We start from the raw sequence: 60,948 nt of genomic DNA, 5'->3' as shown, positions 1-60,948 counted from the left end.
TTCCCATCTGACCCCAAGGTTTACAGGCGGCGGCTCCCCAGGTGATGGCAGTGCCCTCCCGAGAGAGGGAGGGAGAAGAAAGGGGAGGTGCCCGGCCGACCGGCAACCGCCTTCCTTCCAAGGCCGAGATGTCCCGGAGCTCCATCCCGCGTCCCGAGACCTCCAGGCGCCAAAAGCCCAGACTCCGACCCCTGCTCGGGGCGGAGGGTGGAGGGAGAGGGCACAGGGGAGGAGGGCAGATGAGAGCGGGATCTGGCCCCCGGCTCCCAAGCGGAGCCCTTTCCTCCGGACGCCGCTCGGGTCCCGGCGTCGCGTGACCGTGGCACTGCGGCTGCGGCGCTGCGCTCCCTCCCGCCCCGAGTCCCGGGGGGTGGGGTGGGCTGGGGGGCTGGGATATTCTAGATCAGACCTGGGCGCGGCGCTGCCAGCGGGTGGTGATGCCCCAGACCCCGCCCCTCATTCCAAGCTCCGCGGTTTCCCTGTCCCTGACCCGCCGCTGAGTCACCTTCCCGGAATGCGCTCGGGGCGCTCCGGACGCAGCAGGAATGCCCGGGGGCGGCGCGGGGCGGAGGCGCGCACCGCCGTGTCGCGCGCGGAGCCGCCGGCCGCGGACTCGCGGGCCCCCGCCCGCCCTTCCCCTCCTGGGGACCCTCGGGCCCGCCCAGGTGTCTGGAAGCGCGGCCGCCGAGGCGTGGCCGGACCTGCCCCTTCTCGATTTTAAGGGGCGATGAGGAGAGGTGTGTGGGGGCCGCGTGGGGGCGGGTGCACTCGGTGTAGCCTGGGCCTGGACCACCCAGCCCCCTACAGGGCTTTGGTTTTTCCCAACTTTGGCCCAACCTGCTCAGGTCTGGGCAGCTTCTTCCCCAGATCTCCGCAAACAACGCTCCAGAGGGAACTGGAGCTGGTCGCGGACACGTGCGCCGTGACTGTGGAGATCACACCCACCAACACGCGCCCCGCCTGCCTCCACTGAAAACTCCCTGCCCGTCTGCACCTTCCGGCCGAGCCGGGGTCGGGACGAGGGCCGCGCCCCCAACGCTGGGCTCTCCAATCCCGATGCGGACCCCCGGGCCTATTTGCACCCCGAGGTTCCTGGTCGGTGCGGGGCGGTGGGCCGGACCGCCGGCCGCAGGAGCCGCTTCTTGGGCCCAGAGGAGCCTCGAAGGTGCTTGGAGGTTCCTGACAAAGGCCCCTCCGCCCCATCGCGGCCCCCGCCGGTCTCCCACCCTCCCCGGGACCGCGCGCTCGGCTGCTCCGGCGTCAGGAAGCTGCAGGGACGCTCTGCGGGAGGACGGGGGCAGCCGGAGAGACACCCCGGTACGGGCGGGGGTTTAGGCCTCCGATTCCCAGTGGTTGGAGCTGGGCGCGTGAACGGGGAAGACCCGTCCCGGCCGCCACGACTTCGGGCGCCGCGGCGAGTTCGCGGGGAGCCTGCGCTGCGCGTTCACCTTCACGCGCCCCGAACGCTGGGCTCGCGGCGCGCCGCTCGTGGCCGGCGCGGGACTTGGGCCTCGCGGATAACCTTCGCCGCTCCCCCGGCCGGGCCGCGGCGCCCCCTTCTCGCCGGTCGCCTGCGCCGAGCGGCGGGGACGCGTAGTCACGCCCGGGACCAGCGGAGGGTCCGCGGGCGGCTGAGCGCCGGGAGGCGGGGGAGTGGGCGGGCCCAGCCGCGCCGGGTCCTCCCCCTGGAGCGCGCGGGGCGCGGGGCGCGGGGCGCGGGGCGGGGCCAGGCCGGCGCGGAAGCCGAGCCTTCTCCGCATCCCGGCGAGGGGCGGCCAAGTTGAGCGAAAAGTTTGAGGCCGGAGGCAGCGAAGCCGTGGAGTCGGCGTCTATCCCGCCGCAGTTGTGCCTCCGACGCGGGGCTGAGCCCGGGACGAGCTGCGTCCGCTCTCGGCCACTGTAGGGAACCGAGGTGGCGCCTCCCCAGCAAACCGGACAAACTGGGTAGGGCCGGCCGCCCGCCCTGCCTTCTCGCGGCTCGTGGCTCCTGGGCGGCCCGGAGAACTGGGCCACGAATCGCGTGGCCTCCGCGCCCACTCGGCTGAGAGAGGCGGCGGCTGGCGGCCGGGCTTGGGCTCCGTCCCCGCGCGATCCCGCGCTGCTCCCACGATCGCGGCGCGCGTCCGGGCAGAGCCGGGCCATTGAAGGTGCGCGCGGCTACCCCGGCCATTCTGGAGCTGGGGTTGGGGACCCGGCGACCAGGATGGCTCGCCCCAAACTTCGTGCCCCACGGTGTCAAGTTCTGGGATTTTTACGTCGCTGGACTCCCCTTCCCCTGCAGCCCCGGGGGAGAGGGTGTGAGGTGACTGGTCCGACGGAGGGAGCCGCGGGGCTCTGACTCATCCGTCGGGCCGGAACCCGAGGCCCCGGGAAGAGACCCTTCGGCACAGCGGCTGGCAGCTCAGTCCCAGGACGGGAGCATCTTGGGTGTCACCGGGTCTTGGCGCTCTGGACCCGTCCAAACACTAAGTCCCCAACCCCCGAGCCTTCAGCGATGCCGGGGCGCGCTGCTGCCCGCCCGGGGTCCGAGGATCCGGCTGCGCGCCCCTCACCTCGGGGAGCCGCTCCGGACTCCGCCAGCGCTGTCTCCTCTTCCTCAGATCCGGCCGCCGAAGGGGATGATGCGGGTGTCCCCACAGCCCGGACTCCGGACGGGGAGGGCGAGCCCCACAGCCAGCACCGCGACGCCCGCCTGGGCAGCACCGATAAGAAGCTGAAGGCAGGAGCGACCGCCGCGGGCAGCGCCCCGACAGCGCCGAGGAGCTCTAGGCAGCCGGAGCCGCGGGTCGAGGTCATGGATCCAGGTTTGTGGGGGCCGGGTGGGGAAGAGCTTTAGGGGGATCCCTTCACTCCCTAGCCGGGAAGGATGCCCATTCAGCTGGACAAAAGGGGGCGGGGGGCTGGGGACGCTGGAGAGAAACGCTGTCCTTGGTGAGGCCGGAGACTGGCAGGGCCGGAACCCAGGACAGAGATGTCAGGGGTGCCCTGCTCCCCCTGGAGCTCCCTGCTGGAGGCCGCTGCCTCTGGCTCGCCTCTCCTGCATCCGGTACCCGGGTATTTCAGGCGCCCGTTTCCATCCCGGTACCCCAGCTGTGACCCCGCGCCCCCTAGTGGCCGGTTGGGGACGCGGCCTTTTCAGGCTTGTTTTTTGCAGCTGGTGGTCCCCGGAACCTGCTCCCCCGGCCCTGCCGCGTGCTGGTGCTGCTGAACCCGCGCGGCGGCAAGGGCAAGGGCCTGCAGCTTTTCCGGAGCCACGTGCAGCCCCGGCTGGCCCAGGCTGATGTCTCCTACAGGCTCATGCTCACTGGTGAGTGCCCCCCCCCCCCCCCGCCCCAGGATGGAGCACCCACTGCTAGGACCCTCCTCCATAGCCACCTGGTCTCCCCCTCCTACCTCCTAGAGCGGCGGAACCACGCCCGGGAGCTCATGTGGGAGGAGGAACTGGGACGCTGGGACGCGCTGGTGGTCATGTCGGGAGACGGGCTGATGCACGAGGTGAGGCCCGCACCTGGGGGCTGGCGTGGGGGGCGGGGCGGGGTGTTCCCAGGCTGAGCCAGGCTCAGGCGGCTGTGCTCCCCCACAGGTGGTGAACGGGCTCATGGAGCGGCCCGACTGGGAGACCGCCATCCGGAAGCCCCTGTGTAGCCTCCCCGCCGGTTCGGGCAATGCACTGGCAGCTTCTGTGAACCATTATGCCGGGTGAGAACCCAGGGCCAGCGTTGGCCTGTTTCCCCTCAGTGTGGGCCCACTGCCTGGTTTTCTAGAAAATCTCATCTGTGAGGGTAACTTCCATTCCCTCTTTGCCAGAGCGCCCACCCTCAGTTCTGGGGCCCTCTCGTGGCTGCCTCTTCCCGCTCCCCACTTCCTGGGAGGCGGTCTGCAGAGGATGCATGAGCCCTTTTCCCCTCGCAGCTACGAGCAGGTGACCAACGAAGAGCTCCTGAACAACTGCACGCTGCTGCTGTGCCGCCGCCGGCTGGCGCCCATGAACCTGCTGTCCCTGCGGATGGCGTCGGGGCTGCGGGTCTTCTCCGTGCTCAGCCTGGCCTGGGGCTTCATTGCCGACGTGGACATCGAAAGTGAGAAGTTTCGGCGCCTGGGGGAGATGCGCTTCACTGTGGGCACCCTCCTGCGCCTGGCAGCCCTGCGGGTCTACCGGGGCCAGCTGGCCTACCTCCCCGCGGAAAGGGTGGCCTCCAAGGTGCCCGCCACCCCTGCCCTGGATCGGCAGGACCAGCAGGGCCCCGTGGACACCCACCTCGTGCCCCTGGAGGAGCCGGTGCCCGCTCACTGGACTGTGGTGCCCGAGCAGGACTTCGTGCTGGTGCTGGCGCTGCTGCACTCGCACCTGGGCAGCGAGATGTTTGCGGCCCCCATGGGCCACCGAGCGGCCGGCGCCATGCACCTGTTCTATGTGCGGGCAGGCGTGTCTCGGGCCATGCTGCTGCGCCTCTTCCTGGCCATGGAGAAGGGCAGGCACATGGAGTGCGACTGTCCCTACTTGGTGTATGTGCCCGTGGTGGCCTTCCGCCTGGAGCCCAAGGATGGGAAGGGGATGTTTGCTGTGGACGGGGAGTTGATGGTCAGCGAGGCGGTGCAGGGCCAGGTGCACCCAAACTACATCTGGATGGTCAGTGAGCCTTCATCCCGTCTGGAGCCGCAGCCGCCGCCACCCAGCCAGCAGCCTCCGCATGTGCCGCCTCCAGAAGATCCCGTGTGACCCTCGCCTGGCTGTGCCTTACTCTGTCTACTTAGTGTCATCTGAGCTCAGGGCCCCCCCTCCCCCAGGCCTGGAGGGCCTGTCCCAGCTCCCACGGGGGAGGAGGACTCCTGTGGGTAGAGGCTGTGCTTCAGAAGGACCTTCTCTGCCCGCCAAAGGCCAGGCTGAGGCCCTGGGCCAGGAGCCCAGCTGGCTTACCCATTGTCTGTGGAGGCCACCCTATTGTTCTGGGATCCCCACCCCATGAATCAAATCCAAATAAAGTGGCATCGCCAGCCTGCTGGTCTGATCCGAGGGACGGGGGAGGGAGTGGGGTCTTGCTCCGGTCGGACTCTAGTGTTTAATGTGAATGATGCCCAGTGGTGCCTCCTGGATTGGGCAGTCTGTGCTGGTGGGCACAGGTCGAGAGCGGGTCCAGGTATCTTTGCAGGGAGTAAGGCCCAGCCCCAAAGCCGATTATACCCACTTTGCAGCCAGGGAGCTCAGCCACCAGACACCCGACGTGGGAAGCCAGGCTCGGAGCTGGTGTGCCATTCTTACCGAGGACCACACAGCCAGCCAGCCTCCGCCAAAAGCAGAAACGCCTCAAGGAAGGGGCACTGGGGAAACAAGGAGCAGGGCCTAAAGGGGCAGGCGCCTGTTACCTTCGTAAAGGAGCCTGTCATGCCTCCACGGAGGGCTGTGCAGCCTCCTCCGGCCTCCTCTGCCCCACCCTGCCCCATCCTTGTGGGCACTGTTGGGCAGCAGTTAAAAGGAAGCAGCAGGGAGGGGCAGATGCCAGTCTCCCAACTGGCAGCCGTTCTGGCTCACGGCCCGGGCAGGTGCTCCCGTGCCAGCTCCCAGCACCTGGAAGGTGGCCCACATCCTGAAACGGGCTCTTGAAGAACAAACAGCCCTGCCCAGGGCAGGCACACTGACCCTCCAAAACCTGAGCCCCTTGGGTGACTCCTGGGAACGCGGAAGGCACCGCAGCACCAGGGCAGGGCCAGGGCCTCCCGCCAACGGGTCTCCTTCCCCGGGGAGGGGGTAAGGTGCCCGGAGGGAAGAAAGGCGACAGAGCCCACACGAATGGCAGAGGCAGGTTTAATGGTGCCACCTTCTTGTTGTACATTGTAATGAGCCAAACCAAAAAAATGCAAGTAAAAAAAAGGTTTAATCACACAGCACTTTATACAGATCTTAAGCAGCAGGCATTCACATCGCCACACGAACGGTGCACTGAGGCCTGGCCCCCGGCCACTGGATGTTCCTCACAGGACGCCGGCCGGCTCCCCGCTTCCCCGCGGCTGCTGCCCGCCGGGTGGAAATGGCACAGCTCGGTGAGGAGCAGCTGGCGGCGGACAAGACGCATCATGCTTTGGCTTCTTTTTTGCTTGTTTTGTGTTTCTAATAAGAGTTAATATCTTTACTTTTGAAATTTATTTTCTTTCAACCTTAAATATTACATACATACACCAAAAATTACATACCTGCAACGCGCTCAACAGCGTCTCTTAACCTGGAGCTTCACATTATCAAAAGCTTAGAAAACGTGTAAACCTCTGGGCCCGTCTGCGAGGGAGACCCACGCCCGCCACCTCTCCCCAGACAGCCTGCGGAGTCTGTAAGCGAAGGGCTGACAGGGCCGCCTCCTCACGGGAGAGAGGGTGGCTCCGTGTACGAGCTACAGGCCACCTCCCCGCGCGAGCATTTGGTAGTGGGAGAGGCAGAGTCTGGGGGAGAGGTCCCAGTGCGGCCCAGGCCCTGGATGTGCTGCTGCTCCCGCCCCTGGGGTCCTGGGACAGGACTGAGCGGGAAGCGGACATCGGCTTCAGTTCAAGCAGGCGTGGCTGTGAAGCCAGAACTGCCCCCAGCCACGTGGGCAGGAAGAGCAAGGCACCTACAGCTGTTTCTTTCCCAGCAGCTCCCAGTCCTCACTGCGTTAGCATGTGAGGCCGCCACCTCGTCTGGGTGTCACCCTGAGCCCCCGCCTGGCCTCTTAGGAGCAAGTTCAACAGGCCTGAGGACTGTCCTGTGGTACAAGGGCCAGAACAGAGCCAGGCGTCAGTGACAGCGGCTACAACGCCCAGGGGCGAGTGTGGTGCTGGGGGCCAGGGGGGACCTAGAGGCAGTGGCCTGGGACATGGGGAAGCTACAATGGCACTGAAGATGGAAGGGACGGGGAGACTGCCGGAGCAACCCACACTTCATGCAAGGCACGGCCGCTCGTCCTGCTGCTCTGCAAAGTTCCGGGCCCCGGAGCCTGGCCCTCGGAAAACTCCACCTCGACCCGAGAGGGAGAAAGCAAGGAGGCGGTGCCGACATCCCGCCTGGGGTGAGAGCGGAAAGTCAGCAACAGGGTCCAGATGCTTTGCTCAGGGCTCGCCTGTTGGAAGATCGCTTCCGAGCAGAAATGGCAGCATCAAGAAATTCCTTGCACGTCAGCATCAAACTCACCCGGGGAGGGGGGGGGGGGCAGGGGACAGGAGAGGGCGGGAAGCGGGGAGGGCCTGGGGGAGGGAGTGAGCAGGTGCTGGCCTCTCCCACCTCGATCCTCCTTCCTGGGGCTGGCGCTACTTGTCGTCTGTGCTCTCAGGCATGCCTGCCTCGATCAGAGCGGCCCGGAACTGGGCCAGGACGCCCCGGATGCTCTTGATGAACCCCTTGGAAAGCGGGAAGAGGGGAAAGCCGATGTCAGGGTAGCCACTCTTCTCAGGCAAGAAGCTCCGGTAGCTCTTTCTCCGCTTCTTTGGTTTGACGCTGGGGGGCACTGAGGCGTCTGGCGCTGCCTCTGAGGCCTGGTCTGTGTGGTCCCTGCTGGTTGCAGCCGGGCCCTGGGCGCCGCCCTCTGAGTCTGAGCCCGGGGAGGCCTCTCCAGGGGCTAGCCCGCCGTCCTCCGCTTCCTCCCGGCCGCTGTCCGAGAGCTCGGCCACGCCAGGCGGCCCTGTCGAGCCGCTGTCCTTGGAGATGCCGTTGGGCAGTGCCTGGGCCTGCTCCAGCAGGGCGTGCGTCTCCAGCCAGGACTCGATGCGGTTCACCAGCCGCCAGCCACCGGTGCGGAAGTGCTGCCGGATCTCCTGCTCGAAGACCTCGGCGGGCCGCCGCACCAGCTGGGTCATGGACTGCACCACGCGGATCAGCGCCATCTCGTTGTAGCAGCGGCTGTTCTCGTAGCCCTCCTGCAGGCCCCGGTCGCTGTCGAAGCCGGCTTCGTTGTAGTACGGCTCGTTCACCAGGATCAGACCTGCGAGGAGGAAGCCCGTCAGGACTGGCTGACCTTAACCCCCAAGCGGGCGGCCAGCGCCATGCCCTCCAGCCCGCCCCTCACCACCCAGAGCCCCAGCCACGGTACCTTGGATGGAGATGAGCACCTGGAGAAGGCTGGATTTGCTTGTCCACCTCTCTGTCCCCTGAAACACACGGACGGTCACCTCTGTCCCAGACACCACTCCGACGGCCTGTCCCCCATCCCGACGGGTGCTGGCATGGTACTGACCTTTCCGATCCAGGTGCCCAGGAGGCTGACACACACCTTCCCATTGTCATACAGGTTGGGGTTCAAACGGCCACTGCACTGGGAGAGGTAGCAGAAGTGGGGGGGCACGGCCGGGTAGATGTTGGGGAGCTGGATGTCAAACAGGTAGAGGCCGTCCTCGTAGGGGGTGCGAGTGGGGCCCTTGATCAGGGCCGAGAAGAGGTCCTAGAGGAGGGAGGCGTGGCTGGCAGGGGCTCTGCACACGGGTCTCCAGGCGCGCGGGCAGAGCAGCACCTGCGACTCCCCAAGGCCGGCGGCGAGACGCCAATGCAAACCCTCTGTGCAGACCCACCCAGTGTCTTTTAACTCCTGGCATAAAAGGAATTTTCCAGGTTTTACTTCTCTTTAACCATGATTTCAGAAGGCTTCCGCCAACACCGGCCCTGACCCAGGCCCAACAAGGCAAGAACACTGACAACCATCAGGGGTGAAGGAGCGCCGTGGATGGCGGCCGCGGGACGGGGATGTGAACTCCAGGAGGACATGTGGGGAGAGCCACACAGACACCGAGGTCTGGGTCTGTGGCCCTGCTGGTGAGGGACGGACCGTGAGTGCTCTCTCGGGGCCACCGTGGGCCTCAGGTTCCGGCACTGCGTCCCTTCCCCTCTGAGGAAGATTTGGGAAAAAAACAGAACAAAATAACAACAAAGAAATACTATTCCCTTCTCCCTCAGCAGAGGTTGGAATTTTCAAAAAAATGTTTCCTGAAAGCCAAGAAGAACCAAGCCCCCCCTGAGCAGCACACTCTGTGGTCTCTCTTTTGGGCCGAGCTGGGGCCTCGGTCAGACTCCAGCTCATGCGTCAGGGCGCCTGGCACACAGAGGGCCCAGCAGAGGTCTGCTGAGTAAGACAGGGGGGAGCGGGGAGGGTCCTGCGCTTCCTGGAATAAAGGAGGAAGCAATGACATGGCGTGGGCGGCATGACTCAAACCCCAGGCCCCGCCACCAGGACAGAGAGGAGCGTGTGATGTCACATGAAGGCTACTCTGTGGCTAAAAAGGGAGGGACTAATGTGAACCAACCTGCGTACGTCTCGAAATGACCCTGCTAAGCGAGAAAAGCAAGTTACAGGTGCTGTGCACAACGCCATGCTATTTATGTAAAACAGATCGTACAAAACAGCTTGTGTTTATGACGATGCATGAGAATGTAAAAACAAAAAACATCGTCCGTAAGGAAATGCACCGAACTCACGTCAGGACCCCGGAGGGCCGGGTGGGGAGTGGCCAAAGGCAACCTCAGCTCTTTCTGCAATGGGCTAATGTTTTCAGAAGGAAGTCTGGGCCCTGGCTTGTGTGGCTCAGTGGATAGAGCGTTGGCCTGAGGACTAAAAGGTCCCAGGTTCGATTCTGGTCAGGGGCACTTGCCCGGTTGCAGGCTCGGTCCCTAATGGGGGCGTGCGGGAGGCAGCCGATCAATAGTTCTCTCTCATCAGTTATGTTTCTGACTCTCTCTCCCTCTCCCTTCCTCTCTGAGGTCAATGAAAATATGCTTTAAAAAAAAGAAGACTGGACTCGGGTAACAATGATATAATTTAAGACGAACTTTAAAACAGGGAGGAGAGAAGGAGCCACCTGGTTGGACTTTGCCCCGACCTGACCGAGCCTGCTTCCCGCCTTATCACAGGTGTGGGCGGCCTCAGTGCCATCAGGCCCGAAGGCCAGGGGCCTCAGTGCCCATCTGCGCCTGCCCACACCGCCCACGGGCTACTTGCCATCCTGTCCTCGAAAGTCTTGACTGCAATGCCGTCGGGCAGCGAGGTGGCCAGCAGCGCCATCTCCTTGCGCACTGCGCTGAAGAACTTCTTGGCCTCTGGGGGCTGGAACTCAATTTTCTTAAAAGAGTGATTCGCTAGAGGGGGAAAGAGACCATGCAATCCCTGATGCGAGGCCTGAGCACCCCATCTAGAAGGGCAGCTGCCGTGTGTGCTCCCCAGACAGGTGAGCAGCCCACCGTCTGTCCCCACTCTCTCCGTCCCCCCCCTCACTCTTCCCCCCTCCTCTCCCGTCTCTCCTGCCACCAGGACCAGTGGCCACACAGGGAAGTGTCTGTCCCCGGGCCCTGGAGCAGCAGAGGGGCTGGGTGGGGACTAGGCTCTGCCCCCAGATCTGCAAACACCAAAGGGGGAACTCACAGGGCGCGCACTCCAGCACCGAGAAGACCTCGCCCTTGGCGCTGGTGAAGGTGACGCCGGGCTTGCCGCCGCACTGCTGGCAGAGCACCGGCGTCTCGCTGGGCCACTCGGCCTTCATGGGAGACTGCGCCTCGGGCTTGTCCTCCTTGCGCTCTGTGTCCGGCAGGGCCTCCATCTTCTCCTCCTCTGCGATGGCCACATTGTCCAGGGTCTTCTTGAGGTTTTCCTGCAGCTTCTTGATGTCATCCAGAAACTTCTTCTCCCGCGTCGGCTTCTCGGGCTCCACCGTCGGGGAGGTGGGGGAGCCCGTCAGCAGCTGCTCCACCGTCATGTTCTTGAGGCTCTCCAGGATCTTGATGGCCTCTTTCAGCTCCCGGAAGCTCTTCGGGGGCCCGTCCTTGCCGGCCTTCTCTATCAGCCCGGCCACCGGGGTGGCCATGGCCACAGCCCCCTGAATGGCGGCTGTGGCAGCCTCTTCGCTGATCACCACGCCCTTGTCCTCCTCGGGGGCTGCCGGCTGTTCGGTGGGTGGGATGGGGGGCTCCTCTATCTTGGGGTGCTCGTCCTCCACCAGCCCATTGTCCGTCTCCCAGCTGTCACTGTCGTCCTCCCACTCATCGGAGGATGCCCCGCTGGTGCTGCCTTCCACTGAGTCGTAGTCCGACTCCTCGATCTCAGACTCGATGTTGTACAGGTGCTGGGAACAGACGGCACCTCTGAGAGCTCTGCCGGCACCAGGGGCCGTGGCAGCCTGCTCCACCCTTCCCCTTCCTGCGCTGGACTCTGCAGGTCGCTCTGTGCTAGGTGCCACCTGTGTCTCTGGGAGGTGCCTTTGCCTGCTCCATCCCAGCAATAGCATCTGGAGCCCCAGCCAATAGACTGCTCCTCCCCATGTGGGCTCAGTCAGCCCCACCCCCAGAGGACTCGGGCCCCAGGCTGTGTGGCTACACTGGGAGCTGGGAACATGCCGGAGGAGGGGGCGTCCGGGACAGCTGGCCTGGGTCACATGTGTTCCCAGCCCGGAAGGAGGGGAGAGCTGGGCCTGAGGACGGCTTGACCAAGGAGGTGAAGGAATGGCACTGAGAACAGTGCTGAGCTCAGAACCCCAGCAGGTGCTGGGCCAGGCGGCTCTTCTTCCTTAGTTCTGGGAAGGTTTCCCTGCCACCCTCAGGAAGGAACCTGCATCTTCTCAGCACAGGGAGATGGGGACCCAGGCCAATCAGGGAGGTCTGTGACGTCTACACGCACCTGGGGGCTGCCAGGTGGGGTGAGACCACAGAGCTGGGCGAGTAATGCTGCCCTCCCGCTCAAACTTCCCCTGGAACTCTGTTACCCACAAGGAAACGCCTCACCAGGAGGATGAGGGCCTGGCCCCTGGTCCCTGAGCAGAGAGGGCAGGCCAGGCTTCCAGCCCCGCCGCCGCAGCTGAGCGGTCTGGGCCTGGCAGGGCCATACCTGGGGCAGGATGATAGTCTTGGAGTTGTCGGCCCACACCACCTCCACCTTGCTGCTGACGTCCACACGGGCCACCTGGCCAACCGATGGCTGCTGGGCAAAAGGGGCAGGGTCAAGGGTGCAGCCCTACAGGAGGGGCGAGGCCAGCACCTCTGAAAGGGAGTGCCAGCAGTGGGTGGCAAGGGTGAGGCCGTAAAAATAGGAGGGAAGTGGGCACCATCTGGAAGAGGCCAGTGAGCAGCTCAAGCACGGGGCCCTCTTGTCCAAACACCTCCAACGTGCCCTGCCAAGCACACCCCAGCCGCTCCCTCCCTCTCGCAGCATGCCGGTCTCCCAGGCGTACTGTCCTTCCCAGATGGGTTCCAGCCTCAGGCCTTTTGCCCCTCCTGCCCGACCATACCCACCATCCCATCTGTTCTCCAAGACCCAGCTTGGATGCCACCTCCCAGCCGGGCCGGGGTTCCTGCAGCGCTCATCATGCTCCCGGGCTCAGGACAAGGAGAGGGCTTCCCTACCGACCTGACAGGCTGGGGGCAGGCGCTCCTGGTGCCGGTGCAGGGGTGGAGGGGCAGCTTGGGATGAGCCAGAGGACTGGAGGTCTGGTCTCCCGGAGCCACCTGGTGGCACCACCAGGCACTGCAGCTGCTGCACAGGAGGCGCAGCTACGGGAGCTTGAACTTGGGGTGCATACCTCATCCTCCTTGGGAAGAACTCCGTCCTCAGTGTTGCCGATGCGGATGACAATGTCGGTTGTGCGGAACCGGAAGTCAGGGTGGTCAGCGATGTCATAAACGCTCACGTCTTCCTCTTCACCAATCAGCTGGGCACAGGGTGGGTTTTCATGAGCCCAGGGCCCTGCACCCAGCCCACCAGAGCCCCCCCCCTGAGGAGGAAGCAGGGCTGCACACTCACCTCCACGTCGTCCCCACTCGGCCGCAGCTTGAACCACTTCACCACGCAGGTGCGGCCCACGTGGTCCCCAGACTGCACCACACCGTAGACAGCGGGGTCTGGGCAGCTCTGGACTAGGGAGCCAGAGAGCACACGACTAAGGAGCCTTGGTGGTGTCACCTCCTCCCCTCTCACCCACCCACTACGTGTCAAGCACAGCAGGGCACAGAGCCCACGTGTTCCCTGGCTCGGTCACGAGAAGCCGGAGAAGGCTCCCCCGGTCCTCCAAAGAGCAGCCACTCACAGGGGAGTCTCCTGACCGGCGCCCGCTTGCCCGTTTCCCAGGCCCTGAGAAGGAATGGCCGCCTGGAGCCAGCACTACCTCGCTTGTCCACCACGAAGTCCCCGGGGCAGAACTCGTTGTTGTCCAGGTGGTGCACCGGGAAGAGGTCGTTGGAGCGGATGTTGCACTCCACGGAGCCGTCCTGCCACATCACGTCTGCTGAGGTCATCGTGGTCACCACCTCCACCGCCACCCTGCAGTGGGGCCAGTGAGCCAGGCCACGCACAGGCCTCGGAGCAAGGGCAGGCACCCTTCCGCCCTCCCTCTCTCTTGTGGGCTTGGTGGCCTGGAACTTCATTCAGACAAGCAGGGCAGGCCAGCGGGTGCTCACCTAGAGCCTCCATGGCCTATGACCTCCCTGTGAACATCCCATTTGGAGAGCTCAAGTGAATGGTCAAGGCCACCGCCCCACCCTCTTACTCTCAGATCTCTCCTTCCCACCCGGGCCAACCCCAGGCACCGACATCATCTTAGCTGGGGACCACGAGCCTTTACAGCAGGGGTGGAGGACATTCAGCCCGAGGGTCATATAAGGCCCAGGAAATCATTCGGTCTGGCCCGCCGCGGCGTCAGGGTGAGTTAATTAAATGTGTGACCAAATGCAGCAGCTGATCTTTAAGTTGGTAATTAAGGCCCTCGGATGATGTCATAAGTATTCAAATTGCCCTTGGCAGGGAAAAGGGTCCGCACCCCTGCTTTATAGGGTTGCAGACCCTGTGTGTGAGCCCGTGTGCGCACATGGGGGGTTAAGGGGATGGTCCCAGGCTGGACACTCAGCCAGGAGGGAGGGGGCCCTGCCCTCTGGATGTACCTGTCGCCTGGCTTGAAGTCACGGGTGATTTTATTCTTCTTCCTCTTGTGTTTTCGCTTTAAGTTCTTGATAGACAAGGGGATGCTCTTTTTGCGATTCGTGCCACTGCCGCTCTGGGAGGAGGTGGTGGAGCTGGCGGAGGAGGTGACCGAGCTGGTGTCGTCCGTGTCGTCAGCAGCCTCGTCGTCGGCGTCCTGCTCGGCGGAGTGCAGCCTGTCGTCTCCACCCTCCTTCAGCAGGAAGGGGGGCAGCGGCTCACCCGCCTCCAGGGCCTCTTCGGGGCCCTCGTCCTGCATCTCCCCGGGGCTGGCAGACCCGTCAGGCGTCTCCTCGGGGCTGGCGGACCCCGTTTCACTCTTGGCTTTGGTCCCCCCCCTCTTGCCTGGCTCCTCCGCAGAATGGTCCCTGGAGCACTGGGCGTCGGGGGAGCAGGACATGATCCTCACGACCTGCTTCTTCAACAGGCGCTTCACCTGCGAGGCAGAGCAGGAGGAGCTGTAGCCAGCCTGGCGCGCCCTGCCCTGCAGAGTGGGACGCCCCGGCAGGCTGACCCCAGGCAGCGTGGTCTGGGGAGGGACAGCAACGTACTCCTACGTGGCCTGCAAAGGTCACCAGGACTGCCCCACAGGACCCAAAGCACAGACCGTCCTGCCGGGCTGTGGAAACAGCTCCAGGCCAGTTCCTCGATGCCCACCAGCCCAGCCCGCGGACATACCTTCTTGGCCATCGAGCCCTCCCCCTGGGCGCAGTGCTGCTCTGGGCATTCACAGGCGATCTTGGCCAGCTCGACCTTGGCCGGGAAGACAAACAGGCAGCGCTCCCCCAGCTGCCGCTGAGCATGGTCAAAGCACCCGAGACGCTTCACCCTTGGGGGGGGAGAAGCGGGGCTGGGCCAGCAGCTCTCGGACCCCACCTGCACTGTGGCCCAGTGACTTGCTCGGGGCCCGCCCCAGGGGTTGTGAGGGGGTGGCACGCTGGAGCCGCTCACCTGCCCAGGTTCTCCTGGGTGATGACAGAAGGTGGGGGGCTGACGCTGTCCGTGCCCCCTGGACAGAAGCTCTTGGTAATCCATGTGACTTTCAGTTCCACAACCTGCACCTGGGCGGTGAGCGAGCAGGGCCATAGGCAGCAGGCTCTGACACGCTCCCTTTAAGCAGCTGCCAGAGTCCACCTGACCTCCAGGGCAGGAGTCAGGCTTCAGTGTTCACCAGTACGACACCCAGAGCAGGCCCCACCTGTGACTAAGGCCCCACCCTGGGATCCCTGTCACCTCCTCACCTCTTCAGGGCCCAGTGGACCTGCCACTCCCCACTCCCCCCCTTGCTCAGCCTGGGTTCCCCTTATCCTCCAAGCCCTTTCAGAGAGCAGGGTCCCGAGGCCAACAGGCTCAGCGCTCAGAGCAGGCCAGGACGGGGCGGGCTGCTCAGCTCCAGGTCCCCCCCACCTTCCCGCCGGCCCCCAGCCCTACCTCTTCCACCACCACCCGGAACTTGCTCTTGGTGCTGAGCACGGGCTTGACCCCCGACAGCCACTGGACACTGGAGAAGATCTTGGCGGGGCCAATGAGCACCTGGCCCGGGTAGAAGCCGTAGGAATCGTCGAAGAAGAGACCCTGCAGGGTTTGGAGCCAGAGGAAAGTGCCCGTGAGCAGCGCCTCCTCGGGGGAGGGTGTTTCCCGCGCCACCTTCAGCCCCCCTCCTCGCCTGCCCCCTCGCCCAACACCGGCCCCAGCGAGGCCCCAGGGTCCCTAAAACAAACCCCAAGGCTCCAGAGCAGCACAAGCTCGGCCACACCAATGCCGTTGGTCAGGAGGACATTCGGCGACTACGGCTCTAGCGGGGAGGCGCCCCCACCCTGTGCGATCGGCACTGCGCCCAGCACACACCTTTATGGTCGGTCATAAACTCCTGCTCTAAAACGCCGTGCTGCACTAACACATACGCGCTAGACAAAACCTCCGAGGTTTTAAAAGGATGACACAGACGTCAACAGAACATAAAGAGAAGTCCTCATCCTTTCTGCCCTTTTCCAGGAAACCACCGTGCCCAGAAGCATTTAGCCTGGGCCAGCTACTGCTCTGTGCCATGAAGTCCTTTTCCCGCACAGCCCAGAGGAACAAGGAACATGAGCCCCCCCCACACCACCCCCCGCAACACGTACTGAGTCGCTGACGTGTGGGCAGACGTCGTAGAGCTTGGCACCGTCTTCTGTGTTCATGGAGCACCTGGAACAGTGAACATGGGCGCGGTGACCACGCGGCACAGTGACCGAGCCTCAGGGGAGGCCTGGCGGCCGGGACCAGGGGATGTTGATCAGTATCGGAAAGAGCTATCCCCACGCGTCTGTGTGTCACACGCCCTAAGACGTCACAATTCCTCCTCTGTCCACAGCTCAGCCTCTGGCCTGGTACAAATAATTCTCCTAAAACAAACAAAACCTTAACCTGCTCTCCGAGTGCCCAGCACCATTCAAATGTCTAACTGAAGCCCCAGCTCCCAGCAGATACCCTAAGTGATGATGCTTCTCTCTCCAAACCAAGACGGGCCAAGATCAGAAACTGAGGGGGCTCTAGGCTCCGGCGCTGAGGAGGCCCGGCCAGGTCAGGTCCTGAATGTCCTCGGCATCTGCCGCACCGGCCAAGAGGAAGCCCGCCCGGGGGAGCGTACCTGGCCCCGTTGGACAGGCCGAGAGGGAGCATACCTGCCCCGTTGGACAGGGGCCGAGAGGGAGCCCGCCCTGGCCCTGGGGGAGCGTACCTGGCCCCGTTGGACAGCTTCAGGATGATCTGGTTCTTCAGGTCGTAGACCTTCCCCAGCCAGCAGTCATAGGCGATGTAGTCCCCATACATGAAGGGCTGCGGAAAGGACACGGGGTGAGAGGCAGCAGGCGACACAACGCTGGTGTCCAGGGCACCATCCTCTCTGTGCTCCATGGAGACGGGAGGAAGGGTCTACACAGCTTACTGCCCGGAGGTGGACTGGTCAGTCCTGGCCTAGTAACTGCAGCAGCCAGCAGGCTTCCCCAGGTTCCAGGCTGCACCCAGCTCCCCTTCCTAGTGTGAGGGCTGCCAGTGCTGACGGGAAAGCTGTACAGAGACGTGGCACCCAAGGATACAGGACTCTGGAATGGAGTGGGCTGAGGAGGGCAGTTACATGCACAAGGGTGTGAAGTGGTTTAAGCAAATAAATGTCCTGAGGCTGCCAAGAGCCAAGTTTCAACCAACTCATGTTTCAGTTGCACACAGAACAAGGTGTGCAGAACTAGGTGTTGACACATCTAGACGTGCACGCACGTACGCCCGAGTTCTGTCCCGAACGCATGCACGCCCAGCACACATGCGCATCTTGGTTCTGAAACCTGGTTTTCTGCTCTGGAGGAACCAGGGCTCCTTGGAGAAGTGACTGACTCTGAGGCTGGACCAGAAAAATACAAGATGGGAAGTAAAAAGGAACCAGAAAAATGACAGTCAAAAGGTCACAGACGCCAGCTTGAAGGGGCATCTATTGGCCAAACCTGGGATCATTTAAGCAACAAAACCAATAACGGTGGGAGTGGCTCCTGACCAGCGGAATAAGCAGGAGCCTCGGGCCCATGCTGAGGTAAACAGCGGACGGATAAATAAATGAGCGGAAGGTTTGTTGCCTTAAAACGCTCTTCCACACAGCAGAGGCCACTGTCCAAAAAGGGGGGGGGGGGAGCCACAGAATCACCCAGCGGCCAGCAGAGTGCTGCCGGGACGGGACAGGCGGGACTGCTAACGGAGGCTGAGGCTGGCAGGCTGGGGTCTGACGTGTGACAAGTTATTGACACAATCCCAGCGCATCTCCCCACAACACAGAATTACTTGTAAAGAGGTAAATGGTGACTTGATGGTGGGGAGGTGTGGCAGACACCTAGGTGACCAGGGGTCACGGTGACCCTCGCCGTGGTGCCGCCACTGGACACTGTGGGCCAGGGAAGAGCTCGGTGGCGTTTCTGGGGTGGCCCTGCCAAGGATGCAGCGCTGAGGCTGATCCCGAGGCAACCTCAGAAGCTCCACGCTGAGGGTCAAGCGATGGGCGGATGGGATGCGCAAGACAAAGCAAGGCTGGGTCCGGTCCAGGCTGGAGGAGGTCCAAGAGGTGACCACGAAATGCAGGGTGTGTTCCTGAGTGGGATTCTGGGTCAGGACGGGGAAAGGCTGCTGCAGGACAACTGAATGGGCTGTGGATTGGCAGCCGATTCCCTGACCTGGGGACGCAGTTACATAGGAGATGCTCCTGACCTGGGGACAGACACACTGCAGTATTCGGGGGCCACGGGCATCCTGACTGAGGAAGAAAGGCTCAGGGGAAGGGAGGAGATGTGGGGGAGGGGCAGGTGGGGGGCAAATGGAGTAAAACATTAAGAGCGGAGGAGCCTGGTGATGCAGAAGCTACAAGAACTTACAACTTTCTGGGAAGTTTGAAATAAATGTTAAAAATAAATTACCGAAAAGCAGCTTGTTTAAAGGAAAGAGAAGAGTTAGAGGAGAAAGGAAACTAGGCCAAGAGAGCCACACCTGCAACCCCGCTGGGGCTGGAGACACAGGGCGAGCCCTGACCTCGCGTCTGAATGGCTTCGAGACAGGAGCGCAGGAGGGCTCCGAGGGAGCGGGAGGCCCTGGGCCTGGCCGGCTCACCTGGAAGGGGAACCAGAGAGCGAGAGGGAAGGGAGAGGCGGCAGCTCACCCAGATGTGCTGCAGGTCCTTGCTGTTGACGGGGTAAATGATGCAGTTGGTGCCGATGAGCTTGACGGCACAGTCGATGCTGACGTCGATCACGGTGCCGCACTGGCTGTCCTGGGAGGAGAAGGCACAGGCTGAGCCGGCATCGGCGCCAGCCACCATGACACCCGGCCCAGACCGCCCGCAAGCAACCCCGCCGGGGTGCGACGCAGGACTCACGGTGGAGCGCATGTGCCGGACCACGTCCCGGGGCACCACGGAGCGGTCCTCCAGTTTGAGCTGGGCGAGAAAACACGCGTGAGTGGCCTCCGGAGTCACCCCAGGACACACCTCTGCCCAGCGTCCCGGGGAAGGTGACACACGACAGCCCAGAGCACAAATCCCAAGCCCACGGATTTCATGAACCCCAGGAGCGCCCCCTCACTGCACCCAGGGCCGGGGACCGAACTCCAGGCACTAACTCCCCCACCACAGGCCAGCACGAGGCTGACGGAAGTCATGAGGATCAGTGTGGCGAAGGGACAGATCATGGAAGGCACCATTTAAAGTAGAGGTTTAAGAGCCTGCTCTACACAGAGAAACATTTCCTAGGAGGGAATCCTTTCTGTACTTTCTGCCAGTGGCTGCCCTCGCCCTGCGATGAAGGCCGAGAGGGGTGGGCGAGCGTGATGCCAGCTGTGCGGGTCACCCTGAAGCCGCTATCAGCCGACACCACCTTCTAATCCGGGCTATCCTTGCTGGCCAGCTGCAGCCTGCCCTTATCTCTCTGCTGCGGTCCTGCCGGCTGCTGAGTAACGGGACAGCCGGCTGCGGGAGCCTGGCCAACTGCGCAGCGAACACCGGCAGCAGCCGCCCCCCAGGGGACAGCCAGGGCTCCGGAGAGCTGCCTGTCCTCTGCCGGGCACCGGGCCCCTCCACAGCCAGGTGGGAGCCGGTTCCCCACCAGGCCAGCCAGTCATCTTTGCTGGTCCCCATCCTGGGGCCACGCTCTGTAGTTCCTCATCGGGTCTGGTAATGGGGGGGTCTCTGTGCCCATCTCCTTTGGACAGGCACCCGCAAGACCTCACACCACAGGGTGGTGAGCCGTTTCCTCAAACAACCCTCTCCACTCTCAAGCCTGGGCACAGAAAGGCGAGGTCCATGGAAGGAGAACAGACACTGGACCAGGGTCACTGCAGTGCTGGCAACGATGACTAAAGCCAATTCCGCTATAACTAGACAGTGACTTACAGAAAGGGAGAGATGGCCCCGCCATCAATAAAAGCCCAAGGACTTTCCTACAGGGAACACAAGCCCCTGACCCAGATGAGATCCAGGGGCAGACACGTAGACATGCCAGCTCTGAAACCTCAGGCAAATCACACGTGTACACGTGTATAAAGTGAGGCGACAGCAGCCCTCGTGGAGTGGCGGGGGGACTAAGCAGGGCGGGAAAGCACCGAAGGTCACGGTGCTGGCACAGGAGGTGCTCAGCAGACACGGGCTGTGAGCGCTGCCTGACTCCGTGCCCCGGGCACAGCCTCTTCTCCTTCTGCTCGAAGATCCCAGGAGGCTGGGAGGGCGCGTGGAGCTGCTAAGGGTGGTGGAGTGCCGGTGCTACTCTAAGTCAGGGAACGCCCTCCCCTGTGACCTCTGTCCGGGACATGGCATTTTCCGTGGGCCCCACCCTATCTCAAACCTCGGCTCTCATTTTAGACTTCAAAAAACCACAATTGCAGGGCTTTCCAAGTTGCCATAGAAACCAGAAGTCGCAGCCCCAGGAAATTCGATGGGAGAAACCACGCAGGCGGCGTTGGGTGGGAAGGAACGCCATTCTTGGTGTGAGCTGTGGCAGCCGGCACGGGACCCCTGAGCAGGATGCAGGTGAGTCTGTAGATCGTGTCCCCACCTGGGCGGTTTGTTAGTCCCCGAGAGAGCTTCCAGGACGGGGGGGGGGCACAGGCACAGGCCCTACTCACTGCACACTCACGGGCCCGGGCAGGAACAGCACAGCCAGCGGGAGCTGGCGCACTGCGAGGCCAGGGGGCTTTCTCCTGCCCCCTCTGCTGACCTGCGCCTCGGCTGCAGTGCTCCCGGGGCCAGGCTGGTGGCCGGCACCAGCCCCGGGGGCTCTCCTGACCGGAGTCTGGCCCTCTGCCATGTGACTCCACTCCCCGGGAAGCTCCTCTCCCAGGGCAGGGAGAGGAAAGGGGTGCGGTGGCCTCTGCCCTGGCGACATTCCCTGCCCTTGGCAATTCCAGAAAACGAGCAAATGGTGTCTGGGTTGCCAACGTCCCCTCCATCCCTGTGTCCCCGTCCCGGCACTGCACTTCTCTACAGAGCCACCCTCCCATCATGTGCCTCTCACTGAGAGGCCCTTCCACGTGTCCTCCTTTCCTCTCCCTCCTCCTGTCTCGTGCTCCCTGCACCCTGATCTGGAAGGGACGGCTGTGCTCCTGGGGCCGGTCGGGAGTCCTCTGCCTCTAGGCGACAGCACCGGCGCTTGCTCCTCTCCAGGCATTTGCTGGGCGCTGTGTGTTAGCCTGTGAGGCCCTCCGCCCAGTGTCCTGGTGTAGGCAGAGAGCCATGGAGTAGTGCCCTGTCAGTGCGCTTCCCATCTCAGAGACGTCAACTGAGACGGAGAGACAAGGAGGGACTTGTTCACAGCCCCGCAGCTCCTGAGAGGTGGAGTGAGCTCAGGCCGCTGGCTCCACAGTCCAGCCTGCCCGCGGGCTGCGGGTGAGAGCACAGGGACCATATTTCTGCAGGCCCACACTTTCTGAGAGCCACTCTCCTGGCTATGAAAGCAGTAAAAGCTCTCTCCACGTCGGGCCTGTGGAGGCTGCTGCTGCGGCCTCTGACTGCGGTGCCGTCCCTGGCTGGGGTTTCGCCCAGTTACATCAAGGAGAACGGCATCGCTTCTCATCAGCAGCTGGTCTGGGGCCAAAACACAAGCCCACTGCCCTGGCCGCTGTGTTTAGTTGGTTGAGTGTCGTCCCAGACACTGGAAGGCACTGAAAGGTCACCGGTTCGATTCCCGGTCAGGGCACATACCCTCCCTTCCCCTCGCTCTAACAAATCAATAAAAACATATTAAAAAACAACAACAACAAAGACCCAAGATCTATACGCTTACACACAGACACTGTGGGGTGGAGAACCTTGAACGCTTTCGGACCTAAAGCGCCAGCACACTGGATTCAGGGCAGTGAGGCGGGAGTGGCAGGAAGGGCGCTGGCTGTGGCTGGAGCTGGGCTCCTCTCCCCGCCTCCCCCTCAGCCGTTTCCAGTTCCGACTGGACTGGGGACATGACTGTGAGGCCCCGCGAGTAGGCCGGTGTCAGGACGTTCTCAGAGCGGCTGGCATCATGTGGCTGTGCCCCTGACAGCCAGTGATCGGCACCTGCCACCTGAGGACAGAGGATTTGCCAGCAAATCACAAACAGCCTTGTGCTTGGGGGGAGGGAGGGCAGCAGGAAATGGCTGAGCAGAAGAAAAAACAGGCGTTGGTGCCCCTAACTAGAACCTTCTGTCAATCATGTGCCTCAGAGACCATTCAACAGAAGCTCCTCGAAAACTAAAGACGGAGGCCAATCAACTCAATAGTTGTTGAGTGCTTTCCGTAAATTCGGAATGAGAAAGGAAGATAATATATAGGAATGTGCCTTGGCTTTACCCAAGGGCCCAAAATAAAATACCTGAGAACACTGATACACAAGCGAATACACTGCTGAGCTGGGTCGCAGGGCACAAATTCCTGCTTCTGCATGGCAGTGGGGGAAGGCAGGTGGGGGAAGGCAGTGGGGAAAGGCAGGTGGGGGAAGGCAGGTGGGGGAAGACAGTGGGAAAAGGCAGGTGGGGGAAGGCAGGTGGGGGAAGACAGTGGGAAAAGGCAGGTGGGGGAAGGCAGGTGGGGAAAGGCAGGTGGAAAAGGCAGGTGGGGGAAGGCAGGTGGAAAAGGCAGGTGGGGGAAGGCAGTTGGGGGGAGGCAGGTGGGGGAAGACAGTGGGAAAAGGGAGGTAGGGGAAGGCAGGTGGGGGAAGGCAGTGGGAAAAGGCGGGTGGGGGGAGGCGGGCAGGGGGAAGGCAGGAAGGGCCCACTGCACAGACGCAGGAAAGCAGCAGCAATAGGACCCCCCAACCCCCTCTGCTGCAGGTGAGAACTGGCCAGGCCTCTGTATTCTCCACCTCTAGGGCCGCCCAGGGACCAGCCGGGTCCTGTCCCCGGAGCCCACTCCCTGCCTGCACACTGCAGACCAGAAGCCTGCGGTGCAGCAGGACTGCATCACTGCCGGACGCCGCCGCTGCCGCTGCCGCTGCCGCTGCAATGGCCAGGAGGACAGAGAAGGGGACTGAGCCCAGCTGCCTGCGGAGTGAGGGAGGCCTGGGAGCCGCCGCGCTGGCGGAAGGCCAGCTGGAGCCGGGGCCCAGCTCTGCGGATGCCGCAGTGTTTGGGATGCAGCGTCCTGGTGCATCTGGTGGGCAGAGCGGGCATGGAGCCCCCTTGTCTTGGCAACCTGGCTATGAAGGACCAAACTGCCCGCTCCAGAGCTCACTCCCTGCCACACCTCCAGGCCCCTGCGGTGTCGGGCAGCAGGGTAACTGGTGACAGGGCCCCGGCCTCCCGGCGGTCAGTTCTGCAGTTCGGCTGGGAGCTTCCTCCCTTCCAGGCTCCTCTAGGGCCCTAGGAAGGACTTCTCAGCCAGAACTCGTCCTCACAGACCCGGAGGAGGCCGCAGGCCTGAGGCCAGGGAGGGAAACTGACTGAGCGACAGCACCCGCTTCTGGGTCAGCAACGGCAAGGGGGCTCGCTGATCACACCTGCAGCCTCTGAGGACCAAGTGGTGGATATGGCCCCACAGAACTGAGGGGACGGTAGGGATCTACCTGGGCAGTGCTGGAACAGCAGGGTTATGAAGAAAAACGAGGCAGCCCTGACAGGTTTGTTGGGGGGAGAAGGACCGGGTTTCTTAGACACGCACGGAGCCATCGCACGCAGACCTGATGACTGGACAGACCCCGTCAGCAGGAACCGGACAACCAACAACTGCAGCCACTGCCGGGACAGTCACGCAGGACCAGGTGTGAGGGCCGCTTTTATTGGAACCCTCAGGTATCTCTTAAAAAACAGATTCCTGATTTTTTAACCAACCCGCTGAATGACTCTCTAGATAAACCAGAATCTGTTTCTTAACATTCCTGGGTGAATCTAATAACCGCCCGGGTCACAACTGTTCCACTTGAACCAGTAAGTTTCCCTTTCTTCTAGAGTGAAACAGAACCCCAACTACGTAGGGCATTTGTTTTTAATTTTAGAAGAATTTAAAGACATAAATCTGGGGCTCAAGATACAGGAGTGAGGTGGTTTAACAAGTGAGAGCTGACTGGCACCGCCTTCAGCATCCCTGACACATGCCTGGAACAGATGCACACGCACCAGGTCCGCAAGTGACGTGGCCCTGACTTTGGCTGGCTCTGCTCAGGTGGTCCAGCCCCTGGGCTAGGCCAGGTCCCAGACAGATGCCAAGGACAAAGCCGCAGACTCTGGGACAGCTTTTAGCACCTCGCTGACTGAGAGGCAAGGGACCTGACCCAGGCCGGCTGCTGCCAAGCCGGCAAAGGCCAGAGTCCGCCAGCACGCACCGCGGACACCTGGGGATACCTTCCAGGCAGAAGGCAGCTCCGGGCCACGCTGTGACCACGAGAACCTGGTGTGTAGAGCTGCTTCCTGGGTGGGCACAAGCTGGTGCTTAAAATCTGGCTCTCCCAGCACCTACGAGCTCCAGGTCTGAGAAAGACGTGCCCTGGCAGGAAGGGCCTGTCCCTGCCTGCTCCCCTCCTGCAGGATGGCCCCAGAACCTCGGCTTACAGATGCTCCCACCCCCTCCTTCACCTTCCCGCTGCAAACCCTCAGAAAAATGACACAATCTTCCAAATGACGTCATCTTTGGTCGGCAAAGAGCTGAGGGCTCACCCGTCCCCCAGCGGCCCGTGATGCCCAGCCTCACCTCCTCCCAGCGCATCTTGGCTCCTCCGTCCACGCGCCCAGCCCTGAGGATCGATCAGGAGCCACTCCCTGCAAATGCATCCTACCTCCCGAAGCAGACTCAGACGGAGAGGGCTCACTCAGCACTCTATTTTTAAAAATGCAAATACGGTGGAAGAGACTGTAAAAATAACACGCCAGCGCCCTGATCCAAGGCCGACTCCTTCCGCAGGGCCAGGTTCTCACTGAAGTAGGGGTGGAGTGGGGACCAGGGGCTGGTCCTCCTACGGGTTTTGTCATACTTGTGAGCTGAGGGCAGAGAAGACTACAGATCCCCAGCAGGCAGGCAGGCCAGGGACTCCCCCAAGAGGAGGCAGGTGTGGAGGACGGCATCGACAGATGGCAACGTCCCAAGGGCTCTGCTATGGTCTGGTCCTTCCTTTAAGGGCCAACCAAGCCACAGGAGGGTGAAGGCAGGCCTGCACGATGGTTTTGGGGTCTAAGCGCCAGGGTCCGTGCGGCAGTTCTCGTGCCTCCCACCCGGGCCTCCTGAACGCTTCCGCGATTACGTGTGAGGTCACGCCCCTCAGAGCAGTGCGCACTGTCCTGAAAGGGCTCAGGCACAGGAGCTGTTAAGGGAACACGGGGCGGGTGAGACAGGAGCGCCTGACAGTAACCCGGCTTTTCTCGGGCCTGAGCTCGTGGCCTCTGCTCTATCGGGGCGGGCAGGCAGGGCTGTCCTGTAGAGAAGCCTGGGCTTTGACATTTACCATTTATTCATTATATGCTGCTCCCTGATCAACTGCTGGCCATCCCTCCATCCACTCATGTGACAAACCAAACACCGACTGCGCTGGCAGGCGCTGTTTCCGGCGTCTTGCCCACCCCTCCATGGGCTCTCCTTTCTCGTGGGTTCAGTTTCCTTCTTCCTCAAGTGCAGGTGAGGCCCGTTAGCGAATAAACGGTTTCTTCTTTCCGTACAAATGCCTTTACTTTGCTCTCACCATTGAATGACGACTTACGCTGGTTCCTGAAACAACTGCTTTTCCTCGGCACGCTGATGGCTTACTCCATCCTGGTCTGGCTTCTACTGTTACTACTTAGACATCTGCTGTTGAACCTTAGGAGTATGTCTTTCTCTTCAGCTGCCTCTAAGGTGCTGTTCTCCCTTTGGGAGCGCCATTAGGCCTGGGCGCTCTCACCCTAGCCTCCGCACTCACTCCCTTCCTTCATCTGTGCATCTACTTAACTTCTTCGGATCTATTTCCTGGTTCACATAATTCTCTCGTGAGGTGTGTCTACTTTGCTGTTTAACATTTCCACTGGGTTTTTAAGTCAACGATTAGATCCTTCATTCAAGAGGTTTTATTTGTTGTTTATAAATAGCCCCTTTGCCCTGGCCGGCGTGGCTTAGTTGGTCGAATCCCTTCTATCAGGAAATAGCCCTTTGAGGGGATTTGTATTTCAATTCTATACTTTGCAGGTTTGTTAAAATCCAAATCTCTATTATTTTAGGGCCTATTTAGGGGTCCAACAAACACCCCCAGCGCTGTCACATCAGGAGGCCTGCTCTGCTCTGGCTTTAAAGTCCCTCTCTGAGTTTCTCCCTGCCCCCTTTCTTTCCTACAAGCTCAGCACGTATTCAAAATCTGTGCTGAGTTTACGTAGCATTTCCAAGTGCTGCAGTAGGAGTGGGTCTACATTTGCTCAGTCTACCCTGTGAGACTGGAAATCCACTCCACTGCCTGCTGGCTGCCCATGAGGCTGAAAAATTCCACGCATCCTCATTCCCAAACTTTTTGTATGCGACCTGTTTTCTCTCTCTGGAAGCTTTATTCCCAGTGTTCTGGAATTATACCATGCGCCAGTTAGGACTTTTTCCATTCACCATCCTGGAACCCTGTGATCACCAATTCTGGAAAGATTTCTGATTTCTTTGACAGATTTCGGTCCTTTATTTCCCCTCTCTCTCGTTATAGATTGCCTAGATGTCAGAAATTTTTGTTCTATTTCTTCAGGGTCTTTGTCAACTATCCACCCCTGACCCCCCAATATTGTTCCTTTCCAACAATTCTTTCTTGTTCTGATTTTTAGAGCATCCTGTTTTATTTCATTGACATAATATTGGCTTATTCCTCTGAGGACATTCACTTCTTGTTTGAGGGCTTGTTCTGTCTGCAGCATTAATACTTTGTTTCCTGTGATGCTGGCCTCTACCCTTCCTTCATGTTGTGAGTCTCCTGCGTACGTCCCGTGACCCCTGGCTGTCCATTCCTACTTCAAAGAGGTGGATAAGGCATCTCTGTGGTGCTAGGACAGCTCTGTATCCTGACTGCTGCAGCGCTCACATGAAACTACATGTAATAAAATGGCACAGAACTGCGCACACACGTGCACCAATGCCATGCCCCCAGTTCTGACACCCTCTGTGCTTATGTAAGACGTACCCACTGGGGAAACTGGATGAAGGGCACTGGGGACAACTCCGTACCATTTTTGCAACTTCTTGCGAATCTATAATTATTTCAAAATAAAAAGTTAAAATGGCAATAAAAGCTGATAGAAGCTTTGTGAACACAGAGGCTTTGGGCTGTGGAGGGTCGCACTGGCTTCTGCTCTGAGGGGCTGCCCGATGGCAGCAGCTACAGGTCTGTCTATGACCCTTCACTTTTCCCAGAGGGGCCTCCTCCAGCCCTGCCTGCCTCGCGCCAGGTCGCAGCTCGCTGGGTGCAGGCGGGGGTAGGGCTGGGACCCCCCCTTTCAGTGCACAGACTTTCACAAATCCCTCTTTCAGGTCCGTGTGGTGCCCTTTGCCTGAGGCACTTCAATCTGGAGTCTCCGTGGTCTGCTTCTCCAGAGCAGACAACTCTGTTCTCTCTGGGCAGAGGGGATGGGAAGTCTCTGGTTTGCAGAAATGAAGAGGCAACTTGGGGAGTTCACTTTCTCCCTGTGCAGACTCACCTAATCCCTGTCTTTAGGCCCAAACCTCACTGCGGTGGGGGCAACAGACAGTAGGTGCCTCCCGTCCATCCCGAGGGTCTCTGCAGCACCAGCGGTCCAGCGTGCTCCGCTCTGCGTGGTCTCCGCCCACTTTCCATCTTCCCAAACTTGCAATCCTTTGTCTATTATTGTCTACCCTCCCATTCTTTGTCCTCTGGCTTCATATTTTAAAATCAATGTTTCACTGTGATTTCAGCAGTGTATCTGGAGGAGGTGGAGGTAAGTGAATGTGTTTCTCTAAAGGACACCAGCCAGAGGTCTCAGCCTAACGTTGCCCATACAACCATGGGACACATTTGAAGATGGAGAGATGACAATAAGTCAACAAAAAAAACCAAGAAATCACGAATTCGCCCTAACCGGTTTGGCTCAGTGGATAGAGCGTCGGCCTGCAGACTGGAGGGTCCCAGGTTCAATTCCAGTCAAGGGCATGTACCTTGGTTGCGGGCACATCCCCAGTAGGAGGTGTGCAGGAGGCAGCTGATCGATGTTTCTCTCTCATCGATGTTTCTAACTCTCTATCCCTCTCCCTTCTTCTCTATAAAAAAATCAATAAAATATAAATTAAAAAAAAGAAAGAAATCACAAATTCAAGGCTCAGAAGTGCTTAGTTTCGATATTCAGCTACTTCGTTTGGAGACCAGCTTGTGTTCCACGGCTCTCCCAGAGCTGCTATTCTAAGAGCTGAAGTGGTTGGGAGGGAAGCACAGCTCCAGCAGAAACGCCCGCGAGCATCGGAAAGGGCCCCCTATCTGCTCCTGCAAATGGCTTTGGCTTCCAGTGTCAAAGGAACATAAAATTCCATCGGCTGCTGTGATGGAGCCATGACGGTAGGACCTGATCCAGGCCAAGGCTGGGCTCTGGGAGGAAGCCTGCCAGTGTCATGCGGCAGGCGTGGGTGAGCAACACTTTACACACTTACAAAGTTAAATTAGATTCTTAAATGCTAAACTAAAAGCAATCACCGAGAAAGTCACACAACATAAATAGCAGCGCATGTGCCCCTCAGCAGACAGCCTGCTTAGGAGGGAGGGTCTGTGCAGCCACGGTAGCCAGGAGGCACTCCCAACGCGCAGGCCTCCGCTGCCCAGCACACAGGAGCCTCTCCCTCCTCTCCCACAGCCACGTCTCAACCCACCAAACGGATACAGAAGCGACTCAGTTACCCAAGTCCACTCGTGTCCATCACCAAGCATCTCATCGTCCTATTGCAGAAGAAATGCTACCGTCCAGACCACGAGAGAGCCAGAGAAAGCAGAGGGGCTGGGCTCTGCCTCTGGAAAGCTGACATGGTGGCCACATACTCTGGTGCACGTGACTGGCAAATATTTGAAAGCTGTCCCACTGCTGTCCAAGAGGACCTATGGCACCCCCTTTCGATTCCAGGGTGAGTGTGGAGCCCCAACTGCACAACAATTAGAGCTTGGCTCCTGCAGAGATTTAATTTAAAGCCCTAACGCATACTTCAATAGGAAGGAGGCTACATCCCAACATAAAGCGAGACGCCTGGCACAGACCCAATGACAGCACAGGGCACCCACCACAGGAGGTGGCGCCCACCTGCCAGGCTCTGAAGGACAGGGAGAAGACCCAAGGGCAGGGCCTACAAGGCAAGCCAACAAAGAACCCAGTTAAAAAACAGGAGTTACCTGAATAGACATTTCTCGAAAGAAGATACACAAATGGCCAATGAGCCCATGAACAAGCTCTCGGCATCGCTGGTCACCGGAAAGCGCACTCACATCACAGCGAGGCCCTCGCACCCACTGGGACGGCTACGAGCAAAAGACCGACAACAAGCGGAGCGGGGAGGGCGGGGAGAACGAAGCCTCGTGCCCTCGTGCCGGCTGGGGGGCACGGGAAGGGGTGCGGCCGCTCCGGAGAAGGCTGGCAGCTGCTCACAAGGTTCACACAGAGCGACCCTATTACCCGCAGTCCACTGCTGGGAGCCGTACCCAAGAGAACGGCAAACACATGTCCGCACACAAACTGCTCGAAGCAGCCTTATTCAACATAGCGCCCGAGTGGGACCAACCGTGCCCATGACCTCATGAGAGGAGAAACAAAACGCGGCATCTCCACGCCACGGAGTATGTACTGCCCGGCCACGGAGTATGTACTGCCCGGCCACGGAGTTACTGCCCGGCCACGGAGTATGTACTGCCCGGCCACGGAGTATGTACTGCCCGGCCACGGAGTATGTACTGCCCGGCCACGGAGTATGTACTGCCCGGCCACGGAGTATGTATTGCCCGGCCACGGAGTATGTATTGCCCGGCCACGGAGTATGTATTGCCCGGCCACGGAGTATGTATTGCCCGGCCACGGAGTATGTACTGCCCGGCCACGGAGTATGTACTGCCCGGCCACGGAGTATGTACTGCCCGGCCACGGAGTGTGTACTGCCCGGCCACGGAGTATGTATTGCCCGGCCACGGAGTATGTATTGCCCAGCCACGGAGTCTGTATTGCCCAGCCACAGAGTCTGTACTGCCCGGCCACGGAGTCTGTATTGCCCGGCCACGGAGTATGTACTGCCCGGCCACGGAGTATGTATTGCCCGGCCACGGAGTATGTACTGCCCGGCCACGAAAAGGAATCGAGGACGGACACTGCTCCAACGTAAAGGGACCCTGAAAGCACGCTCGGCGGAAGAAGCCACACAGCACACGTTTCCATTTATACGGAAAGTCCAGGACAGGCAAACCCCTGGCGACAGGAAGTGGTTACCAGGGACTGGGAGGAGGGGAAAGGCGGTGTGACTGCTAATGGGCTAGGCTAGGGTCTCTGTGGGGGTGATGATATGTTCTAACCCTAGGCAGTGATGGTGGGTGCACAGATCTTTGAATATACTAAAAACCACTTTCACTGTCTACTTTAAAGGGGGGAATGTTATGGTGTGTGAGTTACACCTCAGTAAAGCTGCCTGGCTTCTTTTTTTAAGGCGACTCGGGTTAAGCTGCAATTAATGACTGCCTGGTCCCCAGGTACTGAGTAGGAGGTTTTCTCAGCTGTATGTCCTGAATCATAGTGTAAATCAGATTTTATTTTTCAAGTTGAACACCAGAACCTGTCTCCCGTGTAACTGAGTCACCAGAAAACTGCAATCAGCGCTAACAGTCTCTACGACTCAGAAATCAGATGGTGACTTTTCTTCCCTAAAGTCTTGGATTCTCTGATCCTTTGTGGCTTCCATCAATCTTAAGCTCAATCTCTGAGCCGCTCGGGCCTTAGTTCCTTGACTATAACATAAGGGGGGCAAACCCAATCACCCCAGCCCCACCTCCCTGGGCCTAGACCAGCCGTGGGCAAACTACGGCCCGCGGGCGGGATCCGGCCCGTTTGAAATGAATAAAACTAAAAAAAAAAAAAAAGACCTACCCTTTTATGTAATGATGTTTACTTTGAATTTATATTAGTTCACACAAACACTCCAGCCATGCTTTTGTTCCGGCCCCTCCGGTCCAGTTTAAGAACCCATTGTGGCCCTCGAGTCAAAAAGTTTGCCCACGGCTGGTCTAGACACACCACAGCCCAGGACACAGCCAGCACCACTCATCCGCGGCTGCTCCGAGCGCTCGGCAGCTGCGGTCCCTCCCAGTCCCACGTTACAGCACAGAAGACGAGCTCAACCGCCCCTACGCGAGGATGTGCTGATCCCGTCAGGACACGCACACGTGCCTGTCCGCTTGCCAAGTGCTTTCAGCGGAGGCCTGACAGCTGCTCTGCGACAGCCATTAGCCCGTCTGATAACTAAGGCTCAGAGAGGGGTGCTCCCGCCGAGGTTTTGAAGTTACTACCAGAACTCTGGTGGCTCCTGCAAATGAAACTGGGGCTTTCCTCAGGCCCCGAAGGAGAGCTGGGTGGTGAACTGGGGAGGCTTTTCTAGCTGCATTCCAGCCACGGGCCTGGAGCCTGGGCCAGGAGTGTGTGTTTCTGCTGGGCGTCAACACCAGGGACAACTGCATTTCGACCACGAGGGACACAGCCCTTGTCCCGCTCTCGCCTCGCCCAGTGAGCTCGCACTCTGCCTGGGGGCTTCGGGAGGGAAGTTGCTAAAACAGTAAACTACAAGATGGTGTATTTTGATTAATCTGCTCTTCTTAGCATTAGGATGCCCGCATGTCCTGGTCCTGGGGTGATTAGCATAGTGCTCTCAAAAAAGCCCGGCTGGGGCAGGAAGTCCACTACCTGAGGGGGCACGGCAGCTGGCAAGGGGCCCACTCCACTCCAGCACAGACCACGGGGGTCTGGGAAAGGCTCAGGCTATTGTGTGGGTGAGCAGGAAGGTCTGGCCTTCACTGAAATGCTTCCCATGACGCTACATGTGAGCTACATGCAACAAAAGCTTCTACAGAGCTTTGTTTTCCAAGAAGCTTCCAAGCCAGGGAGAGAGCACGCGAGAGTGCCATCGAAGTGCAGGGAGTGCTAGAGGCAGGGAACAGCCCACTGAACTGGGCACACAGATTCGCTGGAGTCAACTGAAGAGGCAGGACGTAAAGCATGAAACGTAGGTGAGGAGCCTTGAAGGCCACGCTAAGGCATGACAACAGGCAATGGTTGGGGAGGTCAGCTGTGGTGCTACCGCTGGGCTGAAGGAGGGCCTGGGGCAGGGAGACCAGGAGAGACCCGCCCAGGCACAGGCCGTCAGAGAGCAGACCCATGTTGTAGGAAGAAAATATGGAGGGTGTTAAAGGCATTCTGAACAAAGATTTTATGTCAAATTAGATTAGAAGCCTGGCACCAAAGGCACACAACAAAAGAAAAAAAAAATAGTCATTTAGACTTCATGAAAACTTTTAAATGTTATGTATCAAAAGACACTATCAGCCCAACTGGTATGGCTCAGTGGTTGAGCGTCGACCCATGAACCAAAGTCACTGGTTTGATTCCTAGTCAGGGCACATGCTGGGGTTTAGGGTTCAACCCCCAGTAGGGGTGCGCAGGAGGCAGCCAGTCGATGGGTCTCATAATTGATGTTTCTTCCTCTCTCTCTCTCTCTCTCTCTCTCTCTCCCCCTTCCTCTCTGAAATCAATAAAGACATATTTTTTAAGACACTATCAACAGACTATAAAGGACACCCACAGAATGGGAGAGAAAATTTGTGAATCAATTACCTAGTAAACGATTAATATCCAGAATATGGAGAGAATTTCTAAAACTCAACAATCAAAAGACCAAGCAACTCAGTTAAAAAATGGGCGAAGCACTTAAAGAGACATTTCTCCGAAGATATACAAGTGGCCAACAGGCATGTGGAAAGATGTCCAACATCACTAATTATTGGAGAAATGTAAATCAAAACTATAGCGAGATACACCTCACACCCATTAGGATCGCTACTATCAAAAAAACAGAAAATAACAAATGTTGACGAGGATGTGGACAAAACAGAACCCTTGTGCACTGTTGGTGGGAATGTAAAATGGTACAGCCGCTGTGGAAAACTGTGGCAGTTCTACAAAAAAACAGAAATAGATTGATCACATGATCCAGCAACTGCACTTCTGGGTATATACACAAAAGCATTCATAACAAGATCTTTTTTTTAAATATTCTTATTGATTTCAGAGAGGAAGGGAGAGGGAGAGATAGAAACATCAATGATGAGAGAGAATCATTGATCGGCTGCCTCCTGCACACTCCCTACTGGGGATTGAGCCCGAAACCCCAGCACGTGCCCTTGACTGGAATCGAACCTGGGACCCTTCAGTCCGCAGGCCAAGGCTCTATCCACTGAGCCAAACCAGCTAAGGCCATGACAAGATCTTGAGGAGGTATTTGCGTATCCATGTTCATAATAGCACTATGCACAATAACTAGAACATGGAAGCAATCCAAGTATGCCACGACAGACGAATGGAGAAGCAAAAAGTAGTATATACACACCACAGAACACTACTCAGCCTTAAAAAGGAAGGAAATTCCGATACAAGCTACAACATGGACAAAGCTTGAGGGGATTGCGTGAAATGAGCCAGTAATAAAAATACCAATACTGTACAATTCCACTCATATGAAGTACCTGGAATAATAAAAATCACACACTAAGTAGAATGGTGGTTGCCAGGGGCTGGCGTGGAGGAGAATGGGGAGGAGGTGGTTACTGTTTCATGGGCATGAGTTTCAGTTTTACAAGACAAAGTTATGGAGGTGGGTGGCGGTGATGGTTGCACAACATTATGAATGCATTTAATGAGGTGGTAAATTTTATGTGTATTTTACCACAATAAAAATATATTTTATTCTATTATTTTAATTTTTTTTAAATCCTCACTCAAGGATACTTTTTTTATTGATTCTAAAGAGAGAGGAAGGGAGAGAGAGAAACATCGATGTGAGCGAGAAACACGGATCGGCTGCCTCCCATATGTGCCCTGACAGATACCTAACCTGCAACCTTTGGTGTATGGGGCAATGCTCCAACCAACTTAGCCTAGTCCCCAGTTAGGGGAAAAGATAATTTTTAAAAAGAGAAAAACGTAAGACTGGGGGCCAGGGAGCCGATTTTAAATGTTCTGAGTTTAGAAGACGACGCTTGAATGTGCAGAGGTGAGTGAGCATCAGCACGCCTGCTGCACTCCGCCGGCTCAGGAGAGCACACACCCACATGCGCCACGCACAGACAGAGCAGTTGCAGCAGCATGTCAGCGGCTGACTCGTGATGGCTGGTAATCAGCAATCACTGGCCAAGTCTTTTAACTTTTCTCTCTGTTTGAAAATTTCTCCCAATAAAGTTAGAGGGAGAAATTTTTTAAGAGTTCCGCAGACTTGAGGATGGGAGAGCCATCACACTCCTCAGCTGGTACACCCCAAAGTCTGCGGTTCCAGAGGCCACGGTGGAGCTCTCGAATAAAAGCTGGGAGTGGACGGAGGGGCGGCCCGTCTACATGCAGGTACCAGCTGGGCCACAGGAGCGGAGCAGCACGGGGAGGGAGGGGGCGGGGAGGAGAGCTCGGACCTCTGGAAATGTCTGAGAGAGGGGTAAGAGGAAAAAGACAAAAGGCAAAAGAGAAAAACCCAGGACAGTAAATGGAACCCAATGGAATAAGGTTTCCCTTTCAAGAGAGGATCAACCATATCAATCAGGCTGATGGGCCAAAGGGACAAAAACGGAGAAGTCGGGAATGCAGGACCAGGAATGCACGAGTCTTTCGTGATCTTCAGGAGAGCCGGCTCATGCCAGAGGGTGAGAGGCCAGATGGGGTGCGCAGGTCATGAGGATACAGAGGCAGACCCCGTCCCCACCAGCAGGTTGCTGGGACCCTCCTTCCCACCATGCACAGCGAGGGCGGGGAGAGATGCTCTTCGGCTTGCAGATGATATCACCAACTTGAGGGCCCTCAGACTCCCTCAAGTAATTAACAGCCGGAGCAGGCAAGTAGGGGGCTTTCTGCAGGAGCACATCAGGTCCTGATGTTCCCGAGCCACAGGAAGGACACAGATGTGTCCGTGGTCCTTCCCATCACACCCTGGGGGGGAGCCTGCGCAGTCCTGTGGACGCGTCCATCCCTGGCTCCCCCGGAAAGGGTGGGAGCTGAAGCAAGGAGAAGCTGGGCGCAGGCCTGAGGAGCTCTCCCTGCAGGATGCAAATACAGAGGCTCCTTCCTAAGCCTGCGGCTGCTCCTGCCGCTTCCAGGAGCTGCGATTTCAACTTCATTGCTGGGGAGGAGTGGCGGCCCTTCCCCGCCCCCGGCCCCCCCCCCCTTTCTTTAGCACTGCTCAGTATCTCAGATTTAAATTTTTAATTGTCATAGTTAAAATGCATCTTCTCCATTTATAGCTACGCTGTTCGTTTAGACCCGGGGTGACCTGGTAAGTGTCTTCGTCCTTTGAGCTACAGAAAAGTACATGTTTCGGTCTCTCAAAATATGCAAACAAACAAAAAATCCCACAACCAAATAGTCAACAAGATTTAACCCAAAAAGGACATTCATTCTAGTACCTCCTGCCTCACTGAATACTTCTGAAGAGTAGAATAGCATTTGCTTCCATGTTTAAGTCACAAAAACATGCATTTCACAATCCTGCTTCAAAAGAACGCCATGTACCTGTGGGTAAAGCTGACCGGCAGATCCACTCCGCACAGCCCCTGGTGGAGGGGCATGAGGACATGACACCCTCCGCCGCAGAGCCCGCTGCGGAGCCGAACAAGGGCACACGGCCTTGGCGCAGGCAAATCCAGAGGGTTGTCCATGACCACATTCCGTTCCACTCTGAACTGCACACCATTTCGGTAAGCACCTGCTCCTCCCTGTCCGTAACGTATGTCAGGTGGCCCCTAACAGAGCCCCTGAGGCTGGTGGAAATGTCAGAAACAGGCCATTCGCCATGCGTCCCGCTCAGTAAGCTGCGAACGTGGATGCGGCGGCATTACAACCACCACCATCTCAGGACTTGGCCAGTGGAGCCTCGAGGAGGATACAGTCAAAAGAGCAGAATCCTAGTAAATATTAGCGACAGCATCTTGTCAGCAGAAAGAGCACTGTATGCGCAGGGTCCGCCTCTGAGTGTCCATGTCAATTAGCACCTCCCACCCCCCACACACACCCCACCCCCCATCCAGAAACAGGCTAATCTCTGAAAGCTTCTACCAATCAGAACAGGAGCACACATCCTGTCCTCTCCGGCTAAAACTACAGGATGGCCCTTTAAGAGAACCCACTCACCACAGAAATGGCCCTAAATCCAACTCTGAGGGGACCGTGGGGGCAGCCGACACCGACATGGGCCAGCTGTGATGGCCATTCACGCTGCACACTCCAACCACAGCCCCAGAGTCCCACTAGATTCCATTTATTTCCCCCCTGCCTGTGGGTAAAATAAATAGTAAGAAAGGGAGGAAAGTTCCTCATGAGAGAACAAGAAAATGAAAGAGAGAAAAGCAGGGATCATAGTGAAGCGGGGATGGGGAGAGCAGAAAAAGACCTTTCATGTCCTAACGCAAAATGAGGTGGAGAGCGCACACACAGTCAAGTTCAGGGCACCGGCAGGGACAGGAACTGGACCTGGGCAGGACGCAGCCTCTCTCCAAGGCGTCCTTCTGAACCTGCCTCATGACTCAGCATTCCCAGCAGGAGGGTGACAACAGCCGCCAGGGAGGGGACAGGAGGTCTGTGGAGGCAGGAAGTAAGGCGAATTTCCTAACCCTGGCCATCTCCAAGACAGCACAGAATCAATGCCACTTCCTTGGACTTAGGTGCTCCAGCAGGTGGAGGTGGGACAAACCAGTGTTGGAATGAATCAGACTCACAGAGGGTGCACTCACTCAACATCTAGGGCATTTGCAGAAATAAAATGTATTTTTTGACAGGTATCTTGAAAATGGCTGAGGGGCCAGGGAATGAAAAGGAGAACAGAAAGCAGCACAGTGCAAGTGCAAATGCGGTGCTTCTCCCATACTGCGCAGCTGAGCCCTCCCTGCCGGCACTGGTCCCCCATCCCCTCCTCCCCCGCGGAGATTTTAAGTGTGCAAAGCCTGGAGGATTCACGCCAACCACACGGTTTGTGACTCAGGCTTGATCAGGGTATTCAGACACTGTAATGATCTATAAATCCTCAACTTATACACTGTCAGGTGAGCGCAAACTATCTTCACTTCAATTTGTATTCAGGTTACTCCACTTATTAGCCGTGTGACACTGGAGAAGTTACTTAACCTCTCTGGTCCTTCGTTTCCTCCTCAGAAACATGAGAATAATCGGACCTAATTCACAGGTTGTTGTGGATATTGAGTAATACACACAAGCACTTGAGCACCTGGCACACTATATGTTGGTTATTATCTTAAAATACAAAAGCAATACTCTACCATCCTTATAATTCACAACCTCGTCGCCTGTCATTCGGGAATCTCAGGAGATGCCTTCCGGCTGCTGGGAAACATGCATACTCCTGTATCCATCCCCTCCCCTCCCCGAGGCAGGGGACTTAGCAGGTGTTACTGTAAATGTGCATGATGAGTTTCTTATAAGGTAACAGAGGAGTGAAGTTCGTGAGCATCTATAGAAGAGGCGTAATAAAGAACTCAAATCTGTAATCCACCAGGTCACAAGCAACACCACAGAGAGGAACTGATGCCTCTGGTGTAGCACCGCCCTGTGACATCCGGAAGTGATCCTCTGGAGGGCAGGGCTGGTTCTGGTTGATGGACATCAGGATGACGGCTGCTAATAGCCAAGTGGCTGGCCCAGGCCCCACCCACCCACACTTCTGGTTATTCCACCTGCGCAGGCTCGTTTATGGGGCTAGAAAAATCTCGTGTTTTATAGCAGAGAAAATGAAGCAGTGAGTACGCCAAGGTCATTCAGAGTAGGTGACAGCCAGGAAGAGCACCCAAGGGTTTTGACTTCCAATCACAGGACACAAACACCCGTCCCTCATCTGATGAAAGTGCCCTTGAGTCAGGCGACAGGCGAGACAGAGGCACCATGAAGGCATCGAGTCCCAGGAGCTAGGAGGGGGAGACCAAAGGACAGAGAATAACATCACAGAGCCGCTCTAAGAGCCGGTAGCGCTGCGATCCTATCGGAATAAACACAATGAGGCGCACTTACTGCTGCAGCTTGGGCAGCCTGACATACCTTCTTCCTATTATTTCATTAAGAGCAATTGCGCCTAATGGGCCCGGCACCTGGGCAGATGGGGCAAGCTTCACAGGCTGTGATGCTACACCTAAAGAAAGAGCTTTCCCCTGGGAATGCTGGCCTAAGTAGGAGCCAAAAATAAAGCGAAAAGCCAATTCCTGAGGGGCCCGTCATCGAGATGTTTTACACACACAGCAGGGTGATTGCGGACACAGCTTTAATTTACAGAGAGTGACTCTCTAACCAGCTGAGACCCTAAACATTATGGCAACTTACAGCAAGAGAGCACACAAGAGCGGGAGAGCTAAAGCGTGAACAGGACGCCCTGTTCCATAGTCTTCCTCACAGGGGCGCGGCCGCTGTGCCCACCCCGGCGGGCGAAGGCCAGAAAGACCCACCCAGGCTGGCCAGGCCTCAAGAAGGCTAAGAGGCTGTAGGCATTGGCTTCAGTCAGAAACTTTACTGAAGGGATCCCCACTGTGTCTCTGGTGCATGCGCACCGGGGGAGGGGGGGGGAGGGGGGAGGGGGGAAGGGGGAGGGGGGGGGGGGGAGGGGGGGCGGGCGTGGAAAAAAGCCCCTGCTGGTAGTGGGGAGGAGCAAGTCCCGGCGAGGAGATCTGTGGCCAAATGAGAAAAGTTTCCAGCGGATAAATCAGCTGCCACGCTGAGGGGCCAGGGGAGTGAGCAAGTCCTACACAGGCTTACCCTTGGCTGCTGGAACCTCAGGGACTAATCTTAAATTCCGCGGTTTTAAGGCAAAACTATATATTTTATTTCTGTTGATTAGCACGCTAAGCGCCCAGCCTGTGTTGTCTTCTGGACGGAAAGTATAGTGTCAGTCACCGTGTTCAATTTATGGAAATGGCCAGGAAGGGGAGGACTCATGGGCCAGCTCTTCACCACTCTTTTTGGAATTTGTTCATCAAAAAGAGTTGAGACATTAAGAGACTAATATTAAGCCTTTATTCACTGCCCACCAAATTAACATGAAAATTACAAAAACGGCCCTAGCAGTTTGCCTCAGTGAATGGAGTGTTGGCCTGCGGACCAAAGGGTCCGGGTTCGATTCCAGTCAAGGGTACCGCACATACCTTGGTTGCAGGCTCCTCCCCGGGCCGGGCCCTGGTCAGGGCTTGTACAGGAGGCAACCAATCAATGTGTTTCTCTCACATCGATGTTTCTCTCTGTCTTTCCCTCTCTCTCCTACTCTCCCTAAAAAATCAATGGAAAAATATCCTCGAGTGAGGATTAACAGCAAAACCACGTACAAAAATGCTCCTCAGCCTCCTACTCCACATTAAAAGAACACTATTTTAAAAATGCCAGCAGGCGCCCTGCTGCTGTGGCTCAGTTGGTTGAGTGTCACCCTGTGCACCAAAAGATCACCAGTTTGGTTCCTGGCCAGGGCACATGCCCAGGTTGTGGGCTCAATCCCTGGTTGGGATGCATGCAGGAGGCAGCCGATAGATGTTTCTCTCTCACATCAATGTTTCTCTCTCTCGCTCTCTTTCTCTGTCAAATCAATAAAAACATATTACACACACAACAAAAATTCCAATAGGTGACACTTTAAAAAAGAAACGTTTCCTAAGACTGTCACTACATTATTCTACCAATAACTGGGTTCTCAAACCGCATAACCACATTAGTGCTGTGGGAGACATCAGAACCTAAATGCTGTCTCGGTCTCATGGTCTCTCCTTCACAGCACGCTGCCACCTCGATGGATTTAGTATAAGGAGTGGGAGGCGAGAAGGAAAATCTTCCTAAACCACAGTGCCCCAGGCAAGGACCCACCCTACCACCTTAGTCCGTAGCCAGAAGCAAAACCGGAGACACGGTCAGCTCACCAGGGCCATCTGCGGCTCCTGGTAACAGAGAGCTGACCTACCAGGAGAAATGTCCTCCCCACACAAACCCATCCCCAAGGGCTGGGCCTGCCATCCATGCCTCCACTTCCTAGAATTCCTCCTTGGCTTTTGCTTAAGCCCAGAAGCGACAGACACGCCGCCACTGGCGTCGCAAAAAATGTCAACCGTTCAACACAAGTCACAAGAGGGCAGCTTCAACACGAATCCAAGCTGGTGCCTTCAAGTCATTTTCTGTTTAGTTCCAAAATTGAAATTTTAAGTCAAATTTTGTACAACTACACGTGGTGGGGGAGAGGCAGAGGGAACATAACTGTCACCAAAGTTCACCACCAAAAGCAAGACGTACAGGAGCACTGGTGAGCGCGGCAGCCCCGGTGGTGAGCGGCCAGCTTCCCTGAGCCCCGTCACACGAGGTGCACGCCAGTCGCCAACCTCTAGGGAAGATGGTTAGGCAGAAACATTTTATTTAAAAGCCCCTGCAAAGACACTGGCAACCATCTGCTGGTAAGACAGTGCACAAACAGTACCTTGAGCAAAAATCTCTTCCCGACAGAACAATGCTGGTGGTCGTGTTTAACAAGCAGGCTGCTGCAAAAAGTACTATTTCCAGAGACTTTTACACGGGGACTTATCATCTTCCCTGACTTGCATTTCTCTGAGGAGCAGCCGGGGTCCTGTGTGTGGATTTGCGTCTCTGGTGCACATGCACCGGCGAGGGTGGAAAAAGACTCTGCTGGTATCAGCAGTCACGTCTGCCACTAGGAAATGGATGGACCCCAGGCTCTTTCTGCCCAAACCCTTGTCCCAGACCCCCTGGGTCATGTGGCAGAAGCCCCAGTCCTGCCCCCTTTGTCTCCTGGTGTGTGTGAAACCCAGATTAACTTCTGACCTGCCCTCCCCCAGCTCAGACCTCTCAGTCCCAGGCCGCTCAAACAACCTGGTCCTGATTCTTGCTTAGAAATGTTTTCTTGAAGGGGAGGAGGAGGAGGGCATGAAGAAGGGGTGAAAGATACAGGGCTGCGTGTGTGAATCACTGATAGGAATTCACACTCAGGAAAACAAGACGTGAAAAGCCACCCAACCAACCTTGGGTCAAGGTTTCAGGTTTCTGATGATAAACCCTTCGGGGTTTGGTAAAACTGCAATATTCACCAGCCTCACCGAAATACCGAATGGGAATCTGATGTCTGCTTACAGCCTCAGGTCAAAAAAAACAACAAAAAACACAAAAACAAACAAAAACGCTCCAGGTTTGCAAAGGGTGGAGCTCCTCCCTCCAAGGTTCTGTAGTATTTTCCCCCAAGAAGTCCAACTGCACTCAGGAGTCATCGATCCGGGGCAGCTGTCCCAGCCCCCTCCCCCCGCACTATGAACGCCAAGGCTCTGATCGGCAGTGATTTCACTCTCAAAGTTCCCGCAGCAATGGAGCGAGGCACCAGGCAAGACAGAAGGGGGTTAGGCTCCCTCCCCACGCTAACGCATTCTGCAAGCTGGCGAACTTCTGGGGGTTTTCTGTCGCCCGGGCTTTTCACCTGCATCTCTGCCTTGGAATGCCCACCCCCTCCCCGCACCGGCCCGGCAGGGCCTCCGTGTCTGGGCGCACAATGCGGTAGGTGGCTCCTCGGGGTCAGCGAGACGCCGCACTGGTGTCATGCCCGGCGCGCCTCGGAGCCCCAGCACCCGCAGGGCGACAGGGCAGAGGCCCCACGTCCATAACCTTGAGGCCCACACCGCACCAGAGCGTGGCCTATGGGGAGCCCTTCGCGTGGGAAAGCCCGGCGCCCGGCGGCCCAGGGCTGGTGCAATGACTTTGCAGGGGAGCGTCCCCTCCGCTGAGGCCGGTCCTCCCGCCTCGGCCCACGGCGGCAGCACCTCCCGGCCCCGGCCCCGGCCCCCCGGCTCTGCAGGTAAAGGCCCCTCCGCCAGCCCCGGCCCCCGCCCGCGGGCCCGCCGCACCTTCGTCTCCTTCACGTGCTGCTTGACGCCCTCCGGGTACCACTGGACGCGCACATAGCCGCGGCGCAGCGGGCTGGCCCGGCCCTCCTCGTGGCCCGCGCCCCCCGCCTCGGAGCAGCCCGAGCTCCCGCGGCCCTCCTCCTCGCCCTCCGAGTCCGAGTCCTCGCCGTGGATGAGGCGCACGAGCCCGAAGTGCACGGAGCCGCGGTAACGGCCCGACACCAGGTCGTGAGAGAACAGCAGGCGCTGCGAGCCGGCTTCGGGGCCGGAGTCTGAGGACGGCCCGGAGGCCGAGTCCGGGGCGGGCGCCGGGGCCGGCGCCGGGGCCGCGTCCGGGGCCGGGGCCGCCTCAGGAACCGCGGCCGGGGCCTGGCCGGGAGCCGGGGCTGCAGGCGCGGGCGCTGCGGGATCCGCCATAACTGCTCTGCGCGAGTCTCCGGCGGCGGCGGAGGTGGCGGCGGCGGCCCAGACGCGGGGAGGCGTGGCCAGCCGGCGCGGGGGCGGGGCCACGGCGCGCTGACGTGGCCCTACGTGCTGCCGTCGTCAGGGAGCCGAGATGCGGTTGCTAGGAGCTACCGCCCGGTCGCTAGGGGACGCTGGAGATGTTGCGGGAGCCTGGGGTAAAGGAAGGACTCCACGCGGGAGGGGCGGGGCCAGAAGACATAAAAGTGGAGGGAGAGGGAAGGGGTGGGGCCCGGATGGAGGAAGTAGAGTGGTCGCCGGGGAAAAGGGGCGGGGCGGGGGTGGGGCGGGTGCTGTCAACAACAGCTAATGAGCTCCCTGGGCGTCTCCAGCCTCCTGTCGGGGACACGGAAAGAGCAAGCCAGTCCCGGCCCTCTAGGTGTTTACAATCTAGTTGGGGAGACAAAACATACACATTAAATAGCTACAAAGCGACTCCATGTCAGCGTGTAAGCAAAGCTTTAATAGGTGTGTAGAGAGTGTATCTAGAATATATTGTATTAGGAAATTCCATGCAAAGCTTGGAAAGGGATGATGACTCCTTAGGGGCTGATCAATACGTTGGTGAAGGAGGCCCCAAAGAAAGATCGGAAAAGATCAGCAGGTATTAGTGATTCCTGCGGTTTGCCTTCCAATCCACCTAGATGAGTCCAAAGCTCCATGAGACTTTCTATACATGGCGAGAGGTAAGACAGCCAGATAGTTAAGAGCGGGAGTCACAGATTCTAATTTTTGGCATTGACACTTACTAATCTTACAAAGGTAGACAAGCTGATAAACTTCTTTTCACCTTAATTTTCTCATCTGTAAAATAGAGGTGATAATAGCAGTATCTGTCTCATCAGATGATTGGGAGAATTAAATGAAATAGAACAATGCCTGGCATATAGTTCCCTCATAAGAGTTTAACTATTGTTTTAATATTTCAACCCTCCCACCTACACTAAAATTCTACATCAGCAGAACTGTTATACTTATGGTCTGCTTCATATTGCCATTTTAAAATATAAAAAGTAATTATACTAATTTAGGTCACAAGGTAGTAACTGGCAAATGCAGATTGGACCCTGGGTTGCCTGACTTCAAACTTTTCTAGTTCCCGTGTTTATTGAAGAATGGGGGTGTGCAAGTAGGCTGAAGGGAGCAGGGCAATGCAGGCCAGAAATCTTTTTAAAAAATATATATTTCATTGATTTTAGAGAGGAAGGGAGAGGGAGAGAGAGATAAAAACATCAATGATGAGAGAGAATCATTGATTGGCTGCCTCCTGCATGCCCCCTACTGAGGATTGAGCCCGCAACCCACGCATGAGCCCCTGGCTGGAATCGAACCTGGGACCCTTCAGTTGGCAGGCTGACGCTCTATCCACTGAGCCAAACCAGCTAGGGCTGGCCAGAAACCTTTGATATCAAAAATCCAAGTGAGGCCCTATCTGGTTTGGCTCAGTGGATAGAGCGTCGGCCTGCAGACAGAAGGGTCCCGGGTTCGATTCTGGTCAAGGGCACATAACTCGGTTGCAAGCTCAATCTCCACCCAGTTGGGGTATATGCAGGAGGCAACCAATCGATGTGTCTCTCTCACACTGATGCTTCTCCCTCTGTCTCTCCCCCTCCCTTCCACTCCCTCTGAAAATCCAAGGAAAAAATATCTTCAGGTGAGTATTAACCAAAAAGATAAATAAAATGTATTTAGTGGGGGGGAAAAAAACAATTAAAAAATCCAAGTGAGTTTTGCATTCTACATCAGCTTATGCCTGTGCTTGTTATAATAGAAAAAGAACGTCCTTTCCTTCCTAATCGTTGAGTAAAATTGGCACTCCAGGAAGATGTGCCATGTTTATTCCGCAGCTTCTTGTAATAATGGCTAATAATAGCGGCCGTGTATTGAACTGCAGCTTAATGCCAGGTCCCACTCTAAATGCCTTACACAGATTGTCCGCCTGTGAGGGAGGAAGTCTGAGCCCTCCGTTTGTGAAGCAGCATGCCACACTGCTGTCCCCACCCCCACCCCCACCCCCACCCCCAGGAACCTGCTAGATTGTAGGTAAGAGTCCTTGATTTCAAATGCTGATTTCTCCCTTTCGAGAATGTGGACCATGTTCTATTTTTAAAATATATTTATTTGTTTTGATTTCAGAGAGAAGAAGGGACAGGGAGAGAGAGATAGAAACATCGGTGATGAGAGAGAATCATTGATCGGCTGCCTCCTGCACACCCCACACTGGGGATGGAGCCCTCAAGCCAGGCATGTGCCCTGACCAGGAATTGAGCCGTGACCTCCTGGTTCATAAGTCGACACTCAACCACTGAGCCACACAAGCCGGGCGATCATGTTGCATTTAATGTGTGTAACCCTGATACCCAGTACAGTGCCTGGCACAGTGTTTGTGCTCAATTATGTACCATATTGACGGGTGTCAAAGGCCTGAGATTCCTGTTCCTCCATTTGGTTTCCCCCCCGCCCCCTGACCATACACCCACAGAGCTGCCGTGCTGTCTCTAAGCCCTTTCTCTCGCCCCATTTTGAGCTACATCTGAGCTCTGTTAGAGAGAGGGGCTCAGCACCTTTCTCCCCACCTCATGGTGTCCTCCTGCGACCTCATTCACACCTGAGTTGCTCTGGACATGGTTGGAGGCTCGATTGCTTCTTAGACTCTGAGCCCCCAGCCATAGTCTCTGCGCACCCAGGCTGGAAAGTGGGGTGAGCCTGGATGGGAGCGTCTGCTTAGTTTTGATTTTCATAATTGTTGGATAAAAAAAAACAAAAAAAAACTTCATTCCCCACTAGAGACACCCCTTCCTCTCATGGCCCCAACACCCAGCCCTTCTTGGGGACTGTAGATGCTTCTCAGGAGAATTTCGCTTATTTACGAAGGTGCCTGCCAGAAGCTGAGCCAGCCTGGCCACTCCCCTGGCGAAGGAACTGGCAAAGGAACTGGCATGGCTCAGGAGGCAGCAGAGCTGGCAGCCAAGTGAACTCATCTAGGGGAAGCAGGCCCTGTCTTGTCCCTATCTTAACCCGCCACGGGGCCACCTCTCCAGGCCCACACTGCGCACGGCCCCACACTGCCCCCTGCGGGAGCCCCAGCCTGCGTGGCCTCTCCCAGCCTCCCTGTGCCAGCCAATCCAGATGGGCCCAGAGATCTCCCACCTTGAAGCCGATGCTTCGGGGGCTCTAGGGTGCCTTTAGCACCGGGGGCTTCGGCTGAAAAGGAGGGGAGGGAGGGGAGCTTCCCCGAGAGCCTCCCCCCTCAGTGTCTGGCTGGAGAAATGCCTCGCCTGAGTTTCCCGCTGTGGGTTGCTCAAGAATCATGGGCCTATGACACCTTCCAAGTGCCCCATCCCCCCCCACCCCCCCACCCCCGCTGTCCTCCCACTTACCTGGTAATACCTGGATGACTGTATTTCTTAGCCTCTATTACAGCCGTGGGCAAACTATGGCCCCTGGGCCGGATCCGGCCTGTTTGAAATGAATAAAACTAAAAAAAAAAAGACCGTACCCTTTTATGTAATGATGTTTACTTTGAATTTATATTAGTTCACACAAACACTCCATCCATGCTTTTGTTCCGACCCTCCGGTCCAGTTTAAGAACCCATTGTGGACCTCGAGTCAAAAAATTTGCCCACCCCTGCTCTATTAAGACCATTTAAAAAAATTTTTTTTATTGATTTCAGAGAGGAAGGGAGAGGGAGAGAGAGATAAAAATATCAATGATGAGATAGAATCATTGATCGGCTGCCTCCTGCACCCAACTGCGGATTGAGCCCACAACCTGGGCATGTGCCCTTGCCTGGAATCGAACCCGGGACCCTTCAGTTCATAGGCCAATGCTCTATTCACTGAGCCAAACCAGCCAGGGCACCTTTTTTTTTTTCACTCCTGTCTCTCCCATGGGGCTGTGAACCTTGAGGACAGGGACTGTGTCTTCTTCACCGTTGTAATCCCAGCAGCTAGCACAGCTCTGACTCACAGAAGGTGCCCAAAAGATATTTGTTGAGTGACTGACCGCAACAAGCCAGCCTCTCCCGGTGCCCTCAGCGCGTCAGGTCTCTGGCTCACGTCGGTCTCTCCTCGAGTCCCCAGCTCCCCGTCTCCTTCAGATAGGAAAACACACCCCCACATGCCCGCTCACGTGGCACATGCACCCACACTCCTCCTGCCCACACAGTGCTCTCTCCTTAGCCTTTAACGTCGAGATCTCTGCAGCCCGTCACAGTGGCCTCGAACCACATGCAACTCTTGAGCACTTGACGTGTGTCTGGTCGGAATTGACATGTGCTGTTCGTGTAAACTGCACACTGAATGTTGAAGACTTGGTGCAAGATATGTATATATATGGACATACATTAGTTATTGTTGAAATGACAATACTTTTTACATATTAGGTTAAATAAAATCTGTGATTAAAATCAAGTTCACCTGTTTCTTTGCAGCGACTAGAAAACTGAAGATCGCACGTGGGGCTCACATCATCTTCCTGTTGGACGGACAGAGTGAGTCCAGCGGCTCCGGGAGCCGGAGGTGCCTTCTCCCTCCAGAAGGTGGCGATCGCTTCTTGCCTGTGACATCATGCCGGAAGGTCTAGAACAGCGGTTCTCAACCTGTGGGTCGCGACCCCTTGGAGGGTCGAACAACCCTTTCACAGGGGTCGCCTAAGAACTTCGGAAAACATATATATATATAATTACATATTGTTTTTATGATTAATCACTATCCTTTATGTTCAATTTGTAACAATGAAATTGGGGGTCACCACAACGTGAGGAACGGTATTAAAGGGTCACGGCATTAGGAAGGTTGAGAACCACTGGTCTAGAAGGTTCCTGAGGAAACGTTTCTGCACTGTGACAGACATTGAACCCCGAATTAGTTTGGGCCCCACTCAGCCCAGCAGTGAACCGCCAATCTATGCAAAGGAGGCTTCAAAGACCCCCCAGAAAGCCCCCCAGCTGAGTGCCCTCCTCCACGGGAGGGTCAGCATGTGGCTGGGAGACCCCTGCAAGGGGCACGATGCCACACTTGCAGCGCGGCCTCTGTTTGCCAGGGGTTGGTCGCCTTTGGGGAGATGGGCGTGCAGTGGGTGCTGTGGGGCACAGCCCCCCTTCTCCTCCAGGTCTGACAGCTCTGTCCCCCAGTTGCCGGGCGCTGGCTGCCAAGGCTCAAAGCTGCATCCCTGTCCAAGGACTGCCCTTGGCTGAAAAAAGATGCCTCCCCCCTTTAATGATGGTCTGCATGAGAAACAAAGCCGCCCTCGCGCCTCCATTCAGGACCTGGGGGAAGGGCCACCCCGGCTCCCAGCCCCTCCTGGGGCGGCTGAAGGCTCCGCTACACGCACGTCCCCAGCTTCACCTCTCCCTCCGCCGGGTCTGCGGACCTTGCCCCCGCAGGTGTTGGCCTGAGCGCACTCCCACCAACGGTCTCCACGCAGAACTCACAGTCGGAAAGTCTGTTCCTGGGGAATCTCGCCCTTAACAACAGCTGGTGCCAGGTGTCCTCCCCAGAACTTAGAGATCAGAGGCTCTGAGGTGACGCAGGTGTTAGGATCTTCTGAAGCTCCCAGGTGATTCCAACGTGCAGCCGGTGTGAGAACAAACAGCTGGTTTGAAGCAAGGAGGGCTAAGTCGGTGGCAGCAATGGCCAGTGGCCTCAAACCAGGATGTACATTATAGGGGTTTGGAGGCCAAGGGCTCGCCCCACCCGAGGCTCAGACACGCATCCCCTCCCCGCCTCCCCCCACCCCCCGCCAGGGTGCCGGCTCTTCCTGACTCTCACTGCCCTTTCTCCGGCCTGTGCCGACCGTCCTCCCTCAGACCTCACAAATCTGGTTTCCAGATAAAATGCAGGACACTCATGAGATCAGAATTTTGGGTAAACAGTGCGTTAGTGTAAGTACGTCCCAAATAGCGCACCGGGCATACATACTTTAAAAAGTTATTTGTTGCTTACCTGAAATTCAGACCTTTATTTGCTAAGTCTAGCAGCCATACCCACAACCTACATCTCCTGCGGCCACTATTGGTCGGTGGACTTGATTACGGACCCGGGGGAGGCAGGGGCGGCACGCTGGTGGTGTCGGGGTGCTTGGGTGCTCTGGAATGCCTCAGCTGATTATCACTTGCCACGCCCGGGACTAGGGACAAGTTCTGTTACTCCCACTGTCCGAGCGCTGTCTTCCAGTTGACCCGAGGCCCGTGATCACCCGCCCCACCTCTGCTGCCCCGCGGTCTAGCCATGTTTAATATACTGTCTCGTCTTGTTCTTGGGGGCAAGAATAGGACCATGTGGCCGTCGATCAAAAGGGAGGCCGATTGAACGGCCTGCCTGCCCTTCTCTGGCGGCTCCAGGAGCTCGTGATCGGCCACCAGGGGGCGCAGGGCAGGCCATAGAGTATGTATAAGGTGGACAGAGGCCTTTGCTGGGATCTTGAGGCGGGAGGTGCCCAGCCCAGGTCCTGGACGTGTTCCGGGCACCAGGCCTGAAGGCCCGGCCTGAGGAGGTCTTCTGGTCAACTCTGCGGGGTCTGTTGTGGCCGATGGAAGGGGTGCTGCTGGGCCTCAGATGGCGTAGGGACCTGGGAGAAGGGGATGAGGGTGGGTGTGTGGAGGCGCCGGGCTGGTCTGGGGTCACCTCCGTGTCAGGACCACGTGGGCCAGCAGCAGGGGCAGGGCTGACACCACCGTCCCTCCCGGATCACAGATCACGGATCTTGGGTGAGAACAGGCTCTCCCGGTATGGGTGGGCCGGGGATCAGCATTGCTGGGCGGGTGTGGGAGCCAGGCCCTGATGGGGCAGGAGGGGCATGTGTTGGAAGGACAGGGGTGGGTACTGACAAGGGGCGAGCTCAGGTCACAGGAGAGGTGTGAGCTGAAGGGGAGGGAGAGGGGCGGGGGCAGTCTCCGGGACTGAGAGACGGGCCTGGGTGGGGCGGGGGACGCAAGAGCAGGAGGCAGTTTCCCGGAGCAGGAACTCACCCCAGGTGCTGGGAACGGTGGCGCCGAGGTCCCTGGCAGTCAAGGAACCTGGGCGGGTGTCGGACTGGAGCAGTCTCACGAATATGTAATAGACTTCCAGGGGACACTCAGGTACAGGAGTGCACAGGGAGGCAGCCTGCTGGGCCTCCACCTCCCCCAGCTGAGCAGCCTTCCAGTCCTTACATTTCCAGCCCCCAAAGCCTGAACCCCGCCACGGGCAGCCACTCCCCCGTGGGACTGCCCCTGCCCTCTGTGGCCTGAGTGAGCCAGTCGCCCCGGTGCTGGATGCTGGGTGCTGGGTGGGTTTGCTCGCTCTCCTTTCTGGATAACCTTCCATCTTGTGTCTATCCCACAGTCCCTTCTATAGCCGATGGCCTTTGGGTTGCTTTCAGAGAATATTCTTGCTCCTTTAGTGTGTGGCGGGTACGTGGGGTGGGATCGTGCTCCCGGGGGCATGTCCAGCTTTAGTGGGCACTGCCCGAGGCTCCCAGTGGAGGCCGCACCACCACGGGGTGAAGTACCAGGGGGGTATCGGGATGGCCAGGGGCGAGAACCCTCAGAGCCTTTGCTTGTTTGAGTTGTTTTTGTGACAGCTGGACAGGGCACGAGGAGCGGGGAGCGTGAGGACTGAGCGGCACCTGTGGGTTTGGTGCTCCCGAAAGTGTCCCACTAGGGACCCAGACTTTGGTTACACACGTGACGGGGGGCGGGGGGTAATTTTCACGGGCAGGACATGGAGGGTGCCAGGGATCAAGCCCTCACAGTGGCTTGCCGCAGCCCCCGCTGCAAGGCCCGCCCGCTCCCCGGGCTCATCGGCTCTACCTGCACCCCCGGGGCCAGATTTAGGGTCTCCTCCCTTCGCTTGGGTGGACTCTGATGTGGGGACACTGTCTGTGGAGCAGCAGGAGAGCCATGAAGACGGGGACCGGCCATAGGGAAAGCACTGGACCCAGCGGGGAACGGGAGGCAGACCCGGGCTGCCGGCCGCTTCGCTGTTCTTCACCCCGAGCGCCCTGGGAAGCGGGAGGTGGTCTTCGCCGGCCCGTTCGCCCCGCTGGTGTCTGGCTCCCTGTGAAACGGGTTAATCCTCGCTGGACCGGGCGTGTGTGGATTAAAGACACTGCTCCCTCCTGCTGGTGAACCTGGGAGGCGGGCGGGGGATTAGAGACCTCTGTGCGCATCAGTGGGGCGGCCACCTGCCCCCACAGCCGTGCACCTCAGCGCCCGGATTTCCCCGGGGCCTGCGCCTGTGCACGCACCAGGGCGCCTGGCTCTGCAGGGGGAGTGTCGGGCTTCGCCTGGTGGGTGGGACCCCCGCCCCGGCGCCCAGCCTGCGGGGACAGGCGTATCCTGCGTGGGGCTTTGAGACGCGGTGAGGGGAGGTGGAGGCGGAGGCAAGTTTGGAAGCCAGGGGTTTTGTTTGTTTGCTGTTAATCCAACCGGGGGACATTTTGCCTGGATTTTTAGGGAGAGGGAGAGACAGAGAGAAACATCCATGTGAGAGAAACACATCGACTGGTTGCCTCCTGTGTGCGCCTCAACCAGGGCGCGGGCCCGGGAGGAGCCTGCAACCACGGTACGTGCCCTTGACTGGAATCGAACCCGGGACCCTTTGGTCTGCAGGCTGAGGCTCTGTCCACTGAGTCACACCGGCTAGGGCACCAAAGGTAAGCGGGGGTGGCCTCCTCTAAGAGCTGTACATCTGCAGGGGTCATGGGAGAAAGAAAAGCGAGCCAGGGTGGAGCAGGGGGTTATCTGGCCCCTCCCCACACCCGACTCCCCCTCCTAACCACCCCAAGGCCACCGGGTAAAGGTGGGCTCCCCAAGGACCTACTGATTAAGGGGCTTTCCCTCTAGGGCTGAGGACTGAGGCTATACCATCCTGTACCCAAAGGACTCTGAGCAAGTAAGACAAGCCCCCCGCCTGCTGCATTAGCGTGGCCCGTGGAGGCTCGTGTCCCTTGGGCAACACTATCGGGGTGCCCTGGGCTCCCCTGAGCCCTGCCCACCCCTCCTGCTCTCCTGGGCTCCGATGCCCGGAAGGCAATGAGGCTAGAATCGCAGCGAGGGCCGCTCTGTAGGTACTTCTGGCTTTGAGGAAAGGGTGGGGAGAGCACCCTTGTTTAATCCCCAAAGCAGCCGGCGGGGGAGGGGAGGCGGGGGCAGGCACGGGGGAATGTGCCTCTGCTTTGGGGCTGGCCCCACCCCAGGTGCAGCTACAAAAGAGGCGAGACGCACCCTCACTCTGGCCCTCCCGCCTGGAGAGGACGACCAGACCCCTGACCAACAGAACAGGTGCCAGCACCTTCATCTCCCGCAGGGGCGTCCCTGAGCCCGGGCACCCAGAGGGGCCCCGCAGCGAGGATGTCCACGCAGAGCATTCACTGCCTGCCGCCCGTGGCCCTGCGCCTGCCGCCTGGGATGCCCGAGCCCCCCGGCTGCCAGCGGCGCCACACGCTCCCCGCCAGCGAGTTCCGCTGCCTCACCCCCCAGGATGCGGCCGGCGTGTTCGAGATCGAGCGGGAAGGTGAGCAGCCCCCCCACCTGGGGCTGGTGCCCGGAGCTGCAGCTCCCAGGGGCCTATGGAGTGAGAGTATCAGACTGTGTGCGTGTTCCCATGTGTGTGTTCCCATGTGTGTGCGTGCTCCCGTGTTCCCGTGTGTGTGTGCAGCCCCGAACCCCCTGCTTTCCTGCGGGGAGGGCTGGGGGTGGACGTGTGGCACGGTGCCCTCTGAGCCACCCACCGGGGCCTCCGCCCGCAGCCTTCATCTCCGTCTCGGGCGTGTGTCCCCTGTATCTCGACGAGCTCCGGCGCTTCCTGACCCTGTGCCCAGAGCTCTCCCTGGGCTGGTTCCACGAGGGCCGCCTTGTGGCCTTCATCATCGGCTCGCTGTGGGACGAGGAGAGGCTCACACCGGTGAGGGCAGGGGGGTAGGGGTGCTCAGGTGAGGGTGGGGGGGTAGGGGTGCTCAGGTGAGGGCGGGGGGGAGTAGGGGTGCTCAGGTGAGGGCAGGGCGGCGATGCCCAGCTCCAGGAAGCCCCTGGGAGCGGCCCCCACCCCGGCCCTGGCCCCCACCCCGGCCCTGGCCCCCACCCCGGCCCTGGCCCCGCTCACCCAGCCAGACGAGGGCGGGGAGCCCAGAACTGCTTCTTCCTCCAAACCAGACAGAAGCACAGGCTGTGGGTCCCCTTCTGGGGAAGGGGTCCTGATCACGGGGTCTCCAGAGCCCTCGCGAAGGGCCTGCCATGAGGCCGGGAGTGGGGGGTATTTATTCACTTTGGGGTCCTCCTTGGGTGGGAGAGGCCCGACTGGGGGCACCTGCTGAGGTGTGGGCACAGGTGACGCGGCCTCACGCCTCTCTCGCCCGCAGGAGGCCCTGCTGCTGCACCGGCCCGGGGGCCACACGGCCCACCTGCACGTGCTGGCCGTGCACCGCGCCTTCCGGCAGCAGGGCCGGGGCTCGCTCCTGCTGTGGCGCTACCTGTGCCACCTGGGCGGCCAGCCAGCCGTGCGCCGGGCCGTGCTCATGTGCGAGGACGCGCTGGTGCCCTTCTACGCGCGGTTCGGCTTCCACCCCGTGGGCCCCTGTGCCGTGTCCGTGGGCCCGCTGGCCTTCACGGAGCTCCAGTGCTCGCTGCAGGGCCACGCCTCCCTGCGGAGGTACAGCTGCTGAGCGGGCTGGGGGGAGAGGGGGGTGGGCCGAGGGGGGGCTCTCCATTCTCCAGTGCCCTGCCCTGGCCTCCCCCAGCTCCACCAGGATTCCCAGGCAGGGGGGAGGGGTGAAATAGAGAAAGGCCACGCCCAGCTGGTGTGGCTCAGTGGTTGGGCCTATGAACCAGGAAGTCACTGTTTGATTCCTAGTCAGGCCACAGGCCCAGGTTGTGGGCTCAGATCCTGTGTGGGTGCAGGAGGTGGCCGATCAATGATTCTCTCTCATCACTGATGTTTCTCTCTCTCTCCCTCTCTGAAAGCAATCTATAGTAATAAAAGTGTAATATGCTAATTAGACCGGACATCTGCCAGACATCATTCCGAACATCTTTCCTGACAAAGCCGGGGCCCGAGGGAAGCAGCCCGGGTCCCGGGTGCCAGAGGGAAGCCGGTGCCGGCAGCCGGGGGAAGGAAGGCCTTCTCTTGCACGAGTTTTCGTGCATTGGGCCTCTAGTAAAAAATATATATATATATATTTTAAATAGATTTTTAAAATAGAGAACATGGCCAGTTCTCCCAGCTGAACACGAGATGTGCCCTGCAGGCTGTCCCTACGAGACCCTCTGGACCTCCCGTACTCCAGGCTGTGCCTGAGAAGAGGGCAGCAAGTGGGGACAAGCAGCCCTGCCTCAGCCCCCTCCCATCTCAGAACCAATGGGGCCCTGCAGGAGGCAGGCATGGCGGGCTCAGGATCAGAGCTGTCCTTTACAGGAGCTGTGCAGGGCCCTGTTCTCCCGGGTCCCAGGCAGGTCCCTTCTCACTCTCAGCCCTGGAATGGGGGGAGGGGAGGAGGGTGAAGGGACTGCCGCTCCCAGCTCCAGGACCCTGGGTCCTCTGCCCACAGTCACCCAGTGGGTGGCTCCCTGCGTGGGGAAGGGTTGGGCGAGGCACAGGTACAGTGAACAGAGCTGTCCAGGGAGGCCTGCCCCTTGGCCCAGCCTCACTGCCCCTACAAGCACCACCAGTCTAAGAATTTAACTCCAATCCCTCAAGGGACCCCCCTGAGGCCCTCCATGGGAGCCCAACCCGGTTTCTATTCCAACCAAATCCCCCAGGAAGTCCCACAAGATTCCCACGGCCCCTTTCTGCCAGCCCCTGCCCCCGAGTTCTTCCCAGCCGACCCCCACCCTTTCCCACCCCCAAATTAAGGTTCCCGCTTTCACTCTTCCAGAGGGCTCCGGTCAAAAGAAGACGTTCCCTGAAAAGTATCATTTAATACACCCAGACATCATCCATACAAAGTTAGCGTTACTTTAAAAATTAGGACCAAACTATAAACGGGTAACAGACGCCCTGACTGAGCCCCAGGCAACCTTGGGAGCGGGTCCTCGGGGTGGCCCAGCCCCCGCCCCGGCAGATGGTGGGGGGCCGCTGTTGTCAGAGGCAGCCCCTGAGGCAGACACGACGGGCGGGGTGAGGGGCGGGCGGCACAGGCTCTGGTCGCTGCAAAGCGCCAAGGCTCCCGCTCCCTGTCTCCATGCGGCTGCTCTGCCCTAGGCCACGGCCAAAGCCTCTCCCACACCCGGTCACCTGATGGCAGACCCAGCAGCCACTGAGGAAGGGGCTGGTAGGGCAGAGAGGGGAGGAGGAACAGGGAGGGGGTCGTGGTGAGGCAGGGGTGGGAACCCGGTGGGCCGCCTGGCCACGTCCCCGGTAAGGGCACGCGCACAGTCACGGTGGAAGAGGCCCCAGCACTCAGCAGAGGCTGCGGTGGGAGATGGGGGTCCTGACAGCAGGGTAAGTCGGGGCCTGGGCCCTGAGCTGCGGAGAAGGAGGTGCTCAAGGGTGCGCCCCAGCCAGACCAGGAACGCCCAAGGGGCACCTCATCCCCTGGGGAACCCGCCTGTGTGACCATCTCTGAACCGGCACCAGGGCCTGGGCGCCCTGTCGGTGGGTCTCTGGAGTGTGGGTGGGGCGCTCTGCAGGCAGGCAGCCCGCCCCAGGCTTGGCCCCCCTGTCCCAGGCTCGGGCCCCATGTCCCAGGCTCGGCCCCCATGTCCCAGGCTCGGCCCTTGTGCCTCAGGCTCAGGCCCTGTGTCGTCGGTGGTGCTGCAGGCGGCAGCCTCGCCCGGCCGGCCCGGCGGGGGGTCAGTGCAGCACCTGGTCCAGCTCGTACTTCTCACAGAAGCGGCTGGTGAAGGGGAAGCAGGTGAGGTGCTCGATCCAGGGCCAGTGGATGGGGTAGACGTAGAGCCAGATGACCAGCGAGGCGAAGAGGCCGGCGAAGACCAGCAGCGACACCAGGATGAGGGCGCGCTTGCGGTACTTGTCGCTGGTGCCGAAGGTGATGTAGGGCAGGAAGGCGAAGGCCAGCAGCAGGCCGCTGAGGAAGCCGAAGATGTGGGCGATGTTGTCAATCCAGGGCAGCAGGCCGCACACGAACAGGAAGAGCACCACGGCCGCCAGGTTGAGGAAGGCCTTCCAGGGCCGCTCCAGCAGCTGCCAGCTCTGGAACAGCTCCACGAAGAGGCAGGCCAGGAGGCCGAACTGCGACCCCGCTGGGCCCACCTGGGCAGGGAGGGGGCGGCTCACTCCCAGGTACCAGGTGCGCAGGGAGCCCTGGCACCCGAGTCAGCCTGTTGGGGAGCCCGACCCAGAGTGGGGCCCCGAAGCTCTGGGGCCGCTGGGCCTGGTACCTGGGAGTACGAGGCTGGGCTGCTCCCACCACCCTTTCAGCCGAAGGGCACCTTCCACGTGCCCCGTGCTCCGGGGGAGGGGCCGGACACTGGACAGGGCAGCCGCCTTCGGGCGAATGGGTCAAAAACGGCCATTCCTGCCGGGCTGGTGTGGCTCAGTGGTTGAGCACTGACCCATGAACCGAGAGGTCGCTGGTTCGATTCCCGGTCAGAGCACATGCCCAGGGCTGCGGGCTTGATCCCCAGTGTGGGCGTGCAGGAGGCAGCCAATCGATGATGTTTTTCTCTCGTCGATGTTTCTATCTCTCTATCCCTCTCCCTTCCCCTCTCTCTAAAAATCAATAAAAACATTAAAAACAAACAAGAACTGTGGTTCCTATGGGTCAAGAACGGTCACACACTGGCAACTTCCTATGGCTCTACCTACAGGTCTGCGACCAGGCGGCGGGCAGGGGTCATGAAGAACCGAAGCAGAGAGGAGGAATGGAGTGAGGGGCGGCGCAGAAAGGTCTTTCGGGAGGTGCCATCTGCGCATGACTCAGGGGCAAGCCCCCTCTCGCCCAGGATTAAGGGATCAGCCAATAAGCCTCCAGCTTAGCAGTTCATCCGCTGTTGAGCCCAGCAAGGGAGGGGCCGTGTGCCCTCCCCACCCCCCTGCTCCCACCGAGTCCCTACCTCTGCCCGGTACGGGAGGAAGATGGCGCTGGCGAGATTGCCGGTGATGCCGCTGAGGATGAAGATGATGGAGATGCGGTGCCAGCCGGCCAGCTTCTCCAGGTCCCGCAGGATGGTCATTTGGAAGACCACGGACACGAAGCAGTGCACCAGGCTGGGGCGGGGGCGACAGGCATCAGCCTCCCCGTCTGCCACGGCTGCCCGCCAGGCACTCCCGGGGAGGTGGAGCGGGAGGGCTGCGCCCTGGCCCAGGAGCCCCTCTGTGGGGGTCCAGGTGGGCGGCCACTGCGGGTGGGCATCTCGGTGCCTTACCCGGCGTGGAGGAACAGAGACAGCCAGAGCCTGTAGAACTGGTCCGGGACCTCGGGGTTGAGAAAGGGCAGCAGCCCGCACACCTTGTCCAAGCAGTGCACCTGGGGGCGAGCAGGGGGTCAGTGCCCGCGCCTGGCTGGGTCGGAGGCCCGGGTGTAGGGTGGGCAGAGCCGATACCCGCTGCAGGAGGGCACGCGTGAGGCCAGCTGCAGTAGCTGCCATGAACGGCTCCTCTTTGTGGGGGAGCGGGCGGGGGGGGGGGGTGGTGGTAAAGAACTATGAATTTATTAGGTCATCTGGAAAACCAGATGGGGCTGAGCCCCAAAATGGCATCAGCCTTTTTTTTCCAATAAATATATTGATGTCAGAGAGGAAGGGAGAAGGAGAGAGAGAAACATCAATGACAAGAGAGAATCATGGATCGGCTGCGTCCTGCACGCCCCACACTGGGAATGAAGCCCACAACCCGGGCCTGTGCCCTGCTCAGGAACTGAACCATGACCTTCTGGTTCACAGGTTGACGCTCAACCACTGAGCCACGCCGGCCGGGCAATGCCCAACGTCTTGTGCCCAGAGCCCCACTGGGTCCCGCCAGGCCCCACCTCACCTGCGAGCAGAGCGTCGCCTCCTCATGGAAATAGCCGTGCATGAACTCACAGTACTCCCGAGTGGTGATCTCACAGCTGGGGGGAGGGGGGGTGTCAGGGCCCGGAGTACCTGCCCACCTTGCCTGGCGCCAGTGCCTGGCCACAGCCAGCATTGCTAGTGGGAAGGCGGTGCCCCTCTGAGAGACCCGGCTCCGGGGAAGCGCCCCTTCGTCCTGCTCCCACCACAGGGCCCAGAGTGGACGAGGAGGACATGAGCGCAGCGCGCAGGCGGGCGGCTCACCTGCCCTTGGTGCCGATGCAGCAGGGGCGGCCGCGGATCTGGCAGTCGATGTGCAGGAAGCCCGTGCGGTTGCTCCTGGCCTGCTCCGTGCAGATCTGCGGGGCACCGGCCGGGTGGGTGGTGTGGCGGGAGCCCCTCCCCGCCCTTCCCAGACCACTCTCTGCCCCGGGTACTCACTGGCCACTTGGTAATGTCATCAGGCCAGATGTGGGCACCACTGGAGGCCGGCTCCTCGCAGGTCCTGGAGGGAGAGGCCAGAGGGGGGCAATATGAGGGGCTGGGGCACCCGCAGCCAGCCACAGCCACTGCCAACGTCCCTGTGGGGGGCACAGACAGTGCGGCCCTCAACCCCATCTTCTCAGACAGCCTTGCCGAGGGCCACCTGGGACTCTACCTGGGGTCCTGGTGGCACACGGCGCCTGACATCCGCTTCTGGCCCAGATCGGACTTGTCCATCGGGGGCCCCATGTCATCCTGCCACTTCACAAAAGTAGCCAAAGTCTCCTGGGGGAGGGAGGGGAGCTGGTCAGGCCAGGACGGCCACACCCACCAGAGAGGTCAGGGGACGCACCAGGATCGGGCTCTTCCTGTTTCTCAGGACCCCACCCCGGGTGACATTCTCAAGACCCAGCTTTCACTGGCTTGGGTTGCGGAGGGCGGCAGCCTTCCAGTGCTGGGCCATGTGCAGGGGTGGACAGCGGTGTGTACAGGGGTGTGCAGGGCCGTGGACAGGGGTGCATGAGGTTGGGGAGGGCAGAGGAAGGAAGGGGGGACGTGGTCACTGCCCTTGAAGGGTCCCTCCCCCAGGCCAGGGCAGTGGACATGGTGTAGGGCCCGGGGTGGATGGCGGCCCTGCCCCCACCGAGCAGTCCTTCCGCTGGGTCTGGATGCAGCCCGAGTGGTCATTCTGGACGCAGCAACCCGAGTCCCGCTCCAGGTCTCGCTCCCGCAACACCAGCTGCTCGATCTGCTGGTCCTTCCGGATGCAGGGCGAGAACTTGGCTCCCAGGTGGATCAAGTCAATCTGTGTGTGGGGGGGGGCGGGGGGCAGAGAGGTGGGGGAGTGAGCTCCCTGCTCTGTTAAGTGTCCCCTGATGAGGGGTTACGGGCAAGCCGACCCCTCCCTGCCCCGCTGGGGAGACAGGGCCCGGGGCTCCTGCTGAGATGCTGGCTGTCCCTGGGCCCTCACCGAGCTGGGGCCGATCCAGAAGTTCTCCTGCTGCAGGTACTTCACGCTCTCATACACACCTTTGTTCCTGAGCACCTGGGCAGGGGTGCAAGGAGGTGGAAGGAGGAGTCAGGGATTCCGTGCCAGGGCCGGCCCCCAGGAAAGGGCCAAGGGGCAAAGCAGTGGCCAATGCACCCTCCCACCTGGGCCAGGTTGTTGCTATGGGAGGCACTCAATGGCCCACGATGCAGAAGCCTCTTGGGGGGCTGAGACCCCAGGATGGAACCCCACTTCTGCAGCCCAACTTACCAGCTGGGTGGTGACGTGCTGGGCGAAGCCCACGGGCGCGATGCCGTACGTGCAGATCACCAGCAGCGTGATGATGATGTGGACGAACGTCAGCCAGTACGTGAAGTAGGGCCTGGGGCAGAGGCTGGGTCAGCACCCTGACGCTCAGCGCCCCCTGCTCCCCACCCTGCACTTCCACTCATCCTTCACCAGCGGCTTCCAAAATGCACCTCTACGAGCCTCTCTCCCAGCTCTCAACCCTTGGGTGGCTTCCCGCTCGCTGCCCCTGGATAGAGTCTAACATCAGCCCCTCCCACTGGTGGCAACGCCCTGCTGCGCCCACCCACCTCCCAGACTTCCTCTCCTCTTGCAGTTCCTGGCAGCCACAGGGCCGTTGCACATGCTGCTGCCTTTGTCAGGGAGGTTCGCCCCATTTCTCCTCAGCCAGTTAACTGCTGCTCATCCTGACCGCACCCCCAGCTGCTCCCTCCCGCTCTCTGCCCTCCTCCTCAGGACATGGCCACACTTGTTACTACTTAGCGTTTTGTAATTTGGGATCGAATCTCTATTGGATCACTGCCAATCGTCCACTCGGCGAGAACTGCCCCTCCCCATTCTCTGGCTTCCCCCAAGGTCTTTGCATGTGTTCCCCCCCAGGCCCCTCACTCATGGCTGGGGCTGGGGAGGCTAACTGTCCCATCCAGCCCTCCCTGCTGCATTCTGTCGGGGCTCCGACAGAATTCTGCAGGGCCTGCGGGCTGGCGCTCAAAATGGATGCTGTTGACAGACCGCTGCCTGGGAGGCCGGGAAGTGGGGAGTCCCGGTGGAGAAGAGGCCCCTCCCAGCGCTCCCGGAGTGGACTCACCGGTGGCTGTCGAAGCTCTCCAGCTGCCGCTGCACCGTGCTGCTGATGCTGCGGCGGTAGCGGCGGTTCAGCCAGCTGCCCACCACGCCCAGGCCGTAGTGCCGCTTCTGCCGGTCGAAGGCAAAGTGCTTCACCTTGGAGGCGATGCGCTTGCCACGCTTGGCCACCGGCACTGGGGTGCGGCCGTACTCCCTCCTGCTGGGACGGCGGCTCTCAGCCTGGTGCCACCTCACGCGGCCCACGAGGGACTTGGGGTCTGGGGACCCCCCCCCAAGATTCCTGGGCTCTGGGGAGTCCTTTCCCAGCTCTGCCACCTCCCTCCTCCTGCAGGAGGGGCTGCCCAGAACTCACAGAGAGACCTGCACCCCGTCGGGGGAGACGGGGGAGGCCGAGCGCGGGATCGCCCGGAAGCAGCTGGCGGAGAGTGGGGGAGACTCAAACACGTCGTCGGGCATGGAGCTCATTTCTTCCTGGGGTGGGGGTGGAGTGGCGGACACACAAGGAGGCAGTGTGAGGAGTCCTGGTCCCCAGTTCTGCCCCCACCGCTCAAGTCAAAGGCAGGCCAGGCAGGCACGTCGGGAGGGAAGTGGGAGGTGCATGTGTTGGCCCTGGCCGACTTTTCTGGGGGACATCCTGCCCCACCCCCAGGTCCTCACTCTGACAGAAAAACGGGGACCTAGGAGCACTCCAAGGTGGCACAACCATCCCACCAATGGGCCTTTGGATCCCTCAGGGGCTCCTGGCAGGGGATGGTCAGGGCCAGGTCACTCCGCCCAGCTCCCAGGCCACCCTGCCCCCTGCCCCGAGGGCCCGCGCCCCATGCTTGCCTTACTAAAAAACGAGGAGTCAAATGTGTCTGCCCCGTCGACTGCATCCTCCTCCAGGAAGCTGGGGTAGGCGAAGCTGCGCTTGACCACCCGGCACCGCGGCGCAGCGGCATCCAGCACCGAGCGCCCCTGTGCGCAGGGCCGAGGCATGGGCATCAGGCGGGTCGGGCGCCCCCAACACCAAAGGGACCG

At 59.2% G+C, this 60,948-nt stretch overlaps 4 protein-coding genes across 12 annotated transcripts in view; 2 read left to right on the top strand and 2 right to left on the bottom strand.

Moving 5' to 3' along the window:
- Positions 1–600: 600 nt before the first annotated feature.
- Positions 601–4,998, top strand: SPHK1 (sphingosine kinase 1). 6 transcript variants are annotated; one of them, XM_036338877.1, is made up of 7 exons: positions 601–737; positions 846–1,165; positions 2,601–2,804; positions 3,155–3,307; positions 3,401–3,495; positions 3,584–3,699; positions 3,913–4,998. In XM_036338877.1, exons 2-7 carry the CDS (start codon positions 1,057–1,059, stop codon positions 4,718–4,720), a joined length of 1,485 nt encoding a protein of 494 aa, XP_036194770.1. In that variant the 5' UTR covers positions 601–737; positions 846–1,056; the 3' UTR covers positions 4,721–4,998. The 6 variants fall into 6 exon arrangements, with proteins under 6 accessions (XP_036194770.1, XP_036194771.1, XP_036194775.1 ...); XM_036338878.1 differs by lacking the exon at positions 601–737 and having other exon boundaries at positions 841–1,165; XM_036338882.1 differs by lacking the exons at positions 601–737; positions 846–1,165 and adding an exon at positions 1,194–1,317.
- Positions 4,999–5,854: 856 nt separating this feature from the next.
- UBE2O (ubiquitin conjugating enzyme E2 O) lies at positions 5,855–42,382 on the bottom strand. Of its 2 annotated transcripts, none has more exons than XM_036338874.1 (19): positions 41,951–42,382; positions 18,793–18,852; positions 18,577–18,687; positions 16,624–16,721; positions 16,028–16,091; positions 15,336–15,479; positions 14,856–14,965; positions 14,583–14,733; positions 13,868–14,340; positions 13,096–13,250; positions 12,735–12,847; positions 12,514–12,642; positions 11,823–11,915; positions 10,368–11,064; positions 9,948–10,084; positions 8,196–8,399; positions 8,052–8,109; positions 7,247–7,943; positions 5,855–6,106 (listed from the first exon to the last, which is right to left on the bottom strand). In XM_036338874.1, the coding sequence occupies exons 1-18, from the start codon at positions 42,365–42,367 to the stop codon at positions 7,273–7,275; spliced, it is 3,885 nt and encodes a 1,294-aa protein (XP_036194767.1). In that variant the 5' UTR covers positions 42,368–42,382; the 3' UTR covers positions 5,855–6,106; positions 7,247–7,272. The 2 variants fall into 2 exon arrangements, with proteins under 2 accessions (XP_036194767.1, XP_036194768.1); XM_036338875.1 differs by having other exon boundaries at positions 11,823–11,912.
- Positions 42,383–50,729: 8,347 nt separating this feature from the next.
- Positions 50,730–53,059, top strand: AANAT (aralkylamine N-acetyltransferase). Its single transcript, XM_036342000.1, has 4 exons — positions 50,730–51,291; positions 51,706–51,912; positions 52,148–52,302; positions 52,757–53,059. Exons 2-4 carry the CDS (start codon positions 51,750–51,752, stop codon positions 53,057–53,059), a joined length of 621 nt encoding a protein of 206 aa, XP_036197893.1. The 5' UTR covers positions 50,730–51,291; positions 51,706–51,749.
- Positions 53,060–54,287: 1,228 nt separating this feature from the next.
- Positions 54,288–60,948, bottom strand: part of RHBDF2 (rhomboid 5 homolog 2) — a 22,551-nt gene continuing 15,890 nt past the window's right edge. For 2 of the 3 annotated variants that reach the window (XM_036340556.1, XM_036340554.1), the window contains 13 exons: positions 60,757–60,885; positions 60,281–60,399; positions 59,930–60,124; positions 59,086–59,197; positions 58,798–58,872; positions 58,471–58,632; positions 58,003–58,112; positions 57,786–57,849; positions 57,609–57,703; positions 57,328–57,403; positions 56,721–56,821; positions 56,409–56,562; positions 55,186–55,605 (listed from right to left, as the gene is read on the bottom strand). In XM_036340556.1, coding sequence (XP_036196449.1) covers positions 55,186–55,605; positions 56,409–56,562; positions 56,721–56,821; positions 57,328–57,403; positions 57,609–57,703; positions 57,786–57,849; positions 58,003–58,112; positions 58,471–58,632; positions 58,798–58,872; positions 59,086–59,197; positions 59,930–60,124; positions 60,281–60,399; positions 60,757–60,885 — 1,812 coding nt within the window. Of the gene's footprint in view, positions 55,606–56,408; positions 56,563–56,720; positions 56,822–57,327; positions 57,404–57,608; positions 57,704–57,785; positions 57,850–58,002; positions 58,113–58,470; positions 58,633–58,797; positions 58,873–59,085; positions 59,198–59,929; positions 60,125–60,280; positions 60,400–60,756; positions 60,886–60,948 lie in introns of all 3 variants that reach the window. The other variant, XM_036340555.1, reaches the window with a different exon arrangement.

Source organism: Myotis myotis, unplaced genomic scaffold (assembly GCF_014108235.1).
Source record: "Myotis myotis isolate mMyoMyo1 unplaced genomic scaffold, mMyoMyo1.p scaffold_m19_p_17, whole genome shotgun sequence".
NCBI classification, from domain to species: domain Eukaryota; kingdom Metazoa; phylum Chordata; class Mammalia; order Chiroptera; family Vespertilionidae; genus Myotis; species Myotis myotis.
The sequence above is the reverse complement of the archived record's forward strand: the minus strand, read 5'-3'. Positions and strand labels throughout refer to the sequence as shown.

What these genes read in the sequence shown, in the direction of transcription:
- SPHK1 (XM_036338876.1), top strand. Translation starts at nt 2,495, where the DNA reads ATGCCGGGGCGCGCTGCTGCCCGCCCGGGGTCCGAGGATCCGGCTGCG. An exon ending in GGTCGAGGTCATGGATCCAG is followed by an intron (nt 2,805 to 3,154) that starts GTTTGTGGGGGC and finishes TGTTTTTTGCAG; the next exon opens with CTGGTGGTCCCCGGAACCTG. An exon ending in GAGACGGGCTGATGCACGAG is followed by an intron (nt 3,496 to 3,583) that starts GTGAGGCCCGCA and finishes GCTCCCCCACAG; the next exon opens with GTGGTGAACGGGCTCATGGA.
- UBE2O (XM_036338874.1), bottom strand. Translation starts at nt 42,367, where the DNA reads ATGGCGGATCCCGCAGCGCCCGCGCCTGCAGCCCCGGCTCCCGGCCAG. An exon ending in GACTTCAAGCCAGGCGACAG is followed by an intron (nt 13,251 to 13,867) that starts GTACATCCAGAG and finishes GCCCCACTGCAG; the next exon opens with GGTGGCGGTGGAGGTGGTGA. An exon ending in TGGGCACCTGGATCGGAAAG is followed by an intron (nt 8,110 to 8,195) that starts GTCAGTACCATG and finishes CGTGTGTTTCAG; the next exon opens with GGGACAGAGAGGTGGACAAG.
- AANAT (XM_036342000.1), top strand. Translation starts at nt 51,750, where the DNA reads ATGTCCACGCAGAGCATTCACTGCCTGCCGCCCGTGGCCCTGCGCCTG. An exon ending in GTTCGAGATCGAGCGGGAAG is followed by an intron (nt 51,913 to 52,147) that starts GTGAGCAGCCCC and finishes CTCCGCCCGCAG; the next exon opens with CCTTCATCTCCGTCTCGGGC. An exon ending in ACGAGGAGAGGCTCACACCG is followed by an intron (nt 52,303 to 52,756) that starts GTGAGGGCAGGG and finishes TCTCGCCCGCAG; the next exon opens with GAGGCCCTGCTGCTGCACCG.